Source organism: Zootermopsis nevadensis, unplaced genomic scaffold (assembly GCF_977971745.1).
Source record: "Zootermopsis nevadensis isolate Lab colony 2312 unplaced genomic scaffold, Znev_1.0 Znev_ptg000217l, whole genome shotgun sequence".
NCBI lineage: Eukaryota > Metazoa > Arthropoda > Insecta > Blattodea > Termopsidae > Zootermopsis > Zootermopsis nevadensis.
The window spans coordinates 310,326-382,414 of NW_028259347.1; the positions used below are offsets into that span (position 1 = coordinate 310,326).

The 72,089-nt window shown below is 39.3% G+C and overlaps 2 protein-coding genes and 1 long non-coding RNA gene across 7 annotated transcripts; all 3 read left to right on the forward strand.

Moving 5' to 3' along the window:
- Nucleotides 1-16,674: 16,674 nt before the first annotated feature.
- LOC147870684 (uncharacterized) lies at nucleotides 16,675-17,732 on the forward strand. 2 transcript variants are annotated; one of them, XR_015533249.1, is made up of 2 exons: nucleotides 16,675-17,029; nucleotides 17,121-17,732. It is a non-coding gene; the product is annotated as an uncharacterized LOC147870684 (long non-coding RNA). The 2 variants fall into 2 exon arrangements; XR_015533248.1 differs by having other exon boundaries at nucleotides 16,675-17,025.
- Nucleotides 17,733-18,835: 1,103 nt separating this feature from the next.
- LOC147870685 (transformation/transcription domain-associated protein-like) lies at nucleotides 18,836-24,814 on the forward strand. Of its 2 annotated transcripts, XR_015533250.1 has the most exons (5): nucleotides 18,836-19,303; nucleotides 19,776-19,873; nucleotides 20,373-20,458; nucleotides 20,729-24,447; nucleotides 24,576-24,814. XR_015533250.1 is itself a non-coding variant. In XM_087342159.1 (4 exons), exons 2-4 carry the CDS (start codon nucleotides 19,861-19,863, stop codon nucleotides 21,062-21,064), a joined length of 435 nt encoding a protein of 144 aa, XP_087198285.1. In that variant the 5' UTR covers nucleotides 18,836-19,303; nucleotides 19,776-19,860; the 3' UTR covers nucleotides 21,065-24,814. The 2 variants fall into 2 exon arrangements, 1 of the variants encoding a protein (XP_087198285.1); XM_087342159.1 differs by having other exon boundaries at nucleotides 20,729-24,814.
- Nucleotides 24,507-52,774, forward strand: LOC147870686 (transcription-associated protein 1-like). Of its 3 annotated transcripts, none has more exons than XM_087342156.1 (10): nucleotides 24,507-24,638; nucleotides 25,125-28,954; nucleotides 29,146-29,860; nucleotides 40,738-41,301; nucleotides 41,800-41,885; nucleotides 42,156-42,377; nucleotides 42,718-42,923; nucleotides 45,842-45,931; nucleotides 51,670-52,146; nucleotides 52,601-52,774. In XM_087342156.1, the coding sequence occupies exons 4-7, from the start codon at nucleotides 41,289-41,291 to the stop codon at nucleotides 42,721-42,723; spliced, it is 327 nt and encodes a 108-aa protein (XP_087198282.1). In that variant the 5' UTR covers nucleotides 24,507-24,638; nucleotides 25,125-28,954; nucleotides 29,146-29,860; nucleotides 40,738-41,288; the 3' UTR covers nucleotides 42,724-42,923; nucleotides 45,842-45,931; nucleotides 51,670-52,146; nucleotides 52,601-52,774. The 3 variants fall into 3 exon arrangements, with proteins under 3 accessions (XP_087198282.1, XP_087198281.1, XP_087198283.1); XM_087342155.1 differs by having other exon boundaries at nucleotides 42,724-42,923; XM_087342157.1 differs by having other exon boundaries at nucleotides 42,156-42,305.
- Nucleotides 52,775-72,089: the final 19,315 nt, after the last annotated feature.

The following is a 72,089-nucleotide window of genomic DNA, read 5'->3' on the forward strand; positions in this document are numbered from 1 at the left end:
TAAGTTTTGGCTCTCAGATTCCTACAGATCGGGAGATATTTGCCTTTTAATAATTGACTTTCGAATAATCTCGAAAAATTAAAATGTCTCTTTCCTCCAAACCCTTCGTCATACATTGACGTGACTATGACAAGAAGTTGACATATACTTTCCCTCAAAGTGACATAATTTTTGTCTCTCAGATTAATACAGATCGGGAGATATTTGCCTTTTCAAAAATTGACTTTCGAATAATCTCGAAAAATTAAAACGTCTCTATCCTCCAAACCCTTGGACATGCATTGACGAGACTCTGACATGAAGTTGACATATGCGTTCCCTCAAAGTGACATAAGGTTTGTCTCTCAGATGCCTATAGATCGGGAGATATTTGCCTTTTAAAATTGACTTTCGAATAATCTCGAAAAATTAAAATGTCTCTATCGTCAAAAACTTTGTACATACATTGACGTGCCTCTGACAGCAAGTTGACATATACGTTCCATCAAAGTGACATAAGATTTGTCTCTTAGATTCCTACAGATCGGGAGATATTTGCCTTTTAAAAATTGACTTTCGAATAATCTCGAAAAATTAAAATATCTCTATCGTCCAAACCCTTGGACATACATTGACGAGATTCTGACATGTAGTTGACATATACGTTCCCTCAAAGTGACATAAGGTTTGTCTCTCAGATGCCTACAGATCGGGTGATATTTGCCTTTTAAAAATTGACTTTCGAATAATCTCGAAAAATTAAAATGTATCTATCCTCCAAACATTTGAACATACATTGACGAGACTCTGACATGAAGTTGACATATGCGTTCCCTCAAAGTGACATAAGGTTTGTCTCTCAGATGCCTACAGATCGGGAGATATTTGCCTTTTAAAAATTGACTTTCGAATAATCTCGAAAAATTTAAATATCTCTATCGTCCAAACCCTTTGACATACATTGACGAGATTCTGACATGTAGTTGACATAAACGTTCCCTCAAAGTGACATAAGTTTTTTCTCTCAGATTCCTACAGATCGGGAGATATTTGCCTTTTAAAAATTGACTTTCGAATAATCTCTAAAAATTTAAATGTCTCTATCCTCCAAACCCTTTTACATACATTGACGTGACTGTGACAGGAAGTTGACATATGCGTTCCCTCAAAGTGACATAAGTTTTGTCTCTCAGATGCCTACAGATCGGGAGATATTTTCCTTTTAAAAATTGACTTTCAAATAATCTCTAAAAATTTAAATGTCTCTATCCTCCAAAACCTTGGACATACATTGACGTGACTCTGACAGGAAGTTGACATATATGTTCCCTCCAAGTGACATTAGTTTTGTCTCTCAGATTCCTACAGATCAGGAGATATTTGCCTTTAAATAATTCACTTTCGAATAATCACGAAAAATTAAAATGTCTCTATTCTCCAAACCCTTTGACATACATTGACGAGACTCTGACATGAAGTTGACATATGCGTTCCCAAAAAGTGGCATAAGATTTGTCTCTCAGATGCCTACAGATCGGGAGATATTTGCATTTTAAAAATTGACTTTCAAATAATCTCGAAAAATTAAAATGTCTCTATCGTCCAAACCCTTGGACATACATTGACGAGACTCTGACACGAAGTTGACATATGCGTTCCCTCAAAGTGACATAAGGTTTGTCTCTCAGATGCCTACAGATCGGGAGATATTTGCATTTTAAAAACTGACTTTCAAATAATCTCGAAAAATTTAAATGTGTCTATCGTCCAAACCCTTGGACATACATTGACGAGATTCTGACATGAAGTTGATATATGCGTTCCCTCAAAGTGACATAAGGTTTGTCTCTCAGATTCCTACAGATCGGGAGATATTTGCCTTTTAAAAATTGACTTTCAAATAATCTCTAGAAATTTAAATGTCTCTATCCTCCAAACCCTTGGACATACATTGACGTGACACTGACAGGAAGTTGACATATACGTTCCCTCATTGTGACATAAGTTTTGTCTCTCAGATTCCTACAGATCGGGAGATATTTGCCTTTTAAAAATTGACTTTCGAATAATCTCGAAAAATTAAAATGTCTCTATCCTCCAAACCCTTGAACATACATTAACGAGACTCTGACATGAAGTTGACATATGGGTTCCCTCAAAGTGACATAAGGTTTGTCTCTCAGATGCCTACAGATCGGGAGATATTTGCCTTTTAAAAATTGACTTTCAAATAATCTCTAAAAATTAAAATATCTCTATCGTCCAAACCCTTGGACATACATTGACGAGATTCTGACATGAAGTTAACATATACGTTCCCTCAAAGTGACATAAGTTTTGTCTCTCAGATTCCTATAGAAAGGGAGATATTTGCCTTTTAAAAATTGACTTTCGAATAATCTCTAAAAATTTAAATGTCTCTATCCTCCAAACCCTTGGACATACATTGACGTGACACTGACAGGAAGTTGACATATACGTTCCCTCATTGTGACATAAGTTTTGTCTCTCAGATTCCTACAGATCGGGAGATATTTGCCTTTTAAAAATTGACTTTCGAATAATCTCGAAAAATTAAAATGTCTCTTTCCTCCAAACACTTCGACATACATTAACGTGACTATGACAAGAAGTTGACATATACGTTCCCTCAAAGTGACATAAGTTTTGTCTCTCAGATTAATACAGATCGGGAGATATTTGCCTTTTCAAAAATTGACTTTCGAATAATCTCGAAAAATTAAAATGTCTCTATCCTCCAAACCCTTGGACATGCATTGACGAGACTCTGACATGAAGTTGACATATGCGTGCCCTCAAGGTGACATAAGGTTTGTCTCTCAGATGCCTATAGATCGGGAGATATTTGCCTTTTAAAAATTGACTTTCGAATAATCTCGAAAAATTAAAATGTCTCTATCGTCCAAAACCTTGGACATACATTGACGAGACTCTGACATGAAGGTGACATATGCGTTCCCTCTAAGGGACATAAGTTTCGTCTCTCAGATTCCTACAGATCGGGAGATATTTGCTTTTTAAAAATTGACTTTCGAATAATCTCGAAAAATTAAAATGTCTCTATCCTCCAAACCCTTGGACATACATTGACGAGACTCTGACATGAAGTTGACTTATGCGTTCCCACAAAGTGGCATAAGGTTTGTCTCTCAGATGCCTACAGATCGGGAGATATTTGCCTTTTAAAAATTGACTTTCAAATAATCACGAAAAATTAAAATGTCTCTATCGTCCAAACCCTTGGACATACTTGACGAGACTCTGACATGAAGTTGACATATGCGTTCCCTCAAAGTGACATAAGGTTTGTCTCTCAGATGCCTACAGATCGGGAGATATTTTCCTTTTAAAAATTGACTTTCGAATAATCTCGAAAAATTAAAATATCTCTATCGTCCAAACCCTTGGACATGCATTGACGAGACTCTGACATGAAGTTGACATATGCGTTCCCTCAAGGTGACATAAGGTTTGTCTCTCAGATGCCTATAGATCGGGAGATATTTGCCTTTTAAAAATTGACTTTCGAATAATCTCGAAAAATTAAAATGTCTCTATCGTCCAAAACCTTGGAAATACATTGACGAGACTGTGACATGAAGTTGACAGATGCGTTCCCTCAAAGTGACATGAGGTTTTGTCTCTCAGATGCATACAGTTCGGGAGATATTTGCCTTTTAAAAATTGACTTTCAAATAATCTCTAAAAATTTAAATGTCTCTATCCTCCAAACCCTTGGACATACATTGACGAGATTCTGACATGAAGTTGACATATACGTTCCCTCTAAGTGACATAAGTTTCGTTTCTCAGATTCCTACAGATCGGGAGATATTTGCCTTTTAAAAATTGACTTTCGAATAATCTCTAAAAATTTAAATGTCTCCATCCTCCAAACCCTTGGACATACATTGACGTGACTCTGACAGGAAGTTGACATATATGTTCCCTCAAAGTGACATTACTTTTGTCTCTCAGATTCCTACAGATCGGGAGATATTTGCCTTTTAATAATTCACTTTCGAATAATCTCGAAAAATTAAAATGTCTCTATCCTCCAAACCCTTGGACATACATTGACGAGACTCTGACATGAAGTTGATATATGCGTTCCCACAAAGTGGCATAAGGTTTGTCTCTCAGATGCCTACAGATCGGGAGATATTTGCCTTTTAATAATTGACTTTCAAATAATCTCGAAAAATTAAAATGTCTCTATCGTCCAAACCCTTGGACATACATTGACGAGACTCTGACATGAAGTTGACATATGCGTTCCCTCAAAGTGACATAATGTTTGTCTCTCAGATTAATACAGATCGGGAGATATTTGCCTTTTAAAAATTGACTTTCGAATAATCTCTAAAAATTAAAATGTCTCTATCGTCCAAACCCTTTGACATACATTGACGAGATTCTGACATGAAGTTGACATATACGTTCCCTCTAAGTAACATATGTTTCGTCTCTCAGATTCCTACAGATCGGGAGATATTTGCCTTTTAAAAATTTACTTTCGAATAATCTCTAAACATTTAAATGTCTCTATCCTCCAAACCCTTCGACATACCTTGACGTGACTATGACATGAAGTTGACATATACGTTCCCTCAAAGTGACATAAGTTTTGTCACTCAGATTAATACAGATCGGGAGATATTTGCCTTTTCAAAAATTGACTTTCGAATAATCTCGAAAAATTAAAATGTCTCTATCCTCCAAACCCTTGAACATACATTGACGAGACTCTGTCATGAAGTTGGCATATGCTTTCCCTCAAAGTGACAAAAGGTTTGTCTCTCAGATGCCCACAGATCGGGAGATATTTGCCTTTTAAAAATTGACTTTCGAATAATCTCGAAAAATTAAAATTTCTCTATCGTCCAAACTCTTGGACATACATTGACGAGATTCTGACATGTAGTTGGCATATACGTTCTCTCAAAGTGATATAAGTTTTGTCTCTCAGATTCCTACAGATCGGGAGATATTTGCCTTTTAAAAATTGACTTTCGAATAATCTCGTAAAATTAAAATATCTCTATCCTCCAAACCCTTGGACATACATTGACGTGACTCTGACAGGACGTTTACATATACGTTCCCTCAAAGTGACATAAGTTCTGTCTCTCAGATCCCTACAGATCGGAAGATATTTGTTTTATAAAAATTGACTTTCGAATAATCTCTAAAAATTTAAATGTCTCTATCCTCCAAACCCTTCAACATACATTGACGTGACTCTGACAGGAAGTTGACATATACGTTCCCTCAATGTGACATAAGTTTTGTCTCTCAGATTCCTACAGATCGGGAGATATTTGCCTTTTAAAAATTGACTTTCGAATAATCTCTAAAAATTTAAATGTCTCTATCCTCCAAACCCTTCGACATACATTGACGTGACTATGACAAGAAGTTGACATATACGTTCCCTCAAATGGACATAAGTTTTGTCTCTCAGATTAATACAGATCGGGAGATATTTGCCTTTTCAAAAATTGACTTTCGAATAATCTCGAAAAATTAAAATGTCTCTATCCTCCAAACCCTTTGACATGCATTTACGAGACTCTGACATGAAGTTGACATATGCGTTCCCTCAAGGTGACATAAGGTTTGTCTCTCAGATGCCTATAGATCGGGAGATATTTGCCTTTTAAAAATTGACTTTTGAATAATCTCGAAAAATTAAAATGTCTCTATCGTCCAAAACCTTGGACATGCATTGACGAGACTCTGACATGAAGTTGACATATGCGTTCCCTCAAAGTGACATAAGGTTTGTCTCTCAGATGCCTACAGATCGGGAGATATTTGCCTTTTAAAAATTGTCTTTCAAATAATCTCTAAAAATTTAAATTTCTCTATCCTCCAAACCCTTGGACATACATTGACGTGACTATGACATGAAGTTGACATATACGTTCCCTCAAAGTGACAAAAGTTTTGTTTCTCAGATTAATACAGATCGGGAGATATTTGTCTTTTAATAATTGACTTTCGAAAAATCTCGAAAAATGAAAATGTCTCTATCCTCGAAACCCTTGGACATACATTGACGTGACTCTGACAGGACATTTACATATACGTTCCCTCAAAGTGACATAAGTTTTGTCTCTCAGATTCCTACAGATCGGGAGATATTTGCCTTTTAAAAATTGACTTTAGAATAATCTCTAAAAATTTAAATGTCTGTATCCTCCAAACCCTTGGACATACATTGACGTGACTCTGACAGGAAGTTGACATATACGTTCCCTCAAAGTGACATAAGGTTTGTCTCTCAGATTCCTACAGATCGGGAGATATTTGCCTTTTAAAAATTGACTTTCGAATAATCTCGAAAAATTAAAATGTCTCTTTCCTCCAAACCCTTCGACATACATTGACGTGACTATGACATGAAGTTGACATATACGTTCCCTCAAAGTGACATAAGTTTTGTCTCTCCGATTAATACTGATCGGGAGATATTTGAATTTTCAAAAATTGTCTTTCGAATAATCTCGAAAAATTAAAATGTCTCTATCCTCCAAACCCTTGGACATGCATTGACGAGACTCTGACATGAAGTTGACATATGCGTTCCCTCAAAGTGACATAAGGTTTGTCTCTCAGATAACTATAGATCGGGAGATATTTGCCTTTTAAAAATTGACTTTCGAATAACCTCGAAAAATTTAAATGTCTCTATCGTCCAAAACCCTGGACATACATAGACGAGACTCTGACATGAAGTTGACATATACGTTCCCTCAAAGTGACATAAGTTTTGTCTCTCAGATTCCTACAGATCGGGAGATATTTGCCTTTTAAAAATTGACTTTCGAATAATCTCGAAAAATTAAAATGTCTCTTTCCTCCAAACCCTTCGACATACATTGACGTGACTATGACAAGAAGTTGACATATACGTTCCCTCAAATGGACATAAGTTTTGTCTCTCAGATTAATACAGATCGGGAGATATTTGCCTTTTCAAAAATTGACTTTCGAATAATCTCGAAAAATTAAAATGTCTCTATCCTCCAAACCCTTTGACATGCCTTTACGAGACTCTGACATGAAGTTGACATACGCGTTCCCTCAAAGTGACATAAGGTTTGTCTCTCAGATGCCTACAGATCGGGAGATATTTGCCTTTTAAAAATTGACTTTCAAATAATCTCTAAAAATTTAAATGTCTCTATCCTCCAAACCCTAGGACATACATTGACGTGACTATGACATGAAGTTGACATATACGTTCCCTCAAAGTGACATAAGTTTTGTCTCTCAGATTAATACAGATCGGGAGATATTTGTCTTTTAAAAATTGACTTTCGAAAAATCTCGAAAAATTAAAATTTCTCTATCCTCCAAACCCTTGGACATACATTGACGTGACTCTGACAGGACATTTACATATACGTTCCCTCAAAGTGACATAAGTTTCGTCTCTCAGATTCCTACAGATCGGGAGATATTTGCCTTTTAAAAATTGACTTTCGAATAATCTCTAAAAATTTAAATGTCTCTATCCTCCAAACCCTTGGACATACTTTGACGTGACTCTGACAGGACATTTACATATACGTTCCCTCAAAGTGACATAAGTTTTGTCTCTCAGATTCCTACAGATCGGGAGATATTTGCCTTTTAAAAATTGACTTTCGAATAATCTCGAAAAATTTAAATGTCTCTATCGTCCAAAACCTTGGACATGCATTGACGAGACTCTGACATGAAGTTGACATATGCGTTCCCTCAAAGTGACATAAGTTTTGGCTCTCAGATTCCTACAGATCGGGAGATATTTGCCTTTTAATAATTGACTTTCGAATAATCTCGAAAAATTAAAATGTCTCTTTCCTCCAAACCCTTCGTCATACATTGACGTGACTATGACAAGAAGTTCACATATACTTTCCCTCAAAGTGACATTATTTTTGTCTCTCAGATTAATACAGATCGGGAGATATTTGCCTTTTCAAAAATTGACTTTCGAATAATCTCGAAAAATTTAAACGTCTCTATCCTCCAAACCCTTGGACATGCATTGACGAGACTCTGACATGAAGTTGACATATGCGTTCCCTCAAAGTGACATAAGGTTTGTCTCTCAGATGCCTATAGATCGGGAGATATTTGCCTTTTAAAAATTGACTTTCGAATAATCTCGAAAAATTAAAATGTCTCTATCGTCAAAAACTTTGTACATACATTGACGTGCCTCTGACAGCAAGTTGACATATACGTTCCATCAAAGTGACATAAGATTTGTCTCTTAGATTCCTACAGATCGGGAGATATTTGCCTTTTAAAAATTGACTTTCGAATAATCTCGAAAAATTAAAATGTCTCTTTCCTCCAAACCCTTCGACATACATTGACGTGACTATGACATGAAGTTGACATATACGTTCCCTCAAAGTGACATAAGTTTTGTCTCTCAGATTAATACTGATCGGGAGATATTTGAATTTTCAAAAATTGTCTTTCGAATAATCTCGAAAAATTAAAATGTCTCTATCCTCCAAACCCTTGGACATGCATTGACGAGACTCTGACATGAAGTTGACATATGCGTTCCCTCAAAGAGACATAAGGTTTGTCTCTCAGATAACTATAGATCGGGAGATATTTGCCTTTTAAAAATTGACTTTCGAATAACCTCGAAAAATTTAAATGTCTCTATCGTCCAAAACCCTGGACATACATAGACGAGACTCTGACATGAAGTTGACATATACGTTCCCTCAAAGTGACATAAGTTTTGTCTCTCAGATTCCTACAGATCGGGAGATATTTGCCTTTTAAAAATTGACTTTCGAATAATCTCGAAAAATTAAAATGTCTCTTTCCTCCAAACCCTTCGACATACATTGACGTGACTATGACAAGAAGTTGACATATACGTTCCCTCAAATGGACATAAGTTTTGTCTCTCAGATTAATACAGATCGGGAGATATTTGCCTTTTCAAAAATTGACTTTCGAATAATCTCGAAAAATTAAAATGTCTCTATCCTCCAAACCCTTTGACATGCCTTTACGAGACTCTGACATGAAGTTGACATACGCGTTCCCTCAAAGTGACATAAGGTTTGTCTCTCAGATGCCTACAGATCGGGAGATATTTGCCTTTTAAAAATTGACTTTCAAATAATCTCTAAAAATTTAAATGTCTCTATCCTCCAAACCCTAGGACATACATTGACGTGACTATGACATGAAGTTGACATATACGTTCCCTCAAAGTGACATAAGTTTTGTCTCTCAGATTAATACAGATCGGGAGATATTTGTCTTTTAAAAATTGACTTTCGAAAAATCTCGAAAAATTAAAATTTCTCTATCCTCCAAACCCTTGGACATACATTGACGTGACTCTGACAGGACATTTACATATACGTTCCCTCAAAGTGACATAAGTTTCGTCTCTCAGATTCCTACAGATCGGGAGATATTTGCCTTTTAAAAATTGACTTTCGAATAATCTCTAAAAATTTAAATGTCTCTATCCTCCAAACCCTTGGACATACTTTGACGTGACTCTGACAGGACATTTACATATACGTTCCCTCAAAGTGACATAAGTTTTGTCTCTCAGATTCCTACAGATCGGGAGATATTTGCCTTTTAAAAATTGACTTTCGAATAATCTCGAAAAATTTAAATGTCTCTATCGTCCAAAACCTTGGACATGCATTGACGAGACTCTGACATGAAGTTGACATATGCGTTCCCTCAAAGTGACATAAGTTTTGGCTCTCAGATTCCTACAGATCGGGAGATATTTGCCTTTTAATAATTGACTTTCGAATAATCTCGAAAAATTAAAATGTCTCTTTCCTCCAAACCCTTCGTCATACATTGACGTGACTATGACAAGAAGTTGACATATACTTTCCCTCAAAGTGACATTATTTTTGTCTCTCAGATTAATACAGATCGGGAGATATTTGCCTTTTCAAAAATTGACTTTCGAATAATCTCGAAAAATTTAAACGTCTCTATCCTCCAAACCCTTGGACATGCATTGACGAGACTCTGACATGAAGTTGACATATGCGTTCCCTCAAAGTGACATAAGGTTTGTCTCTCAGATGCCTATAGATCGGGAGATATTTGAATTTTAAAAATTGACTTTCGAATAATCTCGAAAAATTAAAATGTCTCTATCGTCAAAAACTTTGTACATACATTGACGTGCCTCTGACAGCAAGTTGACATATACGTTCCATCAAAGTGACATAAGATTTGTCTCTTAGATTCCTACAGATCGGGAGATATTTGCCTTTTAAAAATTGACTTTCGAATAATCTCGAAAAATTAAAATATCTCTATCGTCCAAACCCTTGGACATACATTGACGAGATTCTGACATGTAGTTGACATATACGTTCCCTCAAAGTGACATAAGGTTTGTCTCTCAGATGCCTACAGATCGGGTGATATTTGCCTTTTAAAAATTGACTTTCGAATAATCTCGAAAAATTAAAATGTATCTATCCTCCAAACATTTGAACATACATTGACGAGACTCTGACATGAAGTTGACATATGCGTTCCCTCAAAGTGACATAAGGTTTGTCTCTCAGATTCCTACAGATCGGGAGATATTTGCCTTTTAAAAATTGACTTTCGAATAACCTCGAAAAATTTAAATATCTCTATCGTCCAAACCCTTTGACATACATTGACGAGATTCTGACATGTAGTTGACATATACGTTCCCTCAAAGTGACATAAGTTTTTTCTCTCAGATTCCTACAGATCGGGAGATATTTGCCTTTAAAAATTGACTTTCGAATAATCTCTAAAAATTTAAATGTCTCTATCCTCCAAACCCTTTTACATACATTGACGTGACTCTGACAGGAAGTTGACATATGCGTTCCCTCAAAGTGACATAAGTTTTGTCTCTCAGATGCCTACAGATCGGGAGATATTTTCCTTTTAAAAATTGACTTTCAAATAATCTCTAAAAATTTAAATGTCTCTATCCTCCAAACCCTTGGACATACATTGACGTGACTCTGACAGGAAGTTGACATATATGCTCCCTCCAAGTGACATTAGTTTTGTCTCTCAGATTCCTACAGATCAGGAGATATTTGCCTTTAAATAATTCACTTTCGAATAATCTCGAAAAATTAAAATGTCTCTATTCTCCAAACCCTTTGACATACATTGACGAGACTCTGACATGAAGTTGACATATGCGTTCCCAAAAAGTGGCATAAGATTTGTCTCACAGATGCCTACAGATCGGGAGATATTTGCATTTTAAAAATTGACTTTCAAATAATCTCGAAAAATTAAAATGTCTCTATCGTCCAAACCCTTGGACATACATTGACGAGACTCTGACACGAAGTTGACATATGCGTTCCCTCAAAGTGACATAAGGTTTGTCTCTCAGATGCCTACAGATCGGGAGATATTTGCATTTTAAAAACTGACTTTCAAATAATCTCGAAAAATTTAAATGTGTCTATCGTCCAAACCCTTGGACATACATTGACGAGATTCTGACATGAAGTTGATATATGCGTTCCCTCAAAGTGACATAAGGTTTGTCTCTCAGATTCCTACAGATCGGGAGATATTTGCCTTTGAAAAATTGACTTTCAAATAATCTCTAGAAATTTAAATGTCTCTATCCTCCAAACCCTTGGACATACATTGACGTGACACTGACAGGAAGTTGACATATACGTTCCCTCATTGTGACATAAGTTTTGTCTCTCAGATTCCTACAGATCGGGAGATATTTGCCTTTTAAAAATTGACTTTCGAATAATCTCTAAAAATTAAAATGCCTCTATCCTCCAAACCCTTGAACATACATTAACGAGACTCTGACATGAAGTTGACATATGGGTTCCCTCAAAGTGACATAAGGTTTGTCTCTCAGATGCCTACAGATCGGGAGATATTTGCCTTTTAAAAATTGACTTTCGAATAATCTCTAAAAATTTAAATGTCTCTATCCTCCAAACCCTTGGACATACATTGACGTGACACTGACAGGAAGTTGACATATACGTTCCCTCATTGTGACATAAGTTTTGTCTCTCAGATTCCTACAGATCGGGAGATATTTGCCTTTTAAAAATTGACTTTCGAATAATCTCGAAAAATTATAATGTCTCTTTCCTCCAAACACTTCGACATACATTAACGTGACTATGACAAGAAGTTGACATATACGTTCCCTCAAAGTGACATAAGTTTTGTCTCTCAGATTAATACAGATCGGGAGATATTTGCCTTTTCAAAAATTGACTTTCGAATAATCTCGAAAAATTAAAATGTCTCTATCCTCCAAACCCTTGGACATGCATTGACGAGACTCTGACATGAAGTTGACATATGCGTGCCCTCAAGGTGACAATAAGGTTTGTCTCTCAGATGCCTATAGATCGGGAGATATTTGCCTTTTAAAAATTGACTTTCGAATAATCTCGAAAAATTAAAATGTCTCTATCGTCCAAAACCTTGGACATACATTGACGAGACTCTGACAAGAAAGTGACATATGCGTTCCCTCTAAGTGACATAAGTTTCGTCTCTCAGATTCCTACAGATCGGGAGATATTTGCCTTTAAATATTGACCTTCGAATAATCTCTAAAAATTTAAATGTCTCTATCCTCCAAACCCTTGGACATACATTGACGTGACTCTGACAGGACATTTACATATACGTTCCCTCAAAGTGACATAACTTTTGTCTCTCAGATTCCTACAGATCGGGAGATATTTGCTTATTAAAAATTGACTTTCGAATAATCTCTAAAAATTTAAATGTATCTATCCTCCAAACCCTTGGACATACATTAACGTGACTCTGACTGGAAGTTGACATACATGTTCCCTCAAAGTGGCATTAGTTTTGTCTCTCAGATTCCTACAGATCGGGAGATAATTGCCTTTTAATAATTCACTTCGAAAAATCTCGAAAAATTAAAATGTCTCTATCCTCCAAACCCTTGGACATACATTGACGAGACTCTGACATGAAGTTGACTTATGCGTTCCCACAAAGTGGCATAAGGTTTGTCTCTCAGATGCCTACAGATCGGGAGATATTTGCCTTTTAAAAATTGACTTTCAAATAATCACGAAAAATTAAAATGTCTCTATCGTCCAAACCCTTGGACATACTTGACGAGACTCTGACATGAAGTTGACATATGCGTTCCCTCAAAGTGACATAAGGTTTGTCTCTCAGATGCCTACAGATCGGGAGATATTTTCCTTTTAAAAATTGACTTTCGAATAATCTCGAAAAATTAAAATATCTCTATCGTCCAAACCCTTGGACATGCTTTGACGAGATTCTGACATGAAGTTGACATATGCGTTCCCTCAAGGTGACATAAGGTTTGTCTCTCAGATGCCTATAGATCGGGAGATATTTGCCTTTTAAAAATTGAGTTTCGAATAATCTCGAAAAATTAAAATGTCTCTATCGTCCAAAACCTTGGAAATACATTGACGAGACTGTGACATGAAGTTGACAGATGCGTTCCCTCAAAGCGACATGAGGTTTTGTCTCTCAGATGCATACAGTTCGGGAGATATTTGCCTTTTAAAAATTGACTTTCAAATAATCTCTAAATATTTAAATGTCTCTATCCTCCAAACCCTTGGACATACATTGACGAGATTCTGACATGAAGTTGACGTATACGTTCCCTCTAAGTGACATAAGTTTCGTTTCTCAGATTCCTACAGATCGGGAGATATTTGCCTTTTAAAAATTGACTTTCGAATAATCTCGAAAAATTTAAATGTCTCTATCCTCCAAACTCTTGGACATACATTGACGTGACTCTGACAGGAAGTTGACATATATGTTCCCTCAAAGTGACATTACTTTTGTCTCTCAGATTCCTACAGATCGGGAGATATTTGCCTTTTAATAAGTCACTTTCGAAAAATCTCGAAAAATTAAAATGTCTCTATCCTCCAAACCCTTGGACATACATTGACGAGACTCTGACATGAAGTTGATATATGCGTTCCCACAAAGTGGCATAAGGTTTGTCTCTCAGATGCCTACAGATCGGGAGATATTTGCCTTTTAATAATTGACTTTCAAATAATCTCGAAAAATTAAAATGTCTCTATCGTCCAAACCCTTGGACATACATTGACGAGACTCTGACATGATGTTGACATATGCGTTCCCTCAAAGTGACATAATGTTTGTCTCTCAGATTAATACAGATCGGGAGATATTTGCCTTTTAAAAATTGACTTTCGAATAATCTCTAAAAATTAAAATGTCTCTATCGTCCAAACCCTTTGACATACATTGACAAGATTCTGACATGAAGTTAACATATACGTTCCCTCTAAGTAACATATGTTTCGTCTCTCAGATTCCTACAGATCGGGAGATATTTGCCTTTTAAAAATTTACTTTCGAATAATCTCTAAACATTTAAATGTCTCTATCCTCCAAACCCTTCGACATACCTTGACGTGACTATGACATGAAGTTGACATATACGTTCCCTCAAAGTGACATAAGTTTTGTCACTCAGATTAATACAGATCGGGAGATATTTGCCTTTTCAAAAATTGACTTTCGAATAATCTCGAAAAATTAAAATGTCTCTATCCTCCAAACCCTTGAACATACATTGACGAGACTCTGTCATGAAGTTGACATATGCTTTCCCTCAAAGTGACAAAAGGTTTGTCTCTCAGATGCCCACAGATCGGGAGATATTTGCCTTTTAAAAATTGACTTTCGAATAATCTCGAAAAATTAAAATTTCTCTATCGTCCAAACCCTTGGACATACATTGACGAGATTCTGACATGTAGTTGGCATATACGTTCTCTCAAAGTGATATAAGTTTTGTCTCTCAGATTCCTACAGATCGGGAGATATTTGCCTTTTAAAAATTGACTTTCGAATTATCTCGAAAAATTAAAATGTCTCTATCCTCCAAACCCTTGAACATACATTGACGTGACTCTGACAGGAAGTTGACATATAGTTTCCCTCAAAGTGACATAAGGTTTGTCTCTCAGATTCCTACAGATCGGGAGATATTTGCCTTTTGAAAATTGACTTTCGAATAATTTCTAAAAATTTAACCCATTGACAGGGGCTTGCTCTGTTGTGGTAATTGTGTTGCAAGTGTGATAGCAACTTAGATATGAATTATGTGAACGTGTAAGGTGTGGATGTCTAGTTATGTGTGTGGGGTGTTCTACGGAGTGTAGTAAAATAGTAGAAATGTCGGCCGCAATCACATTGCGTGAATAAGAGTCTGCTTCCTGGAAAGAATATGTTATTTCCTTTTATCTGCTTCTTCCGATTTCACATTCTCAGTTCAAGCTAATGCCACAGAAAGATCTTCAAAACGTCTGCAGTTTCACTCGTTTAGGAAGTGCGGTGATGAAGATCTCTGGCATAGCTATACCGGACAGTCTTGATAATAGTGGGTGTCCGTTCTCTGACCCAGGAGGGCTTTAAAAGTGTGCTGACCACGCATTACTTAGTTTGTATTTTCTCTATGTAAATCTGTAAAGAGATGTCAAAGCGGGAGGTAACGGGAATACTTTGTGATCATCACCGAGAGGGAGTTTCCAAACAGTCGTTAACGGGAGATGCGCAATAGCAGTTGTCCTATGATCGAAAAGTGTGACTTGCCAGTGATGAGATTGCTTTTTGTAAGTCAGGTAAGTGCAATGAGTTTTCTGGATTGTGTGTGTTTTTCTGCAAGTGGTTTTCAGCGAATATTGCCGGCATTAATTTTGTTGGTAGTGTATTAAGTGTTGATTGCTGCATGTGCCAAAATGGAGTCTGACGAAGTGAAGTTGGTGTTGTTGAAGTACGGTCACCAGTGGGCTGGGTCGTTGGGTGTGTTATAGATGCTCGTGAAGTACAACCTGGTGGCAGAGGGGCTGTGTAGTGGCGACATATGCAATAATCGTTTATAGTGCTTCGTTCATTGAGCTGTAGTTTACGAAATCCCACCTGTTTTCATAAATGATGGAAGATATTTAGGTTATGGAAATGTTTATTAGTTGGTGTCTTATAGGTGATGTTGGTCGTACTTTTCAAATGACTCAGCTCGCGAGACGTTTTCGCCCTTCTGCAAAATTACTTGTGAGAAATTATCGCGTAGGGAGAATGTCGGTGCTGAATTTCCGTGATGTCTTGAGTGCCAACATGAAATGTGACGAGGATAAGTTCGTGTTGGAAAGGACGTGGACGATTTCACTGGGTGATTTATATGTAGACGTGCAGGTATTCAAGAGTTGTGTCTGGTATCAATCTGAGCAGTATCATAACGGCGACCGACAGGTTATGTGACAAATGTGCCCTAGGATGTAGGCGATGTAGATGAAAATTGTTGGCTACTTGTTTCATAGTGCTTTGTGCTAAGTTGATTGAGCTGTAGTTTATTGGGTGTGGTTGGATTCATAAATTATTTTATGATTTTTGAGGTTATGGAAATGATTGGTAGTTGGTTTCTTATAGGCGAAGTTGGTAGCTCGTTTCGCCTTAATTTTTTTCTTTACTTCCTGTCGTTTTTAAAGGAGAAGATGTGTCACTAAAGGTATTCACGGAATAAAGTTTGAGGTCTTCATAATTTTACAGTCTTTGGAGTGGTATTTCAGTCAGCATTTGGTTCGGCAGTAACGTGTAGTGTTCGCGGACGGGCATGTACCTCAGGTGTATTGTCGGTAGATGACAGGACAGTTCGTCAGGGTGCGCACATATTGATCATTGAATATCCCTCATGCTCCGCCGGTGGCGGGATGTGTTCGCTGTTTTTCAGACGTTGCCGTCCCTGCGTGCGAGAAAATGGCGCTGCTCCTCTGCTGTTATTGTTTACTTCGGACGGCGTGATGGTAGGATGCATGCCCAGTCGAGTGCAGCTTTACTCTCTTATATTTCCAATGCTTGCAAGTTTATTTGAACTGATGTTTGTCATCTTTCTCCTGTGTGAAGTACGAAAAGTGGGAAATATTTTGGTTGCACGAAAGGCCGGATTAGTTGCCAGTAGGTTATTAATGTGGTGTAGAGTGCCTTCGTAGTAAGAATTAATACTGGTCTCTCAATGCGGATGTTTATTTCTGTACATGGTTTTGTTTCAGGTAGGCGTGAATGCAAGCATATGGGATACTTCAGCCGTTATGCAGTTTCGAGTCCATCATTACTACGGAGGTAGCAAGACTTTGCTCCGGTAGCTGACATGACCACTGTGCATGATGGACACAATTCATCAGTCGATGCGGTTGGGATGACCCACAGACTCGTGGTGGCAGCCTCTGTTTTTGTGACTTGCATGTGGAAATTCAGTAGCTGTTGATTTAACTTTGTGCAAGAGCTTATCGCAGTGAAGAAGCTAGAAGTAAGCAGCTAGGGTTACAGGTTGTAATGTTGGTTATGTGGCCACCACACCACACCACACCACAGTTGCCCACTTTTGATTCCTAGTGACCAAGTATGGGGTGTTCGTAGCATGCCTCACAATGCCACAAGGAAGACCTCAGGCCCTCGTGCGATTATATACCTTGCTTTCCGAGGAGGTGTACTGTTATAGATTTAGTGGGAGTGCCTAGTCTGTCTCAAAGAGGAGTTTGAGATCAGGGGATGTGCTGAGTAGCAACTTTCATGTGAACTGTAGCTGTAGTGTGTGTTTACTGGCATCAACGAAGACATGGAGGACCAATTTGTCTGAATATCAGTGTTTCAGAAGATCAGTTGTGTGCGTGATGGGGAAGCAGCTTATTTGGAGTTGGAGATGTGAAGAACGAGACAGAACGAAGCACCTGGAGTGTTTGTTACTTGGATAAGGAATTGCATTATTCAGGTATGTTAGAGAGTAGAGTTTGTTTGCATTCCATAGATCCTTCTTAGGAGTAATCCAAAGGATGCAGTACAAGTCATTTCATACAATAAACATAAACTTCAGGACTTCATTCAATATACGTAAACCTCGGTACTTTTGACAGAATTACAAGAACGTGTTTAACATATGAATGTACATAACCTTCAGATTTTGCAATTCAAGTATGAAAGCTAATTTCAGTGCAGGCTTGAATACATTTATATCACAATTTAGAGTTTTAATTATTAAATAACTTGACACGTGTAAAGTACACTCCTCTTTGACATTTAGCAGGGTTTACATCTTGTAATTCAATTATGTACATCTGTATTTCTTTTAAAATTATCCAACTTTTCCACCACAAATGATAGCAAGCAGAATATAAATTCACTTGCAAGTGGAAGTATATTAAATTTACGAAATTATTCTCTATAAGGTAAGCAGCTTTTGACACCTGCCATTGTTGTGATTATTTTCTTTTGCATGTAAAAAGCCTTAATAGTGTGTGTGATAAGGAATTGCATTATTCAGGTATGTTAGAGAGTAGAGTTTGTTTGCATTCCATAGATCCTTCTTAGGAGTAATCCAAAGGATGCAGTACAAGTCATTTCATACAACAAACATAAACTTCAGGACTTCATTCAATATATGTAAACCTCAGTACTTTTGACACAATGCAAGGACGTGTTTTATATGTGAATGTACATAACCTTCAGATTCTGCAATACAGGTATTAAAAAAAATTACAAATTAATATACATAAACCTCAGAATTTTAAATAGAAATGCAAAACCACTTTAAATATAGATTATAGATATACATAAAACTGAAGAAATTTCAGCAGAGGTGAAATAAACTGCAGAATGGAAAGTGTGAGTGATGAGGTGACCTCTCAATGCACGCTTGAACACCTTTAAATCATTTAGAGTTTAAATTGTTGGTGGAAAATTATTAAATAACTTGGTACGCGTATAGTACGTTCCTTTTTGACGTTTATTAGGGTTAGCATAGACTATACAAAAATTATATGCTTGTAGTTAATTTTTATTTCAGTGTTGTTGAGATTTGTCAAACTTGTTTCCACTTGCAAAATAAAAGTCTAGGTGTCCATGAAACCCAAAGTTTCTGGAAATAAATATGACATGCGCCCTGATGTGGAGAAAAGGTGTTTAGAGTATTACAGTAAGTGCAGTACGTGAAAGTATTATAACAATGCCGCATGGAAGTTACTGTAACTAAAACATTTCACTTTCCTTAGTCGTTATAACTTGAAACTGTTGCTTGTGTTTTCCAGGTCGTGGAGACAGCATCTAGTGCTCAGAAGTCAAGCACGACGGATCCGTTCTACCGTCGTCAGTGCTGGGAAATAATTTGCTGTTTCTTGGTGGCATCCCTGAATTTTAATGATGATGAGAATAGAGTGCAGCAGCTTTTCTCCTGTCCAAGGTATATAAGAGCAGTTGGAGGCAGAAGAATATTGTCAAACTAACCTCATTCTTGATATTAAAATAGTGTACAAAATAAAAGATGTTTTTCCAGCCTGATGGTACTAACATGACATAACAGATTGTTAATCACTGGCTTTTCTTCGCAGAATTGTAAGCGAGTCCCAAGGCAGTCTATGAGGCACTGATATAGATTTTTCTCTGAGCACCCAGAACTCATTATTTACTGGTACAGTGAGCCCGTTAGAGGCTGTATCACAATTAGTTTGTGTTTAGTATCATGCCAGTACCAGGAGGCTTCTACAAGTAATGTATTTCTTTGTCATATCATAAACCCAGATTTCCCATTTGCTCTGTGCCTCTTACATCAGTTGCTGATTTAGGAAGCAGCTACTGCATTGGCCACTGCTGTGACCATTGAACATTAGGATGTGAGTGTAATTATCTGTACTCATTGTGATTCGCTGTTGCAGTTTTGATGATCCACATGTGGAGATCTCCGCAGTCCATGGGATTCCGTTCAGATTGCAGGACAAGCAAGCCAGAGCCACTCACCAGATGGCAGTCACAGGTAAGTTCATCCATTTGAGTAAATTGTTTAATAAAATTCTTTTCTGAATTACAATGCCATTATTGAAGGAAGAAGACCTTTTGTCCTGAAAAGTAGTAAATGTTTTTAATGAAATAAAGAACTTGTCTATTTCTTCTATTGAGACTACAAAGAAACAATGAAGAACGTGATTTTTCTTTGCCAGTTTAAGGAACCACATTTTGAGGCTGACCTCCACATAGTTCTATAATTGAGAATGCATGGAGTTTACCTCCATGCTCCCACTGCCTCATGGCATTGCGCTTAGTCACAACGATAACTTCAGCTGATATAGCGAACCATTAAATGTTTAAAAACCATAATCGGTGTTTGTTTTCTGTAAGTCCAAGTGGTGTTAGAACCCAAAGACCACTGTGAGAACCTGAAATCTCTCTTAAAACCACATTTAGTACGTGAACTTGTTGAAAGCGTCTGCTTCATATCTGGAACAGCCAGTAAGGCCTGTTGTGTAAGTTGGTAGGAGTGTTTGTTGCTGCAGCCATGAAAGAGTTACGACGGTGTTCCTTGTGTGTCACTGCACAATGGTGGCGATATCACAGGCAGCTGGTGAGTTCAGTTTTATAAATTTAGATTGTTCAACATTGAAACAATTTATATTACTGTTGGTGAAGTTTCCACCTTTGCTTCCAGAAGGCATTATAAAGTGGCATTACTGATGGTGATATGGAAAATAAATCTAATTGATACGGCTACCTCTTGCCCCTTGTCGGTTGAATTCACCTTAGTAGTAGAAGTGCTACAGATGTTGGCTGTGTTGTAGTGGCTTGCCATTTCTTAATCTTTCATTTACGTCCTTTCTTTATGACATCAAAACAGGCGAACCTGAAGGGCATGGACCGACTGGTGTTTATAGACTCCCTTGCTGTCATAATGGGGCACGAGGAGAGGGAGCCGTGTAAGCCGGGACACCTCGGCTCCAAACAGACGGCAAGCGAACTGTTCGTTAAATATCCACTGAATCAGTGGCAAGGGAAGTTGCGTGGGTCTGACGTGACGTGTGTGAGTTGTAGAGTTTGTAGTTGCAGTATTATGACGTGTGGAATAATGGCCCACTTGGCGAATGTTTTAAATTTGCTGGGGAGGAGGAAAGAAAGGCTCCAGTATGAATCTGTGAGCGAGGGAGTTAAGAATTTGTCAGGTCGCTGGTTGTGACCCGTATTTAAAGTTAACTTGTGAATGGGTTTGTAATGAACTTGACAGAATTTGTCTTCTGAAAATGGAAGGTCCTTGTTCATTGGCTAAGGTGGGAGTGTTAACTGCTTGGTGAAGTAAAACTGTGTGTTCTTAGAAGAGTGTGATGTCTTGATTTCTTGAATGTGAATGTATTTTCTCTTTCTGGGAGTAGCAGATTACGAGAAACAGAATGATCCTTCAGATTTTACTGAGCACCACGTGATCCGCGTACTGCCAGCCAGAGAAGCGTTGAAGTACGTGCGGCAACAGTTGGCAGACCGACTTGATGTCAGAAGATTAAACCTGCTGGGACAAAGAAGGAACCTCGTATCCGCAAGAGACTGATATCGGTCTGAACCAGGCATTCGTTGTGTGAGTACATGAGCATTAGAATGTATTTGATGTGGTTGTTGTGTGAGAGAGATGAGTCTGTCCAATTTTATTAGGTACTTTAGATGTTGTGATTGTAAGTGTGAGAGTTGATATGTTGAAAGACGTAAATGTGGTGAGGGATTGGCATTATTGCAGTATCTGTGGTACGCTAGAGGCATTCATGATATTGTTCATAGGATATCAGAATGTGAGGTTTATTTATCCTTTTTAGACGAGGGTGGTGACTATTTGTGATAAGGTTTTGTTACATGTGAGATGTGTGCAGTGCTGAGGAGCCTTTAATGTGGTCTGTTTACTAATTAATAAGTGAGCATTTGCCAGTGTAAGTAATTTAGTTTTGTGCACAGTGAGCGGAGCTGCCGGGATATTTTCTGTGCTTTTGGTTAATTTTGAGAGTTTGCTGTGTTGAGCAAGGGGATCGGTTACAAAACTTGTAAGTTTGTGGTGTGGTGTTCGTTATGAATTTGGATTTGCTTGCAAAAATGGAGATGACTGTCAGAGGTTCCATTTATTTGAGACTTAACCATAAGTTGAGAGTTGTCAGGTGTCAGTCTCATGGACATGTGATGAGGCTCAGTATTACTTCTGGTATATTCCGGGGTTGCGTGTGGGGTAAGGGGATTTGCATTAGGATTGAGGAGTGGTTTGGTTGGTTGGAACCAAGTATAGAAAGGCAGTGCCACTTATGTGGGTCACAATGTACCAGTGCTGGTGTTGTCAGGATTGTTATTTTATGTCTGTAAAATGGTTGTGAAGAGTTCTTGGCTTACGAAAGACTAATTTGTTAGTGTTGTCAGTCAGATTGTTTATAGGAAGAATGTAGAGATTGTGTTTTTGTGTGTGTGAGAGAGAGACAGGCCGAAGTTATTGACCATTTAGCTTGGTTAAAGATTGTTGACCTGGAAATGAAATGATATATGATGTCTGTTTGGTGTTCGTTGACCACCTTAGCTGCTCCCTCATAAATATATTTTTACATAACCCCTCCTTCCTCTCATCTTGGGCTCCCATATCGCACCCACTAAAACCCTCAGTTATTTTTTTAGAGGGCAGAAATCAGGAAGGAAATGCATACAATACGAAACCCGTGTCTCCCCTCCTTTCATTTCTAGAACTACTACTGTAAGAATCCGCGCTGAAATGGAAGGGAGAGGACTTTAAGTGGTACAGCTCTTTTGCAGGATTTTTGTTAAAATATTAGAGTGTTTGAGCTGTCTGTGAGTGAAGATTCCTTTGCGTATGATTCTTGGAGGTAGAACGTAGCTTTGTTTGTTGCACGTTTTATTGATCTTGTTATTGGGTAGTCAATCAACATACGATCACGATGTTGAAGGGGTCCCGGGATATTAATAAACATTGTGACCACAATCAGAAATTCTCGTGTAGACATGCTGTCAATTCAGTAATCAGCGTGCACTAAAACTCATCTCGTAAAACTGTTTATTGACGTAATGTCAGATACAAAATATTGTTTTGTAGAATTGCTTTCTTTATTTTGTTGTGTTTCTACTTGTTACATTGAGATTGCTGCTGCTGGTGTGTCATGGAGAGATGTTTCCTCAAAGTAAGAAATTTTTGGTGGCTCTCCTTTACTTAGTGGGGAATCCCCACGTCCACATTACAGAATGTCTAAGTATTTGCGACCGGGTTGGTGGCCCCAGCACCCTGCCAGTTTCTTTGGCACTTACAGTCATCCTTCCATCATGTTATGTGAATTGGGTGTGGAGCGAGAGAGAGAAGGCAGGCAGTTGTCTTCTGGCAAACTGCTGCTTCTGTAATTGCTGGAAATGTGACCATACGAGTAACCAAGACTTTGAATAAAAATCTGCCCCAAGATGTGGGCGTAGGTTTGCGGATTGTTTTAAAAAGGGTAGCAGAAAAATTGAACGTAGTTTAGCGTAATGAATGGCGCGTTGCTTTGGTTAACAAGGAAATGATCATTTTTTTACCGTAGCCGAAACAAATTATTTACGAACACACAGTCACGAAGGTCATATTGAACGGCTTTTCGCGTTTGCTTTACTTTATCGTTTTGTCGTCTGATTTGACTTCGTTTGTCCCCACCATCTTCCTACGTGATACGACCATAATTCGTTGCGTTGGATACGTTACTGGGCGGGGGAAAAGGGTCCCTTTGTAATTTATGAAAGTGACATTTGACAACTTCCTGAAGCGTAGCCTAGAACGTTTGTACATTGGCCGACAGAATTCGTGTATTTCTACATTGTTTTGAGGTCTTGTTCGTCCTCGTAATCGTTAGAAAACAACTCGGCTCAATTTGAATACTAAGAAAAGTGTTAAAACTAGCTACTACGTGTTTGTCCAGGAAGGCACTGATGTTTTGTAGTTGGTAATATTACCAGTTTGTTACGATTCTAGTGAGGCAGTCAGAAAGGGAAAGAATGAGCACGGAAGTTGCATATGGCAGATCAGATGTTTGGAAGAAGATGGCAATAATGATGATGACAGTAATTGCAGTAAACTTGTCTTCGCGATGTGTGTGTTACTTTTTCTTCAGAATCGTCACCTTTACTCGGAACACCTGATGTGATCTGGATATGCCATTCTGGTCGCTGTGGTGTGACAGCAGATAGGTTGCGGTGTTTAAATATCAGTGTTGTAATGCAGTTTGGAATAAGCAGGGTTCCTAATGACGTAGGATGTGGAAAGAGGCAACTCCATTCTGAATGAATCTGGTTTCATGTGGAATGTCACGGCCATTGCACTTTGAAATTTTCTGGAAACTCGGCTATGCTGTCAGAGGAATTTTGCACTTATCTTCATCCAAGATTGTTTCCTTCCACACAAAAGTCTGAGCTACGCCGCAGTTTAAAATATAAGGTGACATTTCCATTGATCTGTCTTTTACACGAACATTTGTCATTTCAGAGTTGGTGACCGTGAAATAATGACTTTCTGTACAGACTGGATGCAGCGGCTTGTTATCGTTTAGGTTCAGCTGTAACAAGGTAAATGTTAGGTGGAAGGAATATGTTGTTTGTGGCAATTCTTACTAATATAGAATATCGCAAGTTCTTATCTAATAAAAGAATTATTAAGAAATCTGTCAAACTGCCCTCCACTCTTTCCATTTTAGTTTTGATTAGATCGATCATTGCTGGTGGACGTCGTGGTCTCATACAATTGAACAAAGTTTGAGGTAAGGGATTCCTATTTATTATTATTGTTCATCACATTTATTGTTTTCATCTGCATTTTTGAACTCGTGTACGAGAATTAGACTTGTCTTCTTTTTAACACAATTTCAATTAACATTAGATTGACTTGTGTGTGTTCACGGCAACATTGATAATAAAAGAATATTCCAGTAGGCAATTAACTTTTTACAATTTTAAAGGAATTAAACGTGTTTCGTATCCCAGAATCTAAATAAAAATATGTCGATGCTAAGAAGTGGGGTTTATATTCTGAACAATAATTCTAACGCTTTTCATATCTTGATACATCGACATTATTAAAGCGTTTTAGGGAACTGAGAAGAAATTTTATTCCGGTTTCACAAGCCTAATTATCGACAAATCTCCCTCTCATTATCTCCCTACATCAGCAGATTAAATCCGGGGAATGTTTGCTATTATTGAGTGCAAAGAATTTATGGGTGCAAAACGTGGTCTCTCTCTTTCAGGGAGGAACATAGACTGAGGGGCTCTGAGAACAGAGTGTCGAGGAAGATGTCTGGACCCAAAACGGGAGTGGGACGGATAACAGAGAAAAATGCATGACGAGCTCCTCAGCCGATGTTTTTAGGGCGAGTTGAAAGTTTACAAGGCCTGAAGGGAACACCTCGGCGTAGGTGGGAAGATAACATTAAGACGAATCTTACGAAGATGGGTCTCAATGGAGTGAACTGGATGCAACTGACTCAGGATAGACCCCGGTGGTGGGCTTTTGTGAACACGATGATGTACCCGACAGACATTAAGGTGGCTCATAAATCCTTTGAAAGTGTGACAAAGTTCAAATACTTGGGAACAACAAAAACGATTCAAAATGATGCTCACGACGAAGTTAGGAGGAGACTAAATTCCGGAAATGCTCGCTACATCTCAGTTCGAAATATTTTGTCTTCCCGTCTGATTTCTAAGAACCTGAAGATTAAAATATACAAAACAATAATCTTGCCTGTTGTGTGGTATGGGTGCGAAACATGGTCTCTCACTCAGAGGGAGGAACACAGATTGCAGGTGTTTGAGAATCGGGTGTTTAGGAGGATATTTGGGCCTAGGAGAGAAGATGATGGGGCATGGAGAAAACTGCACAATGACGAGCTTAAAAATATGTACTCCTCCCCCAATATTGTCAGGGTGATTAAATCGAGAAGAATGAGATGGTCTGGGCATGTAGCGTGCATGGATGGGACAAGAGGTTTGCACCGGGAAGCCTGAGGGGGAGAGACCTCTGGGGAGACCTAGACGTAGATGGGAGGATAATCTCAGGCGGGATCTATGGGAGATAGGAGTTGAAGGAGACTGGATTTTGTTGGCCCAGGACAGGGTCCGGTGGAGGGCTTTGGTTAGTTCGGTGATGAACCTTCTGGTTCGGTAAGCCATCTAGTTAGTTAATCGGTCAACGACATGACCAGCTTTCTTATTAATTATGATTGTCCCAGTTGGCGCTGCTCGCAACATTTATCTTCGTTGCAACTAAAGGTACGACATTTTATTTTACATCCATTGTCCTAGCACTGTGCGAGATTATGTCAAGAACTTCTTTACAGTTCGTGTACTGATTAAGTTACAAGTTCACGCTGCAACCTGTAGCAACTAGATATCGTGTCAGTGTTAACTGATTTTCCGTTTATTCATGCAAGTGGAATGGGACATAATGGCCACCCGATATGTAGGACTGTTTGTAGTGGCAGCTTGCTGCAATGGAGTGCGATACTGACCGGGTTAATACGACCCACACAATCGTATGTCCCAGTGACGCATTAAACCACGGAAGACATTGTACACAACCTTGACTTAATCACATTAACGTATAGATGCTTCTGGAGTGTGTGCCCATAAGAATAGCAGTAACTTGGGTGTGCTGTTTGAATGGATTTATCTGAAATGACATATGGGAATACCTCCCCCTACAAGCGTTGATGGGTACCTCATTCAGGCGTAAGCTCCCAGTCTATTTGCGCAAACGCAATTATGACAGAAACAATATCTGCTGTGGAAACCTCAAATCTTACAATATAGTTCTGGTTTGAGGGGGTAAGTAGAGGATTACATGACCTACCAAGCTAAGATGCTAGATGTGGGAATTCCTTTTCGAAATTTTTTGCTCAGAATATAACTTTTGGGCCAAGCTGGTGCGGCATTACTTTTCTCTCTTTAACTCCCTCTGCATTTATGACCTCCTCCCCCCCCATCTGGACACATCACATCAACTGGATGCTGTATGGACGTAGAATACCACGCGGCAAACACATACGTACTGTGGCAAAGTCCGTCATAAATAAATATGAATCTGCCTTCAATGTGTGGATAATGGCAACCCATATCAACATGAGTACCATCAGACATACATGAATGTACAAAAGAAATGTATTTAATCTCGATCTTATGTATACATGGGATATACGGATATCCGCACGTAGGAACGTTGAAACTTCGATATCAGCAGACGTGCGTGATTACACCAAACGCACTGATGATAATGTTTGCCATGTATTGCCTTACGTCAGTGGTCCCCAACCTTTTTTTTCCTTTCTCTGGACAAATAAGATACGGACACCAAATAATACACAAAACAACACGACGTTTATTGATACAAGAAACCACGCAATCAAAAATACTTAATTTTATAAGTACAATTATTATTACTCAAGTGGGAAGTTAGTGTGATGTTTGGCACTGCATTTCAGCGGCCAGTTTTACAAATTTGGGAGAGTAGGATGATGTTGCTGCTCGCAATCGTCAAGATGGGCATTAGTACGTAGAGAACTGTGCTTTGATTTTATAATGTTCATGGTTGAACGGCATTTATTATTCAGTATAACCTCTTTCCTTATCAACGCGGGCACCGCGTTGGGGACCACTGTTGTACATTATTTCGCCCTCACATCTTCATCAGTTATCAGAGTGATTATTCTCTTGTAACATTGATGTCACTGTTAGGTCAAGGTCATGACAAAGTCAAGACAAGATCGCCCCAATAGTTTGCCAGATAGAGGTCTTTAAAATTCTCAAGGTCATACGTATTTATGCCAAACGGCAAATACCTGATTGACCATACTCATGTCAAAATGAGGTCACGTATAGGTCAAGGAAGCCACGACAAATTCGGCCCAATAGTTTCGTAGATACTGGTCTTAAAAAATCTCAAGGTTATATCTTCTCACCAATATTTCTGCTAGCCAGCCATCCTAGGGCCACACCCTTTACCCCAGGGCCACTACCCCAGTCGCACCCCTTCCCAGGGCTATCCCCTTCTTTGGGCCAACCCTCATGATCACCCCTACCCAAGATCGCCCCCCCGGGACCATCCCCTCAGGATCCCTGCAGCATCACCATATCCCAGGAACCACAGGATCCCTTAGGACCCCAGGATTCCCTGGACACTGCCCTCTAGGATCACGGCAGGATCCCCGAAGACAATCACCTCTAGGATCCCCTATAACCCCCTCCAGGATTCCTCGGATTTACCAGGACTCCCCATGACCATCCTAGTATTCCCCACAGATTTCCTAGGATCCCCAAAAAAGGATTCCCTACCCAGATCTAGCAGAATCTGCCACCAAACATTTCCAACAGAATATCCCACGATCGCAACCCATGATTCCCAGGATATTCCCCTGGATTCACCACATAATATTACCCACGATCCTGCAGGATTCCCCACCAAAAATCCCCATATTATCCCACATAGGTTCCACAACCAGAATTCAAAACGCGACCTAACCCCCGCGCTCTAACCCCCGCGCCCTAACCCCCGCGCCCTAACCACCCCGCGCCCTAACCACCCCGCGCCCCACGAAGGGAGGTGGAGGCCCAGGCCGTTTCTTGAGCGAGCAGAGGCGCGGACCCGGCTCCGGACAATGGCCCGGGCGCCGGGTTCCAACGAACCGCCCGAGTCGGACGAGTCCAACTCGTTGGCTTTGCGCTCGCACGCTACAGGAAACAGGACCTCGTGGGCGAGGCAAGTCGTCCAACTCTTTCGACTAACCGACCTGGCAACAGATCTTGTCTAGGGGCTGAGGCTCACCCTCCGTCCCGCGATTTGGTTTCATTCGATTAAATCATTGAGTTTTCGCTGCTCGTAGTATTTTCGCTTCGAGTGTTTTATTACTGGACGTATAATTTTATCTGCCCCTTATTCATCTCTGCCGACACGCGGTGGATGAGTTTTTCATCTTTGCCTTTCCCAGCATGCTCCGCGAAACTTGTTTTCTCCGAACAAGTTGAGTTTTTCCCGGTTGTCTGTCTCCTGCTTCGGTACAGCGCGGATGTACGAAGTCTTTACGTAAGTTGGGGCTTCAGTCGGCCATTTTGATATTACGTCTCAGCTTGTGTTTGGTTTAATTCTCGATTTATTCGACAGCCAAAGAGTTGTTGAAGCTTTCGTGGTGGTAGTACGAGGCTCTAGATAACGACCCTGACTTATATGCATTTGTGTCTGGCGTGATATAAGATCGTCTATATATTTTTCTCTAGGACTGTGACAACGCACATGCGAGAGTACATGTGTCCTGTTGTGTGTCCTCGGGTGCTACGTCCTGTACAACGAGAGCCTACTTAAGTCATTCAAGGTGAGTTGCATGAAATATTCCGTCCTCTGAAGTAGAGAGTTCTTAAAGTACGTTGAGGATAAAACGTGACTTGGCCTAGGTCGCACAAGACAAGATGGCTGAAATGACTTTGCAACACTGAACTAAGTATTCTGAGATATTATTTTATTTTACGTTTTGATTGTTCTGTGATTCTGCCCACGCATTCCGTCTCCTTCTAGGTCAGTGGTAACAACCACGTGACACTCGTTCAAGACTTGAGGTTCACGGAGCGGTGAGGATGACGGCCGCTTACATCGTGAGGTCGCTAACACGACAACCCGAAAATTATATTACAGCAGCAGCGAACTAAGGACTCCGCTGAGTACAATGAGAAATTGTCAGATAATGCCCACTGATCGAGTTTCAGAGCGTACGTACAGAAGCGACGTAATTATAAATTCTTGTCATTATGTCTGCTTTGAGGTGATTGGCGGAGCCCTCTTCACATTCACGGTGATTATGATATCATCATTCTTCATCGCCGTCGTGAACCTCTGAACCAGAAGATTTTTCCACGTCTCGCTCCTGGACGCTGCTCTGTGACGTCGTCTGGCTCGAGACGTCTGAAACGATGAGGCACCAGTGAGCGATGGACTCGGGTGAGTACGGTGATGTATTATTTCGAGGTTGATTAAAAATTATAATGACTTTCGTAGATAGTGTTCTGTGGGAAATTAAAAATTAGTATGTCTCGACGGTAATGTAGTGACTGAGTAAAGCCTGGTCTACGTGGATGGGGTTTCGCGAAGGTACCGATATCGCCAAAATCAAAGAATGTTTGAAACCCCCTACGTACGGTAAGGAATCGAGTTCTTTTATGAGTTTGAAACAGAAAGGAAAAGTTACAGATCATTTGAGAATTGTTGATGGGAAAGATTGGAAAAGGAGAAAATGCAGACAAATGGACACGCACACTTGCGGTATGAGACCAGTTTCTTGCGTCTGTCTTGTTGTAAACATGTACGGCAGTCATCGTGTAGCTGACAGTCGTTTAACTGGTCAAAGCCTTTCTCTTCGTGTACAGACACAGAAATTTTAAAAACTGACTGGTCGTCCTTACTTCATTTCTGTTGGATAAATTTCGTAAGGAAATGCTGTTGGTGTTAGGTGGACCGAGTATTGCGTACGGAGTCTGTATTGATTTGGATTAGCCGTCTGCCATGGACGCGACTGAGTAGGCGTTCTTTACGCGGTGATGGAATTAGACAGAGCTGCTAGAATGTAGTGCTGTATAGAGCAGAGGTTCCCAAAATATGGAGAAACATTTTCAACATCCTTTGCTTGATTGAGGCAGTCATCAGAACGAAGTATCGTTCTGCGTTGTATCCCGAAGGATGGTGATGGGATACAGGAGCGTAGACCAAGAGGAAGTGCGTTGATATTCAAGTCCACTTGTAGCAACACAGTAGAGATATATATTGAATTAAAGCTGCACCAGTTTACAGTATCTCGAGTCAGAAAGCTATGAAGGCGTAATTTATAACAGTTATAATTACTCTTCGCTAATACAAATTGCAGTTTTGTGGACTTTCAGTTTATTCTGTGTATAGTAATATAAAATATCGTCAAATTGAGTACCTGATGTATTTTCCTAATCAATGAAATTCCTCTGTTATGGAAACTGAAGGGTTACAACTGCAAGGAAACCGAAATTTGAGTCTATCGTGAGTCACTGCAGTCTGATTCACATCTCTGGATACTCTTTATACAAAAACACAGTTTAATATTAAGTCTCACCGCTACTAAATCTTCCGAAATAATTCATTCCCTTCCTAAGAGGGTTCATAAATTAACTTTATGTGTGCTCTTTGAAATGAAAAAATAAGCATCATTAACCCCATGAAGCCGTAGGTCGTCTGAATAATATTTAAGAATTCAGTCCGTACCGCGAAGAAAACACAACACTTCACCATTACGAAGAACAACTGGTTAACGCTGTTTAAGGAAATGATCGCTGTTTATTCCGAGAATCATAGTTCGTCTGAATTATATTTAAGAATTCAGTCCGTACCGCGGAGAAAACACAACTCTTCACCATTACGAAGATCAACTGGTTAACGCTGTTTAAGGAAATGATTGCTGTTTATAGTGAGAATCATAGAAGATCCATAAATATAAAAGGCATCATAATTAAAGCACTTGGTACGTACGTTGAAGTAAACTTTCAGAATTGAACTAATTGGTATTTAGCATTTTCTGTTGAAGGCTTAATGTACCGGTTACATAACTTTTTCTTTATCAGTATTACTTCCCCCTACTCGCTTGTAAATAATCTTCTTGAATCTCTTTCCCTAAGTGTTTTCAAGTTCGGATTGTCTTACAGAGTGAGAAACGAAGTATTACGCCTGTCTAAATCATCAAGAAATATTATAGGACTGTTAACTCAGTTGAAGCATCTCTCTCTCTGTCTGTCTGTCTGTCTGTGTTTTTAATAAGTTCCGAAGATTAGGATGGGTTGACACTCAGGTTACAGTAAATTGGTTCATCGATTCTCGACAGATTCTGACGAATTTAGGACCGCGTTCAGGTGTGTGTTGCTCTAAAATCCAGTCGTTCCTCAGCTCGAATATTTGTTGCGCCATTGAACAATGTCTCGAGAATAATAGCAAAACTTGAAGAAGGTCTGTTTGCAGCACATCCTTACACTGAGATTCAGTGTAGGTAGCACCCGTTAATACTTGATTGAACGGTGGTAATTAATCTTGTTAATGGTCCCGAAGAACTCTATTCCTAGAACACAAAGTTAGGTTGATACTGACGGACAGAAATCGAATAATCCCAACCGTAGTTTAATGGCGACTATTCCAATGGGACCAGCCGACTTTTCCAAGACAGAATCAGTACTGACTGTCTTCTGATTGGTCCTCGATGCAATTCGAAAGTATTGATTTCTTTCCATTGAGTTCGTCACAGATGGCTCGTCTTATCTTTGGTTCCGTATTTTTCCGATAGACTGCGTCATTGTGTTTGAACGTCGTGTCCTCGAGTAAATGTGAGGCAATATTTTCGATATATTTTGTAGAAGTTTGACATAGGACACCAATATGTTACCACAAGTTTGACGTGCGCCACGAATTACGCGCCCACCAAACATTGCAATTGATGTACCAGAGATTTATATTCAGTTTCTTTGTGAGGCGATTTATATTAATAAATGACGTACTATCATTCACGTATGTTTATTCCGATTCTTTCGTTACATGATACTTATTTATAGTGAGTTAGATTGGGTCATCGTTAAGCATGAATCTGCTACGTATTTGCGTCAACATCTACACAGCATCAATTTTGGAAGAAATATTTCTTGTGGAAACATTATGTAATTTTAGACGTGTTATGACATTTTACATGCATTTAAGCACTAATTGTGTTATATAGGAATTGTGTGAGCGCTTAATATCGTTATTGATAAGTCGTCGTGGCCGACTTTGCGCATCCTCCACCTCACGACTTTGATGCCTTCGTGCGAATTTCTAAAAATCGATAAGACATAATAGAGTATGAATATCATTAACTTACCTGTGGCATGACGTCCATACAAAATTTCAATAATTTCTGAGCATCCATTCGCTTTTTCCAAAATTCGTGCGCAGGAAACCATTTTGCACTGATGCAGATTACCCCGTTTTGGTTGGTTTGTGTTGGGTTAGGTTAGGTTAGGTTAGTGGGGCAGCTGCGCAGACGTTGTTGCGCAGTGCAGTCATATGACTTGCGCATGTGAGGGCACCTTCAGCTCGTTTTGGTTAATTGTATATTATTAAACACTCAAAAATTCGATTCCGTCACTTTAAAAAGTATATTATATTCTGGACTCCACTTTCATACCTGATTTAATTTTTTTAAAAGGATATTTTATTGGACACATACTTTCAGTAATTGCATGTACACCAATTACTTATCACTTAAATATGATGTTATTGAATATTTCATTGTGGAAGTATATATGTTGTCACACGAAGAATAATTTATTAAAATATTTATTTAATTTTATGTTACACTACATGTAATTACTACAGTGACCCCAGTCATCGTTATAAGGAATAAATATTTTCAAATTACATAAGTCCAGCTTCTGCAGATACGCGATATCTGTATATGATTTACGTGTTACTAACTCGTACAAACGTCTTTACTGAGCACACATGGCATGAAAATGTCCATTCACTGAAGTCGTATGTCTCAATGTGGCGAACCGCACATATTCTTGCATGTTATGTTGGATTGTTGTTTCAATTGTTTCTATTCTCACACGTCACCGAGAAGACATCCTTACACAGATTCAGTGTAGGTGGCACCCGTTAATACGTGATTGAACGGTGGTAATTAATCTTGTTAATGGTCCCGAAGAACTCTATTCCTAGAACACAAATTTGCTTTGATACTGACCGACCGGTATCAAATATTCCCAACCGTAGATTAATGGCGACTATTCCAATGGGACCAGCCGACTGTTCCAAGACAGAATCAGTACTGACTGTCTTCTGATTGGTCCTCGATGCCATTCGAAAGTATTGATTTCTTTCCATTGAGGTCATCACAGATGTCTCGTCTTATCTTTGGTTCCGTATTTTTCCGATAGACTGCGTCCTTGTGTTTGAACGTCGTGTCCTCGAGTATATGTGAGGCAATATTTTCTATATATTTTGTAGAAGTTTGACATAGGAAACCAATATGTTACCACAAGTTTGACGTGCGCCACGAATTCCGCGCCCACCAAACTTTGCAATTGATGTACCAGAAATTTATATTCAGTTTCTTTGTGAGCGATTTATATTAATAAATGACGTAATATCATTCACGTATGTTTATTCCGATTCTTTCGTTACATGATACTTATTTATAGTGAGTTAGATTGGGTCATCGTTACGCATGAATCTGCTACGTATTTGCGTCAACATCTACACTGCATCAATTTTGGAAGAAATATTTCTTGTGGAAACATTATGTAATTTTAGACGTGCTATGATGTATTACGCGAATATAAGCACTAATTGTGTTATATGGGGATTGTGTGAGCGCTTAATATCGTTATTGATAAGTGGTCGTGGCCGACTTTGCGCATCCTCCGCCTCACTACTTTGATGCCTTCGTGCGAATTTCTAAAATCGATAAGACATAATAGAGTATGAATATCATTAACTTACCTGTGGCATGACGTCCATACAAAATTTCAATAATTTCTGAGCATCCATTCGCTTTTCCCAAAATTCGTGCGCAGGAAACCATTTTGCACTGATGCAGATTACCCCGTTTTGATTGGTTTGGGTTGGGTTAGGTTAGGTTAGGTTAGGTTAGGTTAGTGGGGCACCTGCGCAGACGTTGTTGCGCAGTGCAGTCATATGACTTGCGCATGTGAGGGCACCTTGAGCTCGTTATGTTTAATTGTATATGATTAAACACTCAAAAATTCGATTCCGTCACTTTAAAAAGTATATTATATTCTGGGCTTCACTTTCATAGCTGATTTAATTTTTTTAAAAGGATATTTTATTGGACACATAATTTCAGTTTTTGCAAGTACACCAATCACTTATCACTTAAATATGATGTTATTGAATATTTCATTGTGGAAGTATATATGTTGTTACACGAAGAATAATTTATTAAAATATTTATTTAATTTTATATTACACTACATGTAATTACTACAGTGACCCCAGTCATCGTTATAAAGAATAAATGTTCTCAAATTACATAGGTCCAGCTTCTGCAGATAGACGATGTATGTATATGATTTACGTGTTACTAACTCGTACAAACGTCTTTACTGAGCACACATGGCATGGAAATGTCCATTCACTGAAGTCGTATGTCTCAATGTGGCGAACCGCACATATTCTTGCATGTTATGTTGGATTGATGTTTCACTTGTTTCTATTCTCACACGTCACCGAGAAGACATCCTTACACTGAGATTCAGTGTAGGTAGCACCCGTTAATACTTGATTGAACGGTGGTAATTAATCTTGTTAATGGTCCCGAAGAACTCTATTCCTAGAACACAAAGTTACGTTGATACTGACCGACCGGTATCAAATAATCCCAACCGTAGTTTAATGGCGACTATTCCAATGGGACCAGCCGACTGTTCCAAGACAGAATCAGTACTGACTGGCTTCTGATTGGTCGTCGATGCAATTCGAAAGTATTGATTTCTTTCCATTGAGTTCGTCACAGATGGCACGTCTTATCTTTGGTTCCGTATTTTTCCGATAGACTGCGTCCTTGTGTTTGAACGTCGTGTCCTCGAGTATATGTGAGGCAATATTTTCTATATATTTTGTAGAAGTTTGACATAGGAAACCAATATGTTACCACAAGTTTGACGTGCGCCACGAATTCCGCGCCCACCAAACATTGCAATTGATGTACCAGAAATTTATATTCAGTTTCTTTGTGAGCGATTTATATTAATAAATGACGTAATATCATTCACGTATGTTTATTCCGATTTTTCGTTACATGATACTTATTTATAGTGAGTTAGATTGGGTCATCGTTACGCATGAATCTGCTACGTATTTGCGTCAACATCTACACTGCATCAATTTTGGAAGAAATATTTCTTGTGGAAACATTATGTAATTTTAGACGTGCTATGATGTATTACGCGAATATAAGCACTAATTGTGTTATATGGGGATTGTGTGAGCGCTTAATATCGTTATTGATAAGTGGTCGTGGCCGACTTTGCGCATCCTCCACCTCACTACTTTGATGCCTTCGTGCGAATTTCTAAAATCGATAAGACATAATAGAGTATGAATATCATTAACTTACCTGTGGCATGACGTCCATACAAAATTTCAATAATTTCTGAGCATCCATTCGCTTTTCCCAAAATTCGTGCGCAGGAAACCATTTTGCACTGATGCAGATTACCCCGTTTTGATTGGTTTGGGTTGGGTTAGGTTAGGTTAGGTTAGGTTAGTGGGGCACCTGCGCAGACGTTGTTGCGCAGTGCAGTCATATGACTTGCGCATGTGAGGGCACCTTGAGCTCGTTATGTTTAATTGTATATGATTAAACACTCAAAAATTCGATTCCGTCACTTTAAAAAGTATATTATATTCTGGGCTTCACTTTCATAGCTGATTTAATTTTTTTAAAAGGATATTTTATTGGACACATAATTTCAGTTTTTGCAAGTACACCAATCACTTATCACTTAAATATGATGTTATTGAATATTTCATTGTGGAAGTATATATGTTGTTACACGAAGAATAATTTATTAAAATATTTATTTAATTTTATATTACACTACATGTAATTACTACAGTGACCCCAGTCATCGTTATAAAGAATAAATGTTCTCAAAATACATAGGTCCAGCTTCAGAAGATACACGATGTCTGTATATGATTTACGTGTTACTAACTCGTACAAACGTCTTTACTGAGCACACATGGCATGGAAATGTCCATTCACTGAAGTCGTATGTCTCAATGTGGCGAACCGCACATATTCTTGCGTGTTATGTTGGATTGTTGTTTCAATTTTTTCTATTCTCACACGTCACCGAGAAGACATCCCTACACTGAGATTCAGTGTAAGTAGCACCCGTTAATACTTGATTGAACGGTGGTAATTAATCTTGTTAATGTTCCCAAAGAACTCTATTCCTAAAACACAAATTTACGTTGATACTGACCGACCGGTATCAAATAATCCGAACCGTAGTTTAATGGCGACTATTTCAATGGGACCAGCCGACTGTTCCAAGACAGAATCAGTACTGACTGGCTTCTGATTGGTCGTCGATGCAATTTGAAAGTATTGATTTCTTTCCATTGAGTTCGTCACAGATGGCACGTCTTATCTTTGGTTCCGTATTTTTCCGATAGACTGCGTCCTTGTGATTGAACGTCGTGTCCTCGAGTATATGTGAGGCAATATTTTCGATATATTTTGTAGAAGTTTGACATAGGAAACCAATATGTTACCACAAGTTTGACGTGCGCCACGAATTCCGCGCCCACCAAACATTGCAATTGATGTACCAGAAATTTATATTCAGTTTTTTTGTGAGGCGATTTATATTAATAAATAAATATGATGTTATTGAATATTTCATTGTGGAAGTATATATGTTGTCACACGAAGAATAATTTATTAAAATATTTATTTAATTTTATATTACACTACATGTAATTACTACAGTGACCTCAGTCATCGTTATATAGAATAAATTTTCTCAAATTACATAGGTCCAGCTTCTGTTGATGGTCCCATAGAACTCTATTTCTAGAACACAAAGTTACGTTGATACTGACCGACTGAAATCAAATAATTCCAACCGTAGTTTAGTGGCGACTATTCAAATGGGACCAGCCGACTGTTCAAGACAGAATCAGTACTGGCTGACTATGGATTAGTCCTCGATGCCATTCGAAAGTATTGATTTCTTTCCATTTATGCTACTAATAAATAATGCAGTAACTTAAAATGGATCTGGATCTCTGGAGTCCAGCGCACAGACGTGGAGACATGGTGGGCCGTCGGATCTGCGCGTTGGCAGCCTCGCCTCTGAAGATGGCAGACCTCAAGTAAACAAATGGTCAGAGTGCAACAAGGTTTGCTGAAGGGAAATGTTTTAGCATCTATCCGAAACAAGAAATATTAAGTGGCGTTTCTTTGGAATTCCGTACGCCAAACGTCCTGTCGGCGACCTCAAGTTCAAGGTAACGAGAAGTTGATAAGTGGCAACGTAAGTTCTACATTGCGGTGTGTATTTTGTGAAAAGTACATAAATCATTCGCAAAATATCGCCGTGTCCAGAGGAAAAATGCCACCAAAATTACGAAAAAAACCTTAGTACCTGAAATGTCACATCGTACATTGCGTCAAAGTGGCCGCGCGGTCCTTGTAGCCTCTTGGTCGCAGGGACCGTGGGTTCGTATCCCACGCCTTTCTGTGATGTGCTTTCCTTTGTACAGGTAGAGTAGTATCCTGTCTTTTGTAACTCTTTTTAACAAATTTCTGTAAACGTCACGTGTTATTTCGCCTCTTTGTGTAGAGTCTCCTGTCAGAATGTGAAGTGTAATTGTGAGGTAATTTTTCAGAACTCAGATCTCATACTGACAGGAGCAATAATTCATGTACTTGCTGAGTTCGAACTAGTTAGAAGACGATTTTAATATTATCTTCCTATGTATGTAGTGCTGCCTCTTCAATAATATTTACTGTGTTTCTTCATTTTCTAATTCGGGGATGTTGGGTTTACAACTTCATGGTCATTGGTGTGGTACTATCCATTGATAAAATTTTCAGTAGCATAATGCGGTCATGTTCTCCAATGCAGGAAATTGTGATCATTCTTAAATCAAAGGCCAAGGAGTACAAAATATACATTGTGCCCACTTGGAAAATATTTGATATCGTTGCCACTATAAGTAGGAGCCTACAGTTGGAAGATTAATCAAGAGTAATAACAACACCTGCACATGGGAATCCGTAATCAGCCATTTCCAATCATCTCAGAGGTTCAAAACATATTTCCCTAAAATCCATCGTAATGTTTCCATGCCACACCCCCCCCCCCACGTCAATGAAGTGGCCAGTTACAATAAATATTCTTTCAAACACAGTACATGCATGCCTTGTGCATCAATATTATTGAAATGCCACCTTCCTTCCTTTTATTATCTTACAAGTAACATGAGATGCACATAACCTGAGAAATTTTGTGCTATACGTGTAATAATTGTAGACTGAAATCTTCATTCAACAATATTTTCCTTAGCAGTTTGTTTACCAACATTTGCAATTAACCATTATTCTGGTAACAGATTAATGCATTGGAAAATACAGGTAACAAATATGAAAACATGACTCCATTCTTCCACACTTTCACAGTTTGTTGATAATTTGTCAGAAGACGGCATTCTAAAATTTCCATGCAAGAAAGAGCATGTTCATGAACCTAAAAGCAAATATTGTCATCTATGCTACATTGTATGAGCTTCTGACACTGACTTTATATAAACCACAAATTAATAAATAAAGTTTAATCAAAATTCTTAACCCTCTTCCAGCCTAAATACTTGAAAGCACTTTTGTTCGTGGTCTTTGGTATCTTAGACATTCGAATTTTGTTCCTGTCTCCTAGTGAAATATGTTGAAATGGTGACTGTCTTTGCGTTGCCACAGCGTTCTCTTCACTTATTGGTTTCAGTTCCCAGACTGTTCTAACGTAACGTTAAACTTTCGTGTGTGTGAAATGATAGAGGTTTCAGTCTTTTGAATAAGGGTAGGAGATGGATAGAGATTGAAATGTTATAAGCTCTCTGCATAATGTCCTTATATTCTTAGTTGCATTTAACAATTTCACCAGTACATTAGTAAGAAGTGTGATGGCTCCCCCAGTGGTGAATCGTTTTCCGTTTGCTACGTGAGGAATCACATATAACCACTGTAACTGTCTGTAAAGAAATCTAAAATGTCAAGGGATTCTATAATAACTTCATTTAAAATAGTGTCAGGTTTGCCGTAATGCAAAGAATATTTTGATGAAAATGGATTATACAAATGCTTATTACTCTGGTACATTGCAGCCAAAATACAAATTAACGCAGTTCACTTTAGGATGGCAGGAGCATGTGGGTAAGTGTAGATTAGTACTGAGGGAACGCGATAAGACCGCAAAGTTAGGATCGTGGTTATTCAGCTGCTTGGAGGGAGGAAAAGTCAGGCAAAATTTACCGCAGTGAGGAGATGGTCAGATTCCTGGTTCCCAAAAAAAGGAGGCATAATATTGTTTCTTTAAAGTGGTGCTAAAGAGAATATTTTATATTATGTTTCAGTGAACTACAGCACAGTTTACATTTACAACAAACTCATATATGATGGGTACCTGATGTAAAGTTTATGTAATCACAAATATATTTTGTATTCCTGATAACAACCACAATACTTCATGTGGACAAGAAGGCAGAAGGGCTTTAATTACGTTTCAGGTGCTTATAAGTTTACAAACTGTGGAGTGGTATTTCAGGCAGCATTTGGTTCGGCAGTGCCGTGTAGTGTTCGCGGAGGGGCATGTAACTCAGGTGTATTGTTGGTAGATGACAGGACAGTTCGTCAGGGTGCGCATATATTGATCATTGAATATCCCTCATGCTCCGCCGGTGGCGGGATGTGTTCGCTGTTTTTCAGACGTTGCCGTCCCTGCGTGCGAGAAAATGGCGCTGCTCCTCTGCTGTTATTGTTTACTTCGGACGGCGTGATGGTAGGATGCATGCCCAGTCGAGTGCAGCTTTACTCTCTTATATTTCCGATGCTTGCAAGTTTATTTGAACTGATGTTTGTCATCTTTCTCCTGTGTGAAGTACGTAAAGTGGGAAATATTTTGGTTGCACGAAAGGCCGGATTAGTTGCCAGTAGGTAATTAATGTGGTGTAGAGTGCCTTCGTAGTAAGAATTAATACTGGTCTCTCAATGCGGATGTTTATTTCTGTACATGGTTTTGTTTCAGGTAGGCGTGAATGCAAGCATATGGGATACTTCAGCCGTTATGCAGTTTCGAGTCCATCATTACTACGGAGGTAGCAAGACTTTGCTCCGGTAGCTGACATGACCATTGTGCATGATGGACACAATTCATCAGGCGATGCGGTTGGGATGACCCACAGACACGTAGTGGGAGCCTCAGTTTTTGTGACTTGCATGTGGAAATTCAGTAGCTCATTATTTACTGGTACAGTGAGCCTGTTAGAGGCTGTATCACAATTAGTTTGGGTTTAGTATCCTGCCAGTACCAGGAGGCTTCTACAAGTAATGTATTTCTTTGTCATATCATAAACCCAGATTTCCCATTTGCTCTGTCCCTCATACATCAGTTGCTGATTTAGGAAGCAGCTACTGCATTGGCCACTGCTGTGACCATTGAACATTAGGATGTGAGTGTAATTATCTGTACTTATTGTGATTCGCTGTTGCAGTTTTGATGATCCACATGTGGAGATCTCCGCAGTCCATGGGATTCCGTTCAGATTGCAGGACAAGCAAGACAGAGCCACTCACCAGATGGCAGTCACAGGTAAGTTTATCCATTTGAGTAAATTGTTTAATAAAATTCTTTTCTGAATTATAATGCCATTATTGAAAGAAGAAGACCTTTTGTCCTGAAAAGTAGTAAATGTTTTTAATGAAATAAAGAACTTGTCTATTTCTTCTATTGAGACTACAAAGAAACAATGAAGAACGTGATTTTTCTTTGCAGTTTAAGGAACCACATTTTGAGGCTGACCTCCACATAGTTCTATAATTGAGAATGCATGGAGTTTACCTCCATGCTCCCACTGCCTCATGGCATTGCGCTTAGTCACAAGGATAACTTCAGCTGATATAGCGAACCATTAAATGTTTAAAAACCATAATCGGTGTTGGTTTTCTGTAAGTCCAAGTGGTGTTAGAACCCAAAGACCACTGTGAGAACCTGAAATCTCTCTTAAAACCACATTTAGTACGTGAACTTGTTGAAAGCGTCTGCTTCATATCTGGAACAGCCAGTAAGGCCTGTTGTGTAAGTTGGTAGGAGTGTTTGTTGCTGCAGCCATGAAAGAGTTACGACGGTGTTCCTTGTGTGTCACTACACAATGGTGGCGATATCACAGGAAGCTGGTGAGTTCAGTTTTATAAATTTAGATTGTTCAACATTGAAACAATTTATATTACTGATGGTGAAGCTTCCACCTTTGCTTCCAGAAGGCATTATAAAGTGGCATTACTGATGGTGATATGGAAAATAAATCTAATTGATACGGCTACCTCTTGCCCCTTGTCGGTTGAATTCACCTTAGTAGTAGAAGTGCTACAGATGTTGGCTGTGTTGTAGTGGCTTGAAATTTCTTAATCTTTCATTTACGTCCTTTCTCCATGACATCAAAACAGGCGAACCTGAAGGGCATGGACCGACTGGTGTTTACAGACTCCCTCGCTGTCATAATGGGGCACGAGGAGAGGGAGCCCTGTAAGCCGGGACACCTGGCACTTGTTCTTTTCTTGGAGACAGCGATCAACATCCTCGGCTCCAAACCGACGGCAAGCGAACTGTTCGTTAAATATCCACTGAATCAGTGGCAACGGAAGTTGCGTGGGTCTGACGTGACGTGTGTGAGTTGTAGAGTTTGTAGTTGCAGTATTATGACGTGTGGAATAATGGCCCACTTGGCGAATGTTTTAAATTTGTTGGGGGGGAGGAAAGAAAGGCTCCAGTATGAATCTGTGAGCGAGGGAGTTCAGAATTTGTCAAGTCGCTGGTCGTGACCCGTATTTAAAGTTAACTTGTGAATGGGTTTGTAATGAACTTGACAGAATTTGTCTTCTGAAAATGGAAGGTGCTTGTTCATTGGCTAAGGTGGGAGTGTTAACTGCTTGGTGAAGTTAAACTGTGTGTTCTTAGAAGAGTGTGATGTCTTGATTTCTTGAATGTGAATGTATTTTCTCTTTCTAGGAGTAGCAGATTACGAGAAACAGAATGATCCTTCAGATTCTACTGAGCACCACGTGACCCGCGTACTGCCAGCCAGAGAAGCGTTGAAGTACGTGCGGCAACAGTTGGCAGACCGACTTGATGTCAGAAGATTAAACCTGCTGGGACAAAGAAGGAACCTCGTATCCGCAAGAGACTGATATCGGTCTGAACCAGGCATTCGTTGTGTGAGTACATGAGCATTAGAATGTATTTGATGTGGTTGTTGTGTGAGAGAGATGAGTCTGTCCAATTTTATTAGGTACTTTAGATGTTGTGACTGTAAGTGTGAGAGTTGATATGTTGAAAGACGTAAATGTGGTGAGGGATTGGCATTATTGCAGTATCTGTGGTACGCTAGAGGCATTCATGATATTGTTCATAGGATATCAGAATGTGAGGTTTATTTATCCTTTTTAGACGAGGGTGGTGACTATTTGTGATAAGGTTTTGTTACACGTGAGATGTGTGCAGTGCTGAGGAGCCTTTAATGTGGTCTGTTTACTAATTAATAAGTGAGCATTTGCCAGTGTAAGTAATTTAGTTTTGTGCACAGTGAGCGGAGCTGCCGGGATATTTTCTGTGCTTTTGGTTAATTTTGAGAGTTTGCTGTGTTGAGCAAGGGGATCGGTTACAAAAGTCGTAAGTTTGTGGTGTGGTGTTCGTTATGAATTTGGATTTGCTTGCAAAAATGGAGATGACTGTCAGAGGTTCCATTTATTTGAGACTTAACCATAAGTTGAGAGTTGTCAGGTGTCAGTCTCATGGACATGTGATGAGGCTCAGTATTACTTCTGGTATATTCCGTGGTTGCGGGTGGGGTAAGGGGATTTGCATTAGGATCGAGGAGTGGTTTGGTTGGTTGGAACCAAGTATAGAAAGGCAGTGCCACTTATGTGGGTCACAATGTACCAGTGCTGGTGTTGTCAGGATTGTTATTTTATGTCTGTAAAATGGTTGTGAAGAGTTCTTGGCTTACGAAAGACTAATTTGTTAGTGTTGTCAGTCAGATTGTTTATAGGAAGAATGTAGAGATTGTGTTTTTGTGTGTGTGAGAGAGAGACAGGCCGAAGTTATTGACCATTTAGTTTGGTTAAAGATTGTTGACCTGGAAATGAAATGATATATGATGTCTGTTTGGTGTTCGTTGACCACTTTGGCTGCTCCCTCATAAATATATTTTTACATAACCCCTCCTTCCTCTCATCTTGGGCTCCCATATCGCACCCACTAAAACCCTCAGTTATTTTTTTTAGAGGGCAGAAATCAGGAAGGAAATGCATACAATACGAAACCCGTGTCTCCCCTCCTTTCATTTCTAGAACTACTACTGTAAGAATCCGCGCTGAAATGGAAGGGAGAGGACTTTAAGTGGTACAGCTCTTTTGCAGGATTTTTGTTAAAATATTAGAGTGTTTGAGCTGTCTGTGAGTGAAGATTCCTTTGCGTATGATTCTTGGAGGTAGAACGTAGCTTTGTTTGTTGCACGTTTTATTGATCTTGTTATTGGGTAGTCAATCAACATACGATCACGATGTTGAAGGGGTCCCGGGATATTAATAAACATTGTGACCACAATCAGAAATTCTCGTGTAGACACGCTGTCAATTCAGTAATCAGCGTGCACTAAAACTCATCTCGTAAAACTGTTTATTGACGTAATGTCAGATACAAAATATTGTTTTGCAGAATTGCTTTCTTTATTTTGTTGTGTTTCTACTTGTTAAAGTTGTTACATTGAGAGTGCTGCTGCTGGTGTCATGGAGAGATGTTTCCTCAAAGTAAGAAATTTTTGGTGGCTCTCCTTTACTTAGTGGGGAATCCCCACGTCCACAGTACAGAATGTCTAAGTATTTGCGACCGGGTTGGTGGCCCCAGCACCCTGCCAGTTTCTTTGGCACTTACAGTCATCCTTCCATCATGTTATGTGAATTGGGTGTGGAGCGAGAGAGAGAAGGCAGGCAGTTGTCTTCTGGCAAACTGCTGCTTCTGTAATTGCTGGAAATGTGACCATACGAGTAACCAAGACTTTGAATAAAAATCTGCCCCAAGATGTGGGCGTAGGTTTGCGGATTGTTTTAAAAAGGGTAGCAGAAAAATTGAACGTAGTTTAGCGTAATGAATGGCGCGTTGCTTTGGTTAACAAGGAAATGATCATTTGTTTACCGTAGCCGAAACAAATTATTTACGAACACACAGTCACGAAGGTCATATTGAACGGCTTTTCGCGTTTGCTTTACTTCATCGTTTTGTCGTCTGATTTGACTTCGTTTGTCCCCACCATATTCCTACGTGATACGACCATAATTCGTTGCGTTGGATACATTACTGGGCGGGGGAAAAGGGTCCCTTTGTAATTTATGAAAGTGACATTTGACAACTTCCTGAAGCGTAGCCTAGAACGTTTGTACATTGTCCGACAGAATTCGTGTATTTCTACATTGTTTTGAGGTCTTGTTCGTCCTCGTAATCGTTACAAAACAACTCGGCTCAATTTGAATACTAAGAAAAGTGTTAAAACTAGCTACTACGTGTTTGTCCAGGAAGGCACTGATGTTTTGTAGTTGGTAATATTACCAGTTTGTTACGATTCTAGTGAGGCAGTCAGAAAGGGAAAGAATGAGCACGGAAGTTGCATATGGCAGATTAGATGTTTGGAAGAAGATGGCAATAATGATGATGACAGTAATTGCAGTAAACTTGTCTTCGCGATGTGTGTGTTACTTTTTCTTCAGAATCGTCACCTTTACTCATAACGCCTGATGTGATCTGGATATGCCATTCTGGTCGCTGTGGTGTGACAGCAGATAGGTTGCGGTGTTTAAATATCAGTGTTGTAATGCAGTTTGGAATAAGCAGGGTTCCTAATGACGTAGGATGTGGAAAGAGGCAACTCCATTCTGAATGAATCTGGTTTCATGTGGAATGTCACGGCCATTGCACTTTGGAATTTCCTGGAAACTCGGCTATGCTGTCAGAGGAATTTTGCACTTATCTTCATCCAAGATTGTTTCCTTTCACACAAAAGTCTGAGCTACGCCGCAGTTTAAAATATAAGGTGACATTTCCATTGATCTGTCTTTTACACGAACATTTGTCATTTCAGAGTTGGTGACCGTGAAATAATGACTTTTTGTACAGACTGGATGCAGCGGCTTGTCACCGTTTAGATTCAGCTGTAATGAGTATTGCCCAGGTAAATGTTAGGTGGAGGGAATATGTTGTTTGTGGTAATTCTTACTAATATAGAATATCACAAGTTCTTATCTTATATAAGAATTATTAAGAAATCTGTGAAACCGCCCTCCACTCTCTCCATTTTAATTTTGATTAAACTGATCTTTGCCCGTGGACGTCGTGGTCTCCTACAATTGAACAAAGTTTGAGGTAAGGGATTCCTAATTATAAATATTGTTGTTCATCACATTTAATGTTTTCGTCTGCATTTGTGAATTCGTGTAAGAGAATTAAACTTTTTTAACACAATTTCAAGTAACATTAGATTGACTTCTGTTTGTTAACGGCAACATTTATAATAAAAGAATATTCCAGTAGGCAATTAACTTTTTACAATTTTAAATGAATTAAACGTGTTTCGTGGCCCAGAATCTTAATAAAAATACGTGGATGCTAAGAAGTGGGGTTTGTATTCTGAACAATAATTCTAACGCTTTTCATCTCTTGATACATCGACATTATTAAAGCGTTTTAGGGAACTGAAAGAAATTGTATTCCGGATTTAGAAGAATAAATATTGAAGAATCTCCCTACATCAGCAGATTAAATCTGGGGAATGCTTGCTATTATTGAGTGCAAAGTATTTATGGGTGCAAAACGTGGTCTCTCTCTTTGAGGGAGGAACATAGACTGAGGGCCTCTGAGAACAGAGTGTCGAGGAAGATGTCTGGACCCAAAACGGGAGTGGGACAGATAAGAGAGAAAAATGCTTGACGAACTCCTCACCCGATGTTGTGAGGGCGAGTTGAAAGTTTACAAGGCCTGAAGGGAACACCTCGGCGTAGGTGGGAAGATAACATTAAGACGAATCTTACGAAGATGGGTCTCAATGGAGTGAACTGAATGCAACTGACTCAGGATAGACCCCGGTGGCGGGCTTTTGTGAACACGATGATGTACCCGACAGACATTAAGGTGGCTCATAAATCCTTTGAAAGTGTGACAAAGTTCAAATACTTGGGAACAACAAAAACGATTCAAAATGATGCTCACGACGAAGTTAGGAGGAGACTAAATTCCGGAAATGCTCGCTACATCTCAGTTCAAAATATTTTGTCTTCCCGTCTGATTTCTAAGAACCTGAAGATTAAAATATACAAAACAATAATCTTGCCTGTTGTGTGGTATGGGTGCGAAACATGGTCTCTCACTCAGAGGGAGGAACACAGATTGCAGGTGTTTGAGAATCGGGTGTTTAGGAGGATATTTGGGCCTAGGAGAGAAGATGATGGGGCATGGAGAAAACTGCACAATGACGAGCTTAAAAATATGTACTCCTCCCCCAATATTGTCAGGGTGATTAAGTCGAGAAGAATGAGATGGTCTGGGCATGTAGCGTGCATGGATGGGACAAGAGGTTTGCACCGGGAAGCCTGAGGGGGAGAGACCTCTGGGGAGACCTAGACGTAGATGGGAGGATAATCTCAGGCGGGATCTATGGGAGATAGGAGTTGAAGGAGACTGGATTTTGTTGGCCCAGGACAGGGTCCGGTGGAGGGCTTTGGTTAGTTCGGTGATGAACCTTCTGGTTCGGTAAGCCATCTAGTTAGTTAATCGGTCAACGACATGACCAGCTTTCTTATTAATTATGATTGTCCCAGTTGGCGCTGCTCGCAACAGTTACCTTCGTTGCAACTAAAGGCACGACATTTTATTTTACATCCATTGTCCTAGCACTGTGCGAGATTATGTCAAGAACTTCTTTACAGTTCGTGTACTGATTAAGTTACAAGTTCACGCTGCAACCTGTAGCAACTAGATATCGTGTCAGTGTTAACTGATTTTCCGTTTATTCATGCAAGTGGAATGGGACATAATGGCCACCCGATATGTAGGACTGTTTGTAGTGGCAGCTTGCTGCAATGGAGTGCGATACTGACCGGGTTAATACGACCCACACAATCGTATGTCCCAGTGACGCATTAAACCACAGAAGACATTGTACACAACCTTGACTTAATCACATTAACGTATAGATGCTTCTGGAGTGTGTGCCCAATAGAATAGCAGTAACTTGGATGTGCTGTTTGAATGGATTTATCTGAAATGACATATGGGAATACCTTCCCCTACAAGCGTTGATGGGTACCTCATTCAGGCGTAAGCTCCCAGTCTATTTGCGCAAACGCAATTATGACAGAAACAATATCTGCTGTGGAAACCTCAAATCTTACAATATAGTTCTGGTTTGAGGGGGTAAGTAGAGGATTACATGACCTACCAAGCTAAGATGTTAGCCAAACCTCGACTGCTAACACTTAATTGTTCATCATGGAAGATAAATTACGATCCAAAAACTGAACTGCCAAAGTTTCAACTCCCCTGACCCCCATCCCGGAGTGGGTTTTGGCCAACACTTTTGAAAAAGTCACGCTTTGCCACTGTGGGAATTCCTTTTCAAAATTTTTTGCTCAGAATATAACTTTTGGTCCAAGCTGGTGCGGCATTACTTTTCTCTCTTTAACTCCCTCTGCATTTATGACCTCCTCCCTCCCCCCCATCTGGACACATCACATCAACTGGATGCTGTATGGACGTAGAATACCACACGGCAAACACATACGTACTGTGGCAAAGTCCGTCATAAATAAATATGAATCTGCCTTCAATGTGTGGATAATGGCAACCCATATCAACATGAGTACCATCAGACATACATGAATGTACAAAAGAAATGTATCTAATCTCGATCTTATGTATACATGGGATATACGGATATCCGCACGTAGGAACCTTGAAACTTCGATATCAGCAGACGTGCGTTATTACACCAAACGCACTGATGATAATGTTTGGCAAGTATTGCCTTACGTCAGTGGTCCCCAACCTTTTTTTTGCCCAAGGGCACATTTGAGAGTTTATGAGATCGTGGCGGGCACCAACCAATTAACAAAGCCAAATTTTCCTTTCTCTGGACAAATAAGATACGGACACCAAATAATACACAAAACAACACGACAAGAAACAAGATACAAGAAACCACGCTATCAAAAATACGTAATTTTATAAGTACAATTATTATTACTCAAGTGGGAAGTTAGTGTGATGTTTGGCGCTGCATTTTATCGGCCAGTTTTTCAAATTTGGGAGAGTAGGATGATGTTGCTGCTCGCAATCGTCAAGATGGGCATTAGTACGTAGAGAACTGTGCTTTGATTTTATAATGTTCATGGTTGAACGGCCTTTATTATTTAGTATAACCTCTTTCCGTATCAACGCGGGCACCGCGTTGGGGACCACTGTTGTACATTATTTCGCCCTCACATCTTCGTCAGTTATCAGAGTGATTATTCTCTTGTAACATTGATGTCACTGTTAGGTCAAGGTCATGACAAAGTCAAGACAAGATCGCCCCAATAGTTTGCCAGATAGAGGTCTTTAAAATTCTCAAGGTCATACGTATTTATGCCAAACGGCAAATACCTGATTGACCATACTCATGTCAAAATGAGGTCACGTATAGGTCAAGGAAGCCACGACAAATTCGGCCCAATAGTTTCGTAGATACTGGTCTTAAAAAATCTCAAGGTTATATCTTCTCACCAATATTTCTGCTAGCCAGCCACCCTAGGGCCACACCCTTTACCCCAGGGCCACTACCCCAGTCGCACCCCTTCCCAGGGCTATCCCCTTCTTTGGGCCAACCCTCATGGTCACCCCTACACATGATCGCCCCCCCGGGACCATCCCCTCAGGATCCCTGCAGCATCACCATATCCCAGGAACCACAGGATCTCCTAGGACCCCAGGATTCCCTGGACACTGCCCTCTAGGATCACGGCAGGATCCCCGAAGACAATCACCTCTAGGATCCCCTATAACCCCCTCCAGGATTCCTCGGATTTACCAGGACTCCCCATGACCATCCTAGTATTCCCCACAGATTTCCTAGGATCCCCACCAAGGATTCCCTACCCAGATCTAGCAGAATCTGCCACCAAACATTTCCAACAGAATTTCCCACGATCGCAACCCATGATTCCCAGGATATTCCCCTGGATTCACCACATAATATTACCCACGATCCTGCAGGATTCCCCACCAAAAATCCCCATATTATCCCACATAGGATCCACAACCAGAATTCAAAACGCGCGCCCTAACCCCCGCGCCCTAACCCCCGCGCCCTAACCCCCGCGCCCTAACCCCCCGCGCCCTAACCCCCGCGCCCTAACCCCCGCGCCCTAACCCCCGCGCCCTAACCCCCGCGCCCTAACCCCCGCGCCCTAACCCCCGCGCCCTAACCCCCGCGCCCTAACCCCCGCGCCCTAACCCCCGCGCCCTAACCCCCGCGCCCTAACCCCCGCGCCCTAACCCCCGCGCCCTAACCCCCGCGCCCTAACCCCCGCGCCCTAACCCCCGCGCCCTAACCCCCGCGCCCTAACCCCCGCGCCCTAACCCCCGCGCCCTAACCCCCCGCGCCCTAACCCCCCGCGCCCTAACCCCCCGCGCCCTAACCCCCCCGCGCCCCACGAAGGGAGGTGGAGGCCCAGGCCGTTTCTTGAGCGAGCAGAGGCGCGGACCCGGCTCCGGACAATGGCCCGGGCGCCGGGTTCCAACGAACCACCCGAGTCGGACGAGTCCAACTCGTTGGCTTTGCGCTCGCACGCTACGCAAAACAGGACCTCGTGGGCGAGGCGAGTCGTTCAACTCTTTCGACTAACCGACCTGGCAACAGATCTTGTCTAGGGGATATAGCAGGAACATAGTAAGATTAGGTATAATGAGAGGACCACTCAAAATTCGAAAATAGTACCAGCAACGAAAGCGCGGTAATTGATATGGAATAATACCGACAGGGGGGCTCAACCCCAGCCGCTAAGTGGTCATAGGAACTTAAAACAAACCTCTTAAAGCAAAATAACCTCTTGCGCCCTCTGTGCGGGACGGCGCTTGTGGTGGGTCCCGATGTTCCCGCACAGAGGACGCTGCCATTTATTTTATGTTTTTGAGCCTTGTTTTATTCTGTACGACCATTTACAGGATCCTCGGTCCCGCGATTTGGTTTCATTCGATTAAATCATTGAGTTTTCGCTGCTCGTAGTATTTTCGCTTTTAGTGTTTTATTACTGGACGTATAATTTTATCTGCCCCTTAGTCATCTCTGCCGACACGCGTTGGATGAGTTTTTCATCTTTGCCTTTCCCAGCATGCTCCGCGAAACTTGTTTCCTCGAACAAGTTGAGTTCTTTCCGTTTGTCTGTCTCCTGCTTCGGTACAGCGCGTATGTACGCAGTCTTTAGGTAAGTTGGGGCTTCAGTCGGCCATTTTGATATTACGTCTCAGCTTGTGTTTGGTTTAATTCTCGATTTATTCGACAGCCAAAGAGTTGTTGAAGGTTTCGTGGTGGTAGTACGAAGCTCTAAAGAATGCAGGCGATTTCGTGATAGTGAAAATACTAACCGATTTTCTCTAGAAATTACAAACGTCTTTGAGTTAGATTTTATTAACCCTTGCACCATTGAAAATGTAATCCTGGAATCTGAAGCGAAAATAATAATAATAAATTCTTATTGTGTTGATTTCCACCTCTTTTGCCATTCACTGTACGTGTAATGTAAGCACAAATCGATGAAAATTGTAATATTGATTATAATTGACTCCTGGATTTGACCTTATCATAATGAATACAGATTTAACCTGGTCGGATAGATAACGACCCTGACTTATAGGCATTTCTGTCTGGCGGCTTTACAGGTGAATTACGTCGCTTTTCCATGGAGAAAGTGGAGTGATATAAGATCGTCTATATATTTTTCTCTAGGACTGTGACAACGCACATGCGAGAGTACATGTGTCCTGTTGTGTGTCCCCGGGTGCTACGTCTTGTACAACGCGAACCCGCTTAAGTCATTCAAGGTGAGTTGCATGAAATATTCCATCCTCTGAAGTAGAGAGTTCTTAAAGTACGTTGAGGATAAAACGTGACTTGGCCTAGGTCACACAAGACAAGATGGCTGAAATGACGTTGCAACACTGAACTAAGTATTCTGAGATATTATTTTATTTTACGTTTTGATTGTTCTGTGATACTGCCCACGCATTCCGTCTCCGTGACACTCGTTCAAGACTTGAGGTTTACGGAGCGGTGAGGATGACGGCCGCTTACATCGTGAGGTCGCTAACACGACAACCCGAAAATTATATTACAGCAGCAGCGAACTAAGGACTCCGGTGAGTACAATGAGATATTGTCAGATAATGCCCACTGATCGAGTTTCAGAGCGTACGTACTGAGCCATGCCTCATGGCTCGAAGTGGCTTATCTCCCCTCTCTAAGTTCTTTGGAGTCGGCGAGTTCGAGACCCTGATCAGACAGCAGGGCAGTTAGGACAGTCTGTGTGTGTCCGCCGGAGAGAGAACGACTCGAGGAGAAAGTCTGAAGGCAAGTCAGGGTTTGTGGGGGTTGAGTTGGGCGTCTGGAGTTGGATACCCAGCCGGAGTTATTCGAAGTAGTTTCATTTGGTTTTCTTTTGACTTTTCACCGCTTTACCTCCCCCCCAAACCGTACCACCTCACGGCCTGGGACGATCGTGGCCTCAGTAACGTAATCTGGCAATTTCCTCCTCGGGGGGTTCAGTACAGAAGCGACGTAATTATAAATTCTTGTCATTATGTCTGCTTTGAGGTGATTGGCGGAGCCCTCTTCACATTCACGGTGATTATGATATCATCATTCTTCATCGCCGTCGTGAACCTCTGAACCAGAAGATTTTTCCACGTCTCGCTCCTGGACGCTGCTCTGTGACGTCGTCTGGCTCGAGACGTCTGAAACGATGAGGCACCAGCGAGCGATGGACTCGGGTGAGTACGGTGATGTATTATTTCGAGGTTGATTAAAAATTATAATGACTTTCGTAGATAGTGTTCTGTGGGAAATTAGAAATTAGTATGTCTCGACGGTAATGTAGTGTCTGAGTAAAGCCTGGTCTGCGTGGGTGGTATTTCGCGAAGGTACCGATATCGCCAAAATCAAAGAATGTTTGAAACCCCCCTACGTACGGTAAGGAATCGAGTTCTTTTATGAGTTGGAAACAGAAAGGAAAAGTTACAGATCATTTGAGAATTAGAAAAGGAGAAAATGCAGACAATCGCAGAGACGTGATAGACACGCACACTTGCGGTATGAGACCAGTTTCTTGCGTCTCTCTTGATGTAAACATGTACGGCAGTCATCGTGTAGCTGACAGTCGTTTAACTGGTCAAAGCCTTTCTCTTCGTGTATAGACACAGAAATTTTAAAAACTGACTGGTCGTCCTTACTTCATTTCTGTTGGATAAATTTCGTAAGGAAATGCTGTTGGTGTTAGGTGGACCGAGTATTGCGTACGGAGTCTGTATTGATTTGGATTAGCCGTCTGCCAGGGACGCGACTGAGTAGGCGTTCTTTACGCGGTGATGGAATTAGACAGAGCTGCTAGAATGTAGTGCTGTATAGAGCAGAGGTTCCCAAAATATGGAGAAACATTTTCAACATCCTTTGCTTGATTGAGGCAGTCATCAGAACGAAGTATCGTTCTGCGTTGTATCCCGAAGGATGGTGATGGGATACAGGAGCGTAGACCAAGAGGAAGTGCGTTGATATTCAAGTCCACTTGTAGCAACACAGTAGAGATATATATTGAATTAAAGCTGCACCAGTTTACAGTATCTCGAGTCAGAAAGCTATGAAGGCGTAATTTATAACAGTTATAATTACTCTTCGCTAATACAAATTGCAGTTTTGTGGACTTTCAGTTTATTCTGTGTATAGTAATATAAAATATCGTCAAATTGAGTACCTGATGTATTTTCCTAATCAATGAAATTCCTCTGTTATGGAAACTGAAGGGTTACAACTGCAAGGAAACCGAAATTTGAGTCTATCGTGAGTCACTGCAGTCTGATTCACATCTCTGGATACTCTTTATACAAAAACACAGTTTAATATTAAGTCTCACCGCTACTAAATCTTCCGAAATAATTCATTCCCTTCCTAAGAGGGTTCATAAATTAACTTTATGTGTGCTCTTTGAAATGAAAAAATAAGCATCATTAACCCCATGAAGCCGTAGGTCGTCTGAATAATATTTAAGAATTCAGTCCGTACCGCGAAGAAAACACAACTCTTCACCATTACGAAGATCAACTGATTAACGCTGTTTAAGGAAATGATCGCTGTTTATTCCGAGAATTATAGTTCGTCTGAATTATATTTAAGAATTCAGTCCGTACCGCGAAGAAAACACAACACTTCACCATTACGAAGATCAACTGATTAACGCTGTTTAAGGAAATGATCGCTGTTTATTCCGAGAATCGTAGTTCGTCTGATTAATATTTAAGAATTCAGTCCGTACCGCGAAGAAAACACAACACTTCACCATTACGAAGATCAACTGGTTAACGCTGTTTAAGGAAATGATCGCTGTTTATTCCGAGAATCATAGTTCGTCTGATTAATATTAAAGAATTCAGTCCGTACCGCGAAGAAAACACAACACTTCACCATTACGAAGATCAACTGGTTAACGCTGTTTAAGGAAATGATCGCTGTTTATTCCGAGAATCATAGTTCGTCTGATTAATATTAAAGAATTCAGTCCGTACCGCGAAGAAAACACAACACTTCACCATTACGAAGATCAACTGGTTAACGCTGTTTAAGGAAATGATCGCTGTTTATTCCGAGAATCGTAGTTCGTCTGATTAATATTTAAGAATTCAGTCCGTACCGCGAAGAAAACACAACACTTCACCATTACGAAGATCAACTGGTTAACGCTGTTTAAGGAAATGATCGCTGTTTATTCCGAGAATCATAGTTCGTCTGAATAATATTTAAGAATCCAGTCCGTACCGCGAAGAAAACACAACTCTTCACCATTACGAAGATCAACTGGTTAACGCTGTTTAAGGAAATGATCGCTGTTTATAGTGAGAATCATAGAAAATCCATAAATATAAAAGGCATCATAATTAAAACACTTGGTACATACGTTGAAGTAAACTTTCAGAATTGAACTAATTGGTATTTAGTATTCTCTGTTGAAGGCTTAATGTACCGTTTACATGCCTTTTTCTTTATCAGTATTACTTCGCCCCACTCGCTTGTAAATAATCTTCTTGAATCTCTTTCCCTAAGTGTTTTCAAGTTCGGATTGTCTTACAGAGTGAGAAACGAAGTATTACGCCTGTCTAAATCATCAAGAAATATTATAGGACTGTTAACTTAGTTGAAGCATCTCTCTCTCTCTCTGTCTGTGTTTTTAATAAGTTCCGAAGATTAGGATGGGTTGACACTCAGGTTACAGTAAATTGGTTCATCGATTCTCGACAGATTCTGACGAATTTAGGACCGCGTTCAGGTGTGGGTTGCTCTAAAATCCAGCCGTTCCTCAGCTCGAATATTTGTTGCGCCATTGAACATTGTCTCGAGAATAATAGCAAAACTTGAAGAAGTCGCTGTTTCCAGCACTTCGTGTCCCATTTGATAGGTTGAACACGTGTACGTGTTCAGTACGAGAAAGAAATTGCTGCCGTGTTTGAAAACATGTTTTAAGCTGGAAGAAACCAGCAGATAGTCTCAATAAATGCACTGCGTGAATGGAATTCTTAGGAATATTACACATTCTCCAACTTTGTCGCATTGCTCATATCACGTGTAACCATGGATTAAATTCCTTGTGGAATCGAATTCAGACAAATAATTATCTTTTTCTGTTATTTCGTGTCATGAACTGTTGACCTTGGTTGAAAGAGTGCGTCTTAATGCACTTCCATAAAATTCTCCGCTGTTCGTGGAGACGCTTTCAAAAAATTATGCAGTACTTGAAAGAATTGGCACAATGGCGGCGTGACCTGTTGATTTGACCCTAGGGATCCGTGTAATGTTTGCCCAAGTGCATGGTAACAAATTAAACATGTCTGTGCGCACGGGCGTAATATCGAAAGTCAATTTTGGAGCTACCTGCCTTGTCCAATGCCTAATCCATTCAGAAATTTTTTGTCCTAGATGCATGCAAATTTAAATTTATGGATATTCTTAATCGTGGATTTGTACTTTTAATACATAAATTAATAACAAGGGTCATGGCTGATAGTACCAATGGAAGGTAACAGATAGTGACATACAGTTAATATCGAATTTGACGAAAATCGGCCTGTGTAATGTTAGTAGTACGTGTTAGAAACGAAGAGTATTGACTGCGAATGGTTGTTTGGAAATGGGGGGCACGTTTTGACCTTAAGGTCGTATCGCAGGGCCGGTATCCAGCCGATATTCCAGCAAGCTTCTGGTAGCGTCGGACACCATCGTACATATACGTGCGTTCGACTGTGAGTTATACAGTAGCTGTGCATGGTCCCAGATCCAAATAACCCTTTAAAGCAAATATTATTATTATTATATGTCCAAATTTCTGTAATAATCAGTGAGACTTTAATTTCTATTTTTATCGTATGCGTGTATGGCATTATTAATTATTTTAGAAAGAATTTATTTTATTGAACTGACACCAGATGCCATACTACTTTCTTTTTTTAAATTTTACATGCTTTGCCATCGATATGACCATCAAAGGTAGTCTTGCGAATTTCTGAGGTGGGAGTTAGAAGCTAACAATAGGCTCAGCCAGTCAAATTATCCGCCTTGAATGGAAAGTTCAGCGTAGTGTTCACAAAATCCCGTCACTGGTGTCTTTCCTGAGCTATATTAATCCATTTCGCAACCTTGAAAAGTACTTCCGTAAGATCAATTTTAATATTATCCTCCCAGTTACACCTAATGTTGTAGAATGTAACATTAATGCTCACCAATCTTTAGCCCTGAGGATGGAAGAAATATATTCCTCGGAAATATTTGTTACTCCACATGATACTTGAACGAATAATATCTGATTTCTTTAAATCCGGGTCGTATGAGTCATTACATCCAGACTCTATATCCTCTGCAATATGTCAATTTTAAAAGAGATTATTCTTGTTTAATGTTTCACGGACTAATCACATTTCTGTTCCTTGTTTGAGTCTCTCATATCTTTGTAAACTTTTCCGCATAAAATGATTATTATCCAATTTCTTTTAAATTGAATATTGGAAAATTACACCCGTATCTGTTTTGCCAGAGCATGGGATTATGAACGTGTGAACGTCATTCTCTGTTCCGTAATACTTCGCTACTGGTCAAATGTTTACAGCAGGTCGCAGTAACCCCGTACCCGTTTAAGCGTTGAGCACACTGGCTAGAACCTGGTGCTGTTGGAATGTCTTGGTGTAGATAGAAATCACTGTCTTCCTTTGATGTATGGTCCCTCATCGCGCACGTAGTCAGTTTAATGATCGGTCAGGGTTAGTTCCACAGATCAGGAGAGTTGGCTAAGTAAACATACAAGAAAAATATTGAGTTGTCCTACTCGATAGGTTTCGGGTTCGAATCTCTCCCCGTCGACAGACAATCGTTAGAGATCTTTCTCGTGATTTTTAGTATTCTGAAGCATATTTTAAGACACATTAAATGTAGACAGCTATTGCTTTATTCAATGTAATTTCAAGTTCATCTTTTAGAAGAATCCTGCCATTTTATGGGGTGTAACGGACAAACTTTTAAGACTAATAAATTGCCCGCTAAGAATGACGGCAAAAATGTAAAGTAGTAAACAATAATAATCATAATAATTATCCGATTAGACCCAACATCTCTTAGCAGCGTTACCATGGCAACGGTTATTTATAAATTTTATCCCGTAAGGTCCAAAATCACTTGGGAGCAAATAATCATAACCGAAGAATGTTTTATGAATGTCTTTTGTGATATTGCGTCATCACAAGGGCCCACCATCATCGCTGTTATGATGGAGGTAGCAATATCACTTCCTAAACGTCGGCAAACTTAATCATCACAATCACCACAGTGAGAACAGGAGATAACAATTTACGCGCAGATTGAAGATGTAAGGCACAGATTTCTATCTTGCGAGGCCGAGGCGTAGTGTCGGGACAGATAATACCCGCATCCCCCCGCCCCCCCCAAGCTGCTTTTAATGAGTGCTTTTTCTATAATTAGTCTAGCATTTCAGAAAAGAGTGTGTTGTGTTTAGGAGATAACTTTCAACCAAGCTGTTTGTATGTTCTAATCAAAATAACGTTGACCATGAATTTAGAATCTTTTGTCTTCTAGTCTGATAAATAAAAGTTGTAAATATTAATGAACAACACACTGTTATGTTTAAATTTGGTTTGCTATCATCGTAATTAATGTTAATAAACTGTTAAATAATATGGAGCTTCAGACCCTACATATAAATTCTTGTCATTATATGGGACATTCTGTCTCGTTTCAGGGGAAAGGCAAGTGAATCTTCGTGGTTCCGAAACTCAGAGGAGGATCTTCATGGCATTTTCACCCGTGCGGTTGCGTCTACACGCTCCGGGGAACCCGGACGCTGCACTCTTGTCGTGTTTCCAGTGTCGGCGGTCATCTCTCCGGCATATTTCGTTTCTACCATCTTTGCTGGCGAGTGAAACGAATTACTTTAATTTTAAATTAACACACGACTAACGCCTGGGGTGCAGGGGTTAAACTCCTTCCAATGTTCCTTAATTTTGAGTCTCCAATTAATGTTTTGCTGTTTCCATCCCTTGAGCAAAATGAATTCAGATTCTTTCTATTTACTCTTTTTCTTCTTTCTTTTCTTCTTTTTCGCCTTCTTCCTACCCTCAGAGGATAGACGGGTTAGAGTAGAGTTGTAGCTGCATGCATTCTTAACCACTAACAACATCATCGACCCTGCAGTCCAGCCGCTGCGCTGCAACGGAATATCAGCGGAATCCAGCAAAGACGCAGTTAGTTTGCCCACAATATTAGAAATGTTGAGGGTGTGAGGTCACAGACCATGCGTTAAGTTGCAGTGGTGGGCTTTGCTAAAGCATATATAGAAGATATTGAGGATTTTAAAAAGTGGGGATTTTCTGTTTTGATGATCTGAGTAACGGCTAGCTTTTCAAGTTAAGTAATTTTGAGGTGACTTAAGCGTCTGCTAACACAAACTATAAAGCGGGGAAGATTTTCAATTTGGAAAATTTCATGGGGCTGAAAACTACATTATCGTTGTTTATTTACATAGCTTTGCCCTTAGATTACAATCATATTGCAGGACAGACGTACAGTCCAAATTTGACCACCTCTGACGTAGACAAAGTTCATTCAGTGAAAGTAATTGAGAAATGATTGAAATTTTATAATATCGTAGGCATCGGTACTAGGACATTAAAGTGTGGATTGATGGGAGATTCACACTGAAATTAGAGACGAGACGTAGTGGACAACGAAATCACATGCAAATAAAGTGTGAATAAAATAATACAGGCTTTTTGAAGCCGAAATAAGTGAAACGCCCGCCACTGAGATTTTAAATGAAGTTTTCAGATTGTTTTATGTTCAAGATATTATTTAATAAATAAATAAATAAATAACTTGTACTTTTATTTTTTCCGATTGTAGAAACATCGAAAACTGTAACACTTGCTTGTATACCTTTGTTTCCATCTCCCTTTATAACAGGTAGAGGAACGACATATGTCACTATTTCGTCTTTAAATTTTCGCATATGAGTTGACTTTCAATGAGATCAGATTTTAACAGCAGCTAAAATTTCCATGACTTGTTACATTATAATTATTAATTATATAGTAGCGTACTAGCAAATTAAAGTGTGCATTGATGGCAAACCAAAAGTTCTCAATTGGATTTAAATCTAGCGAGTATGACGGCAAAAATACAACTTTGCATCCGACACTTTCTATTAATTCCCTTGTTCTTTCAGAGTTATGAAAGCTCGCATTGTCAAGTCATTTGCAAAGAACGTCGCTCATATTATATATAAATCAAATAATACAGAAATCATAGAGAGCCTCCCCCCCTCAAAAAAAAAGAAGTCAACTAAAATTGCTCATTGCTTTGTGAATGGAGGCAGCGCGTAGCTCTGAAACGTGAGTGAACTTGTAGCAGACGACACGAAAAACAACGGACGATTGCCATGTCCAGCGACGACGTCATCTGAGAAACCTCCAGTTCATCGCTGGTGGGTGAAATTTATCTCTTCAATGTTGCAGTAGTCGTAGTAGTTTGTAGCTTAGTTTTTGCCAGTATCCCGTAGTTGAGAGGTTTTATCTAATGAAGTCCTTATTTCCATCCTTGAAGGAAAACGAATTGCAAATCTTCATCTTCTCGTTCTTTCTCATCTTATTACTTACACGTGATAGACTAATTTCTTTTTAAAGATAAGTTGCGCCCGTGTTTAATTACGCACTACGGCATGAAGGCGTATGGGTTATTGAAGGTTTAGGTACGTGCATCTTTAACAGCTAGCTAGATGGAGATACGTGGACAGCATCACGTTCCAGCCGGTTTTACCCGAAGGAAAAATTCACGGTATCTTCTGTGTATATTATTGAATTGGACCGAACTTGATTGTGTCGCTGTCGGTAGTTGAACCGCGGACTTGCAGAGGATCCAGAAATAAAGTATTAATCGTGGTAAAAATCGGGGATGACTTAGAAATTACAAGTGAATACGGATTTTGGGTCTGTAAAAGAAAACCTCGAAGGGAAGACATAAAATTTGATGTGAAGATAATATAGTGTCTAGTAACAGCTGCTGTGAACATGGGAATGAACATCGGTAGACATAATTTGTAGACTAGGTGCCTGAGTAGCTTCTTTGATTCAATGCGGTATAAGATTGATATCATAATTTAGTTAAAAATTACTGCAGAAATAAATTTGTACTTAATAACTGCCTCTCCAGCCAAGCGTCCCACATGGCGTGTATTAGGACTGCGTTACTTTTTTCATATGACATAATAGATTTTTGGCTACATGAGTGGTTACACTTGAGTATGTGTGGAATACATTCTTGGATTAAATATTTTACTTTCGTTAGTTAGAGAAAGAAGCCAATTATATTATTAATATGTTATGAATACAAATACTCATTAGAGATGGGGTTTAGGTATTTTCAGAATTAACATCGAGGATGTAGTGAAAAGCGATCCTTACTCATATAACATTTGATGACAGACGGTTGTTCACTCAGGCCACAGAATAGTACGAGTATAAAAGATTATCAGGCCGGCTTTAGATATCTCGGTTTCTCTACCTATATAACCTATCTATTCTATCTATCTGAATATCTCTATCTCTCTCTCTCTCTCTGTGTATCTGTTTCTCTGTCTCCTGTCTATGTGTCTGCCTATTTATCTATTTACCCATCTACATATCTATCCATCCCTTCATGTATTTACCAATCTATGTATCCATAAGAAGATTAACCCAAACACGCACCCACCCACATCATGCATGTTTTGTAGCTCGTATTTTGTTTGTTAAGACAAAAATTAGTCACACATCACACAGAAATTATAATATTTCAAATGGCAATTTATTGTGTCATACGCTACTGTATGATGATGTATTGTGTTCCTTGAGCTGGTGTGCTGTATGCAAGTGCGTTGTTTTGTGATATTTATACTTTATTCCGATGAATTCCATAAGACACGACAAGAGTACATTTACCTAAGACGTACGAGATTGAGACAAGACAGTACCACCGTGAAGAAAAGTCAGAGGTACATTTAGCAATGACATGCGTGTTTCAGATACGTTACCAACAGTTTGAAGACACGGCAGGAGTTTTGTGTCTCAGTTTCCTACAGATCGGAAGATATATGCCTTTGAAAAATTTACTTTCGAATACCCGCGAAAAAGTAAAAGTTCTCTATCCTGCAAACCCTTGGACGTACATTGTCGTGACTCTGACATGAAGTTGACATGTACGTGACCCCATAGTGACATGAGTTCTTTCTCTCAGATTCGTACACATCGCGAGATAAATGCCTTTGAAAAATTGACATTCGAATAACCGTGAAAAATTAAAATGCCTCTATCCTGCAAACCCTTGGACATACATTGACGTGACTCTGACATGAAGTTGGCATATAAGTGTCCTCACACTGAATGAGGTTTGTCTCTCAGATTCCTACACATCGCGAGATATATGCCTTTGAAAAAGTGACTTTCGAATAACCTCGAAAAATTAAAATGTCTCTATCCTCCAAACCCTTGGACTTACATTGTCGCGACTCTGACATGTCTATGACATATACCTTCCCTCAAAGTGACATAAGTGTTGTCTCTCAGATTCCTACAGATCGCGAGATATTTGCCTTTTCAAAAATTGACTTTCGAATAATCTCAAAAAATTCAAATGTCCCTATCCCCCAAACCCTTGGACGTACATTGTCGTGACTCTGACACGAAGTTGACATATACGTGACCTCATAGTTACATGAGTTGTTTCTCTCAGATTCCTACACATCGCGAGATATATGCCTTTGAATAATTGACTTTCGAATAACGGTGAAAAATTAAAATGTCTCTATCCTTCAAACCCTTGGACATACATTGACGTGACTCTGACATGAAGTTGACATATACGTTCCCTCAAAGTGACATCAGTTTTGTCTCTCAGATTCCTACACATCGGGACTTATTTGCCTTTTCAAAAATTGACTTTCGAATAATCTCGAAAAATTAAAATGTCTCTATCATCCAAACCCTTGGACATACATTGACGTGACTCTGACATGAAGTTGACATAACCGTTCCCTCAAAGTGACATAAGGTTTGTCTCTCAGATTCCTACAGATCAGGAGATATTTGCCTTTTCAAAAATTGACTTTCGAATAATCTCGAAAAATTAAATTGTCTCTATCCTCCAAACCCTTGGCCATACATTGACGTGACTCTGACATGAAGTTGACATATACGTTCCCTCAAAGTGACATAAGTTTTGTCTCTCGGATTCCTACACATCAGGAGATATATGCCTTTCAAAAATTGACTTTCGAATAACAGTGAAAAATTAAAATGTCTCTATCCTCCAAACACTTGGACATACATTGACGTGACTCTGACATGAAGTTGACATATACGTTCCCTCAAAGTGACATAAGTTTCGTCTCTCAAGATTCCTACAGATCGGGAGATATTTGCCTTTTCAAAAATTGGCTTTCGAATAATCTCGAAAAATTAAAATGTCTCTATCCTCCAAACCCTTGGACATACATTGACGTGACTCTGACAGGAAGTTGACATATACAATCCCTCAAAGTGACATAAGGTTTGTCTCTCAGATGCCTACAGATCGGGAGATATTTGCCTTCTCAAAAATTGACTTTCGATTAATCTCGAAAAATTAAAATGTCTCTATCCTCCAAACCCTTGGACATACATTGACGTGACTCTGACAGGAAGTTGACATATACAATCCCTCAAAGTGACATAAGGTTTGTCTCTCAGATGCCTACAGATCGGGAGATATTTGCCTTCTCAAAAATTGACTTTCGAATAATCTCGAAAAATTAAAATGTCTCTATCCCCCAAACCCTTGGGCGTACATTGTCGTGACTCTGACACGAAGTTGACATATACGTGACCTCATAGTGACATGAGTTCTTTCTCTCAGATTCGTACACATCGCGAGATAAATGCCTTTGAAAAATTGACTTTCGAATAACCGTGAAAAATTAAAATGCCTCTATCCCGCAAACCCTTGGACATACATTGACGTGACTCTGACATGAAGTTGGCATACAAGTGTCCTCACACTGATATGAGGTTTGTCTCTCAGATTCCTAGACATCGCGAGATATATGCCTTTGAAAAAGTGACTTTCGAATAACCTCGAAAAATTAAAATGTCTCTATCCTCCAAACCCTTGGACTTACATTGTCGCCACTCTGACATGTCTATGACATATACCTTCCCTCAAAGTGACATAAGTGTTGTCTCACAGATTCCTACAGATCGCGAGATATTTGCCTTTTCAAAAATTGACTTTCGAATAATCTCGAAAAATTCAAATGTCCCTATCCTCCAGACTCTTGGACGTACATTGTCGTGACTCTGACACGAAGTTGACATATACGTGACCTCATAGTGACATGAGTTGTTTCTATCAGATTCCTACACATCGCGAGACATATGCCTTTGAAAAATTGACTTTCGAATAACTGTGAAGAATTAAAATGTCTCTATCCTTCAAACCCTTGGACATACATTGACGTGACTCTGACATGAAGTTGACATATACGTTCCCTCAAAGTGACATCAGTTTTGTCTCTCAGATTCCTACACATCGGGACTTATTTGCCTTTTCAAAAATTGACTTTCGAATAATCTCGAAAAATTTAATTGTCTCTATCCTCCAAACCCTTGGACATACATTGACGTGACTCTGACATGAAGTTGACATATACGTACCCTCAAAGTGACATAAGTTTTGTTACTCGGATTCCTACACATCGCGAGATATATGCCTTTCAAAAATTGACTTTCGAATAACAGTGAAAAATTAAAATGTCTCTATCCTCCAAACCCTTGGACATACATTGACGTGACTCTGACATGAAGTTGACATATACGTTCCCTCAAAGTGACATAAGTTTTGTCTCTCAAGATTCCTACAGATCGGGAGATATTGGCCTTTTCAAAAATTGACTTTCGAATAATCTCGAAAAATTAAAATGTCTCTATCCTCCAAACCCTTGGACATACATTGACGTGACTCTGACATGAATTTGACATATACGTTCCCTCAAAGTGACATAAGTTTTGTCTCTCGGATTCCTACACATCGCGAGATATATGCCTCTGAAAAAGTGACTTTCGTATAACCTCGAAAAATTAAAATGTCTCTATCCTCCAAACCCTTGGACTTACATTGTCGCCACTCTGACATGTCTATGACATATACCTTCCCTCAAAGTGACATAAGTGTTGTCTCACAGATTCCTACAGATCGCGAGATATTTGCCTTTTCAAAAATTGACTTTCGAATAATCTCGAAAAATTCAAATGTCCCTATCCTCCAAACCCTTGGACGTACATTGTCGTGACTCTGACACGAAGATACATATACGTGACCTCATAGTGACATGAGTTGTTTCTCTCAGATTCCAACACATCGCGAGATATATGCCTTTTAAAAATTGACTTTCGAATAATCTCTAAAAATTTAAATGTCTCTATCCTTCAAACCCTTGGACATACATTGACGTGACTCTGACATGAAGTTGACATATACGTTCCCTCAAAGTGACATCAGTTTTGTCTCTCAGATTCCTAAACATCGGGACTTATTTGCCTTTTCAAAAATTGACTTTCGAATAATCTCGAATAATTCAATTATCTCTATCCTCCAAACCCTTGGACATACATTGACGTGACTCTGACATGAAGTTGACATATACGTTCCCTCAAAGTGACATAAGTTTTGTCTCTCGGATTCCTACACATCGCGAGATATATGCCTTTCAAAAATTGACTTTCGAATAACAGTGAAAAATTAAAATGTCTCTATCCTCCAAACCCTTGGACATACATGGACGTGACTCTGACATGAAGTTGACATATACGTTACCTCAAAGTGACATCAGTTCTGTCTCTCAGATTCCTACACATCGGGACTTATTTGCCTTTTCAAAAATTGACTTTCGAATAATCTCGAAAAATTAAAATGTCTCTATCATCCAAACCCTTGGACATACATTGACGTGACTCTGACATTAAGTTGAAATTTGCGTTCCCTCAAAGTGACATACGTTTTGTCTCTCAGATGCCTACAGATCTGGAGATATTTGCCTTTTAAAAATTGACTTTCGAATAATCTCGAAAAATTAAAATGTCTCTATCCTCCAAACCCTTCAACATACATTGACGAGACTCTGATATGAAGTTGACATATACGTTCCCTCAAAGTGACATAAGTTTTGTCTCTCAGATTCCTACAGATCGGGAGATATTTGTCTTTAAAAGTTGACTTTCGAATAATCTCTAAAAATTTAAATTTCTCTACCCTCCAAACCCTTGGACATAAATAGACGTGCCTCTGACAGAGTTGACATATACGTTACCTCAAAGTGACATAAGTTTTGTCTCTCAGATTCCTACAGATCGGGAGGTAATTGCCTTTTAAAAATTGAATTTCGAATAATCTCTAAAAATTTAAATGTCTCTATCCTCCAAACCCTTGGATATACATTGACGTGACTATGACATGAAGTTGACATTTACGTTCCCTCAAAGTGACATAAGTTTTGTCTCTCAGATTCCTACAGATCGGGAGATATTTGCCTTTTAAAAATTGACTTTCGAATAATCTCGAGAAATTAAAATGTCTCTATCCTCCAAAACCTTGGACATACATTGACGTGACTCTGGCATGAAGTTGACATATAAGTTCCCTCAAAGTGACATAAGTTTTGTCTCATAGATTCCTACAGATCGGGAGATATTTGCCTTTTAAAAATTGACTTTCGAATAATCTCGAAAAATTAAAATGTGTCTATCCTCCAAACCCTTGGACATACATTGACGTGTCTCTGACATGAAGTTGACATATGCGTGACCTCCTAGTGACATGAGTTGTTTCTCTCAGATTCCTACACATCGCGAGATATATGCCTTTGAAAAAGTGACTTTCGAATAACCTCGAAAAATTGAAATGTCTCTATCCTCCAAACCCTTGGACTTACATTGTCGCGACTCTGACATGTCTATGACATATACCTTCCCTCAAAGTGGCATAAGTGTTGTCTCTCAGATTCCTACAGATCGGGAGATATTTGCCTTTTCAAAACTCGACTTTCGAATAATCTCGAAAAATTTAAATGTCTCTATCCTCCAAACTCTCGGACATACATTGACGTGACTCTAACATGAAGTTTACATATATGTTCCCACAAAGTGACATAAGGTTTGTCTCTCAGATTCCTACAGATCGGGAGATATTTGCCTTTAAAAAATAGACTTTCAAATAATCTCTAAAAATTAAAATGTGTCTATCGTCCAAACCCTTGGACATACATTGACGAGATTCTGACATGAAGTTGATATATACGGTCCATCAAAGTGACATAAGTTTTGTCTCTTAGATACCTATTGATCGGGAGATATTTGCCTTTTCAAAAATTCACTTTCGAATAATCTCTAAAAATTTAAATGTCTCTATCCTCCAAACCCTTGGACATACATTGACGTAACTCTGACAGGACGTTGACATATACGTTCCCTCAAAGTGACATAAGTTTTGTCTCTCAGATTCCTACAGATCGGGAGATATTTCCCTTTTAAAAATTGACTTTCGAATAATCTCTAAAAATTTAAATGTCTCTATCCTCCAAACCCTTCGACATACATTGACGTGACTCTGACATGAAGTTAACATATACGTTCCCTCAAAGTGACATAAGTTTTGTCTCTCAGATTAATACAGATCGGGAGATATTTGCTTTTTCAAAAATTGACTTTCGAATAATCTCGAAAAATTAAACTGTCTCTATCCTCCAAACCCTTGGACATACATTGACGAGCCTCTGACATGAAGTTAACATATGCGTTACCCCAAAGTGACATAAGGTTTGTCTCTCAGATTCTTACAGATCGGGAGATATTTGCCTTTAAATAATTGACTTTCGAATAATCTCGTAAAATTAAAATTTCTCTATCCTCCAAACCCTTGGACATACATTGACTTGACTCTGACAGGACATTTACATATACGTTCCCTCAAAGTGACATAAGTTTCGTCTCTCAGATTCCTACAGATCGGGAGATATTTGCTTTTTAAAAATTGACTTTCGAATAATCTCTAAAAATTTAAATGTCTCTATCCTCCAAACCCTTGGACATACATTGACGTGACTCTGACAGGAAGTTGACATATATGTTCCCTCAAAGTGACATTAGTTTTGTCTCTCAGATTCCTACAGATCGGGAGATATTTGCCTTTTAAAAATTGACTTTCGAATAATCTCGAAAAATTTAAATGTCTCTTTCCTCCAAACCCTTGGACATACATTGACGAGATTCTGACATGAAGTTGACATATACGTTCCCTCTAAGTGGCATAAGTTTTGCCTCTCAGATGCCTACAGATCGAAAGATATTTGCCTTTAAAAAATTGACTTTCGAATAAACCCTAGAAATTTAAATGTCTCTATCCTCCAAACCCTTCGACATACATTGACGTGACTATGACATGAAGTTGACATATACGTTCCCTCAAAGTGACATAAGTTTTGTCTCTCAGATTCCTACAGATCGGGAGATATTTGCCTTTTAAAAATTGACTTTCGAATAATCTCTAAAAATTCAAATGTCTCTATCCTTCAAACCCTTTATCGTACATTGTCGTGACTCTGACATGAAGTTGATATGTAAATGTCCTCATAGTGACATGAGATGTGTCCCTCAGATTCCTACATATCTAGAGATATATGCCTCTGAATAATTGACTTTCGAATAACCCTAAAAATTAAAATGTCTGTATACTGCAAACCCTTGGACATACATTGACAAGACTCTGACATGACGATCACGCATGCGTTCCCTCAAAGTGACATAAGTTTTGTCTCTCAGATTCCTACAGATCGGGAGATATTTGCCTTTTCAAAAATTGTCTTTCGAATAATCACGAAAAATTAAAATGTCTCTATCCTCCAAACACTTGCATATATATTGACGAGACTCTGACATGAGGTTGATATTTTCGTTCCATCAAAGTGGCATACGGTTTGTCTCTCAGATGCCTACAGATCGGGAGATATTTGCCTTTTAAAAATTGACTTTCAAATAATCTCGAAAAATTAAAATGTGTCTATCGTCCAAACCCTTGGACTTACATTGACGAGATTCTGGCATGAAGTTGACATACACGTTCCCTCAAAGTGACATAAGTTTTGTCTTTCAGATTCCTACAGATCGGGAGATATTTGCCTTTTAATAATTGACTTTCGAATAATCTCGTAAAATTAATATGTCTCTATCGTCCAAACCCTTGGACATACGTTGACGAGATTCTGACACGAAGTTGACATATACGTTCCCTCTAAGTGACATAAGTTCTGTCTCTCAGATTCCTACAGATCGGGAGATATTTGCCTTTTAAAAATTTACTTTCGAATAATCTCTAAAAATTTTAATGTCTCTATCCTCCAAACACTTGGACATACATTGACGAGATTCTGACATTAAGTTGACAAATACGTTCCCTCAAAGTGACATAAGTTTTGTCTCTTAGATTCCTATTGATCGGGAGATATTTGCCTTTGCAAAAATTGACTTTCGAATAATCTCTAAAAATTTAAATGACTATCCTCCACACCCTTGGACATACATTGACGTGACTCTGACAGCAAGTTGACATATACGTTCCCTCAAAGTGACATAAGTTTTGTCTCTCAGATTCCTACAGATCGGGAGATATTTGCCTTTTAAAAATTGACTTTCGAATAGTCTTGAAAAATTTAAATGTCTCTATCGTCCAAACCCTTGGTCATACATTGACTAGATTCTGATATGAAGTTAACATACACGTTCCCTCTAAGTGTCATAAGTTTTGTCTCTCAGATTCCTACAGATCGGGAGATATTAGCCTTTTAAAAATTGACTTTCGAATAATCTCTAAAAATATAAATGTCTCTATCCTCCAAACCCTTGGACATACATTGACGTGACTCTGACAGGACGTTTATATATGCGTTCCCTCAAAGTGACATAAGTTTTGTCTCTCAGATTCCTACAGATCGGGAGATATTTGCCTTTTAAAAATTGACTTTCTAATAATCTCTAAAAATTTAAATGTCTCTATCGTCCAAACCCTTGGACATACATTGACGAGATTCTGACATGAAGTTGACATATACGTTAAAACAAAGTGACATAAGTTTTGTCTCTTAGATTCCTATTGATCGGGAGATATTTGCCTTTTCAAAAATTGACTTTCGAATAATCTCTAAAAATTTAAATGTCTCTATCCTCCACACCCTTGGACATACATTGACGTGACTCTGACAGCAAGTTGACATATACGTTCCCTCAAAGTGACATAAGTTTTGTTTCTCAGATTCCTACAGATCGGGAGATATTTGCTTTTAAAAATTGACTTTCGAATAATCTCGATAAATTAAAATGTCTCTATCCTCCAAACCCTTGGACATACATTGACGAGACTCTGACATGAAGTTGACATGTGCGTTCCCTCAAAGTGGCATATATTTTGTCTCTCAGATGCCTACAGATCGGGAGATATTTGCCTTTTAAAAATTGACTTTCGAATAATCTCGAAAAATTTTAAATGTCTCTATCGTCCAAACCCTTTGATATACCTTGACGAGATTCTGACATGAGGTTGACATATACGTTCCCTCAAAGTGACATACGTTTTGTCTCTCAGATTCCTACCGATCGGGAGATATTTGCCTTTTAAAAATTGACTTTCGAATAATCTAGTAAAATTTAAATGTCTCTATCCTCCAAACCCTTAGACATACTTTGACGTGACTCTGACAGGACGTTTACATATACGATCCCTCAATGTGACATAAGTTTTGTCTCTCAGATTCCTACAGATCGGGAGATATTTGCCTTTTAAATATTGACTTTCGAATAATCTCTAAAAATTTAAATGTCTCTATCCTCCAAACCCTTGGACATACATTGACGAGACTCTGACATGAAGTTGACATATGCGTTCCCTCTAAGTGGCATAAGGTTTGTCTTTCAGATGCCTACAGATCTGGAGATATTTGCCTTTTAAAAATTGACTTTCGAATAATCTCGAAAAATTTAAATGTCTCTATCGTCCAAACCCTTGGACATACATTGACGAGATTCTGACAAGAAGTTGACATATACGTTCCCTCAAAGTGACATAAGTTTTGTCTCTCAGATGCCTACAGATCGGGAGATATTTGCCTTTTAAAAATTGACTTTCGAATAATCTCGAAAAATTAAAATGTCTCTATCCTCCAAACCCTCGGACATACATTGACGAGACTCTGACATGAAGTTGACATATGCGTTCCCTCAAAGTGACATACGTTTTGTCTCTCAGATGCCTACAGATCGGGAGATATTTGCCTTTAAAAATTGACTTTCGAATAATCTCGAGAAATTAAAATGTCTCTATCGTCCAAACCCTTGGACATACATTGACTTGACTCTGACAGGACATTTACATATACGTTCCCTCAAAGTGACATAAGTTTTGTCTCTCAGATTAATACAGATCGGGAGATATTTGCTTTTTCAAAAATTGACTTTCGAATAATCTCGAAAAATTAAACTGTCTCTATCCTCCAAACCCTTGGACATACATTGACGAGCCTCTGACATGAAGTTAACATATGCGTTACCCCAAAGTGACATAAGGTTTGTCTCTCAGATTCTTACAGATCGGGAGATATTTGCCTTTAAATAATTGACTTTCGAATAATCTCGTAAAATTAAAATTTCTCTATCCTCCAAACCCTTGGACATACATTGACTTGACTCTGACAGGACATTTACATATACGTTCCCTCAAAGTGACATAAGTTTCGTCTCTGAGATTCCTACAGATCGGGAGATATTTGCTTTTTAAAAATTGACTTTCGAATAATCTCTAAAAATTTAAATGTCTCTATCCTCCAAACCCTTGGACATACATTGACGTGACTCTGACAGGAAGTTGACATATATGTTCCCTCAAAGTGACATTAGTTTTGTCTCTCAGATTCCTACAGATCGGGAGATATTTGCCTTTTAAAAATTGACTTTCGAATAATCTCGAAAAATTTAAATGTCTCTTTCCTCCAAACCCTTGGACATACATTGACGAGATTCTGACATGAAGTTGACATATACGTTCCCTCTAAGTGGCATAAGTTTTGCCTCTCAGATGCCTACAGATCGAAAGATATTTGCCTTTAAAAAATTGACTTTCGAATAAACCCTAGAAATTTAAATGTCTCTATCCTCCAAACCCTTCGACATACATTGACGTGACTATGACATGAAGTTGACATATACGTTCCCTCAAAGTGACATAAGTTTTGTCTCTCAGATTCCTACAGATCGGGAGATATTTCCCTTTTAAAAATTGACTTTCGAATAATCTCTAAAAATTCAAATGTCTCTATCCTTCAAACCCTTTATCGTACATTGTCGTGACTCTGACATGAAGTTGATATGTAAATGTCCTCATAGTGACATGAGATGTGTCCCTCAGATTCCTACATATCTAGAGATATATGCCT

What these genes read in the sequence shown, in the direction of transcription:
- LOC147870686 (XM_087342155.1), top strand. An exon ending in GGCGATATCACAGGAAGCTG is followed by an intron (nt 41,886 to 42,155) that starts GTGAGTTCAGTT and finishes ACATCAAAACAG; the next exon opens with GCGAACCTGAAGGGCATGGA. An exon ending in GTGGGTCTGACGTGACGTGT is followed by an intron (nt 42,378 to 42,723) that starts GTGAGTTGTAGA and finishes TTCTAGGAGTAG; the next exon opens with CAGATTACGAGAAACAGAAT.
- LOC147870685 (XM_087342159.1), top strand. An exon ending in GGCGATATCACAGGCAGCTG is followed by an intron (nt 20,459 to 20,728) that starts GTGAGTTCAGTT and finishes ACATCAAAACAG; the next exon opens with GCGAACCTGAAGGGCATGGA.